Below are 72,089 nucleotides of genomic sequence, written 5' to 3' on the forward strand. Positions count from 1 at the left end.
TATCTACAGACAATAAATGCTGGAGAGGGTGTGGAGAAAAGGGTACCCACCTGCACTGTTAGTGGGAATGTAAATTGATACAGCCATTATGGAAAACAGTATGGAGTTTCCTTAAAAAACTACAAATAGAGCTGCCATATGACCCAGCAATCCCACTACTGGACATATACCCAGAGAAAACCATAATTCAAAAAGATACATGTACCACAATGTTCATTGCAGAACTATTTACAATAGCCAGGACATGGAAGCAACCCAAACTGTCCATTGACAGATGATTGGATAAAGAAGATGTGGTACATATATACAATGGAATAGTATTCAGCCATATCAAGAAACAAAATTGAGTTATTTGTAGTGAGGTGGATGGACCTAGAGTCTGTCATACAGAGTGAAGTAAGTAAGAAAGAGAAAAACAGATACCGGATGCTAACACACGTATATGAAATATAAAAAAAATGGTACTGATGAACCCAGTGGCAGGGCAGGAATAAAGACACAGATGTAGAGAATGGACTTGAAGACATGGGGGTGGGGAGGGGAAGGGGAGGCTGGGATGAAGTGAGAGAGTAGCATTGACATATATATACTACCAAATGTAAAATGGATGGCTAGTGGGAAGCTGCTGCATAGCACAAGGATATCAGCTCAATGCTTTGTAACGACGTAGAAGGGTGGGATAGGGACGGTGGGAAGGAGGCACAAGAGGGAGGGGATATGGGGATATATGTAAACATATAGCTGACTCACTTTGTTGTACAGCAGAAACTAACACAACATTGTAGAGCAATTATACTCCAATAAAGATATTTAAAAAACAAACAAAAAAACCCCCCATATGATCATCTGAATAGATGCAGAAAAAGATTTTGGCAAAATTCAACACCAGCTTATGATAAAAACTCTCCAGAAAGTGAGCATAGGGGGAACCTACCTCAACATAATAAAGGCCATATGACAAACATACAGTAAACATCATTCTCAATGGTGAAAACCTGAAAGCATTTCCTTTAAGATCAGGAAGCAGACAAGGATGGCCACCCTCACCACTTTTATTCACCATAGTTTTGAAGTCCCAGCCATGGCAATCAGAGAAGAAAAAGAAATAAAAGGAACCCAAACTGGAAATGAAAAAGTAAAACTGTCACTGTCTGCGGATGACATGATCCTATACATAGAAAATCCTAAATATGACACCAGAAAACTACTAGAGTTATCAGTGAATTTGGTAAATTTGCAGGATACAAAATTAATGCACAGAATCTCTTACATTCCTATACACTAACAATGAAAGATCAGAAAGAGAAATTAAGGAAACAATCCCATTTACCATCACATCAAAAAGAATAAAATGCCTAGTGATACACCTACCTAAGGAGGCAAATGACCTGTACTCAGAAAACTATAAGATACTGATGAAAGAAATCAAAGATGACACAAACAGATGGAGAGGTATACCATGTTCTTTGACTGGAAGAATCAATATTGTGAAAATGCAAATCTACCCAAAGCAATCTACATATTCAATGCAATCCCTATCAAATTATCAATGGCATTTTTCACAGAACTAGAACAGAAAATTTTACAGTTTGTATGGAAAAACAAAAGTCCCTGAATAGCCAAAGCAATCTTGAGAAAAAAACGGAGCTGGAGGAATCAGGCTCCCTGTCTTCAGACTACAAAGCTACACTAATCAAGACAGTATGGTACTGTCACAGAAACAGAAATATAGATCAATGGAACAGGATAGAAAGTCCAGAGTTAAACCCATGAACCTTTGGTCACCTAATGTATGACAAAGAAGCCAAAAATATTCAATGGAGAAAAGGTAGTCTCTTCAATAAGTGGTGCTGGGAAAACTGGACAGCTACATGTAAAAGAATGAAATTGGAACATTCCCTAACACCATATATAAAAATAAGCTCAAAGTGGACTAAAGACCTAAATGTAAGGTCAGATACTATAAAACTCTTAGAGGAAAATATAGGAAGAACACTCTCTGACATAAATAGCAGCAAGATCCTTTTTGACCCACCTCCTAGAGTAATGAAAATAAAAGCAAACATAAACATTAGGACCTGATTAAACTTAAAAGCTTTTGCACAGGAAAGAAAACAATAAACAAAACAAAAGACAACCCTCAGAATGGGAGAAAATATTTGCAAATGAAGCAACCAACAAGGGATTAATCTCCAAAATATACAAACAGTATATGCAGCTCAATATCAAAAAAACAAACAACCCAATCAAAAAATGGACAGAAGATCTAAATAGACATTTCTCCAAAGAAGACATACAGATGGCCAACAAACACATGAAAAGATATTCAACATCACTAATTATTAGAGAAATGCAAATCAAAACTACAATGAAGTATAACCTCACATTGCTCAGAATGGCCCTCATAAAAAGTCTACAAAGAATAAATGCTGGAGAGACTGTGGAGGAAAGGGAACCCTCCTACACTGTTGGTGAGAATGTACATTGGTGCAGTCACTATGGAAAACAGTATTGAGATTCCTTAAAAACTAAAAATAGAGCTACCATATGATCCAGCACTCCCACTCCTGGGCATATATCTGGAGAAAACCATAATTTGGAAAGATACCTGCATCCCAATGTTCATTGCAGCACTATTCACGATAGCCAGAACATGGAAGCAACCTTAATGTCCATCAACAGAGGAATGGATAAAAAAGATGTGGTGCACATATAGAATGGAATAGTGCTCAGCCATAAAAAAGAAAGAAATAATGACATTTGCAACAACATGGATAGACCTAGGCATTGTCATACTTAGTGAAGTCATTCAGAGAAAGACATATATCATATGATATCACTTATATGTGGAATCTAAAAAAAATGGTACAAATAAACTTATTTACAAAACAGAAATAAAGCCACAGATGTAGAAAAAAACCTATGGTTACCAGGGGAGAAAGGACAGGGAGAGATAAATTGGGAAATTGGGATTGACATATACACACTACTATATATAACATGGATAACTAATAAGGACCTTCTGTATAGCACAGAGAACTCTACTCAATACTCTCTAATGATCTATATGGAAAAGAATCTATAAAAGAGTGGGTATATGTATATGTATAACTGATTCACTTTGCCGTACACCTGAAACTGATTCAACGTTGTAAATCAACTGTACTCCAATAAAAATTAAATTTTAAAAATAAATAAAATAAAATGAAATTTGCATTAAAATATTAAAAAGTAAAATAAAGTAAAACTCAAGCCACTGGAAAGTCTCCCTCAGTCAAAAATCTAACTCATAACCTCCTTAAGTTTTTCAAGAACACATTAAGTCTTTTCCACAAATAGTAAATCCTTAGTCTTCTAGGCAAACAAATTTATCTTATTCCCACTCTTATAACTTGTAAGTTTATATTTTAGTATCTGATTCATAACTAAGTTTTTAAAGTGAAGCTATGAAATCTCTAGTTTTGTCTCTTTACTTGTCTGTGTGTACATTATATGCGATGTGTTACCTCTGGAAAATATTACCAAAATTCAATTTATAAAAGAGCTCTATTTAATTGACTTAAAAGTAAGAGCTTACAAACGAAATATTTCTAAATATGAAAGAAATCACCCAGAGTAAATTTCAGGTTCACATGATCTAGGAAATATTCAATATTAAATTAACATCTGGTATTAAAGCTAGCTTAAGCTTACTGGTTTTATCAATATAGACATGTCTTACTTTTATTGTACCTACGTTTACTGAAGGTCAATGTGCTCATGTTATTTCTGTTACAGAGTTTGTCAGCAATAAAATTAATTTGGTATGATGATATTTTATAAGTTATAAAAGAAAGGTAAATGAAATAATAACTTTTGAGTGAACTCTTTAGGAATAATTAAGTTTGGGGTTACATCTATCTAAAATAGTTTCCCCAGATTTTTGGCAATGAGTTTGCTAAGTTAAGTTAAATGATGGGAATTCACTGAATATTCAGGTCATTTCAAATAAGATAAAATACTACAACATTAATTACTAAATATGTCTAAATTTACCTACTTTTGTCTCCATATGAGAGGGAACATAAAGATATTTAGGTTTGTTAGATGCATGTCTTGTAACACACAGAAGAAAGAAATTATAAAGTGTATGTTTCTAGAGGCTATGGAATAATCCTAAATTTGCCAACCAGGAAAAGCTGGTATGATAAACAGTTAACAATTACTTGCTGCTTGTTGATTTTCACTAGAGATTAAGGTATTAAGGGTTAAAATTTTAATACATAATTAGAGCTACTAGAGATATTAACAGAAACATTTCAGTATACAAGGAAGTAGGATGTGTGTTTTTGGCAAAAAAAAAAAAAAAAGACACGAGGAATGAAAATATGTTAAGAGGAAAGAATGATTTTGTCCTAGAGCTAGTTGTTTTGGATGGAAAAATAAGGGACAAACAAATATGGATACAGAAAGTTATCCTGAAAGGGAGCCCTGAAAAAGGAGTTTTGTACATGGTCAAGCTGGGATTAGATTAAATTTAATTAGGTAAATGGATTTTGTCATTAAAAGTAGGATGGTACAAGACTGGATTTGGTTTCTCTCTCTGTCAAGAACACAAAGTTTTCTTGGAATACTGCTTTTGGTAACAAACTGTGTGAGTTTCTTTGCCTTTAAGTGATCTGTATTTGTTTTTGAAATCTTTCATCACTTTGGTTAAGTGAATAAGTATTGTTTCACAGTGACCTAGGATCCTATTTGACCAAGTGTTCTGAAACCTTTTTGATATTTTTGACAAACTTCCCAAATATCAAATTTTAACTAAAGTTCTTTTGACCTCCAGCTAACTTTGGGATGCTTCAAAGGAACCCTGAGACATCTCAGAGAGGAATATTAAACTACTTAGGCTTTTTGGTATGTTAAATTACTTGAGAAGCATTGTCAAATGATTGGAGGTGAACTTTGGGTTACATTTTATGGACAAATGTCATTAATATAAATATTCCAAAATTTATATGGAATATAATGTATAATGTTATTAGTATACTGGTATAATGTTATTAGTCACAATTCTAGATATTATCTTAAAATGTTATATGTCACAGAAATATCCAAGTATCTTGTCAATTGCATTGTAATCAGATCTTTAATCATGCCATTTTAAGTCTTGTCATTTATAGACAATTATGGTTTTACTCTGATGTTTTTATAAAATAAAGATCTTCGAGAAGATTTATAAAAAGGACTTTTTGACAAATATGTTTCTGATAATTTTTAGATCATACCACTGAACCAGGTAAGAAATTACAAAACTCTAATGGAAAACCGGACAACTTCATCCAGATCATCAGGAATTAAGTACATGGACCTGAACTAACTGATAAATACGATTTATAATTTTATGACTTTTTCTGAAATATACTAGTTTTAAATCTTTGTTTTTCAGAAAACATTTTCTCTTACACTATGACTTACAAGTTGATAAAATACACCTTTGTAAATGAAGATTAAACATTTATCTTTTTCTCTCTACCTGATTCTTCCAGAATTTGACTTCTCCAGCTGGCTCCCCTGTGGACTTGATGGTTTATTACAACCAGATTACAACTAGTTATACTAATCATTGTTTTAATTTGTCCTCTGTTTCCAAATTGCTTATGCTTTGTGTCTCTCTTTGCTGTACTATGACCTTATTAATGTTACTAGTTATATTACTTATTCTGTCTAGTTTATAAGATCATCTCTTACATTACCCAATGTGTAACTGGGTCTCAACAAAATTAATGATGGATAAAAGTCTTGAGACACAAGATAGAAAGCCCAGAGATAAACCCACGCACCTATGGTCAACTAATCTATGACAAAGGAGGCAAAGATATACAATGGAGAAAAGACAGTCTCTTCAATAAGTGGTGCTGGGAAAACTGGACAGCTACATGTAAAAGAATGAAATTAGAATATTCCCTAACACCATACACAAAAATAAACTCAAAATGGATTTGAGACCTAAATGTAAGACCAGACACTATAAAACTCTTAGAGAAAAACATAGGAAGAACACTCTTTGACATAAATCACAGCAAGATCTTTTTTGATCCACCTCCTAGAGTAATGGAAATAAAAACAAAAATAAACAAATGGGACCTAATGAAACTTCAAAGCTTTTGCACAGCAAAGGAAACCATAAACAAGACGAAAAGACAACCCTCAGAATGGGAGAGAATATTTGCAAATGAATCAACGGACAAAGGATTAATCTCCAAAATATATAAACAGCTCATTCAGCTCAATATTAAAGAAACAAACAACCCAATCCAAAAATGGGCAGAAGACCTAAATAGACATTTCTCCAAAGAAGACATACAGATGGCCAAGAAGCACATGAAAAGCTGCTCAACATCACTAATTATTAGAGAAATGCAAATCAAAACTACAATGAGGTATCACCTCACATCAGTTAGAATGGGCATCATCAGAAAATCTACAAACAACAAATGCTGGAGAGGGTGTGGAGAAAAGGGAACCCTCTTGCACTGTTGGTGGGAATGTAAATTGATACAGCCACTATAGAGAACAATATGGAGGTTCCTTAAAAAACTAAAAATAGAATTACCATATGATCCAGCAATCCCACTACTGGGCATATACCCAGAGAAAACTGCAATTCAAAAAGACACATGCATCCCAATGTTCATTGCATCACTATTTACAATAGCCAGGTCATGGAAGCAACCTAAATGCCCATCGACAGATGAATGGATAAAGAAGATGTGGTACATATATACAATGGAATATTACTCAGCCATAAAAAGGAACGAAATTGGGTCATTTGTTGAGAGGTGGATGGATCTAGAGACTGTCATACAGAGTGAAGTAAGTCAGAAAGAGAAAAACAAATATCGTATATTAACGCATGTATGTGGAACCTAGAAAAATGGTACAGATGAACCAGTTTGCAGGGCAGAAGTTGAGACACAGATGTAGAGAACAAACATATGGACACCAAAGGGGGAAAACCGCGGTGGGGTGGGGATGGTGGTGTGCTGAATTGGGAGATTGGGATTGACATGTATACAATGATGTGTATAAAACTGATGACTGATTAAAAAAAAAAAGACATTTGATCATATATACATAACTATACATAGAAGAATTGTAATAGTGCAACTCTACATATGTGAAGAAGCAACATGGGAAGACACTTCCTGGACCATAATAGACAATAAGACAGGCAATCCAGAGAATTTTAGATTATCAACAAGACTTAATCAAAAAAAAAAAAAAAAAAAACACATTGAGTAGCCTATCAACAGAATCTTCACCTGATCTAGGAATGAGACTTCTTAGCACCATGGGACAAAATTGGTCATAAAATGACTCCCAAACATTAGTTGAATTTAAGACCAAAGAGAAGCACTGTGAATGAAAAATGTTGCCTGCTATATCAGTAAACAAAGGATGATGCAGCCATCAAGCCAGCAGCCACTGCAGGCACCCCAAACTGTGCACCCTGAGGGGATTCATGATGGAGAAAAACAGGATACTGACCCTACAAAAGAGGATGTAAATCACATAAAGTGACCATATAAACATCAAACTATATTTGCTAAAAGTTGAAAACCATGATAGAGAATGTTGCAAAGGAGGTAAGTTGAGCACTAATGACCACATCCTACTGAGAAAAGCAATGTTGCACAAAATGGACAGACAATATATTATTTATGCATAATATTAAGCACAGAATGCATATTATTTACTGAAAGTAAAAGAAAAGAACTTTTAAAAAACTTTTTAAAAGAACAAATAGAAATGTACTTTTAGGAGAAGAAACTGGGATAAATGAACCATATTCTCTATCATTCATAAGAAGTAAAACTGATTTAAAATTGATCAAACAAATTAGGTGATTATAAAGCATTATTTAGAGTTCAAAGGAATAGTATATAATAAAACAAGAAAGTGGTAAAAATTGCTTCCCCCTAAAGAGCAGGACCAGGGCCTGTGGAAGGAAAAAAACATGCTTTTTGTTTTCATTTTTTGCTTATCAAAGTATTTGAATGATTTTTCATGTGCATGTATTGCTTCCATTTAAAAAATGTCCTGGGGCTTCCCTGGTGGCGCAGTGGTTGAGAATCTGCCTGCCAATGCAGGGGACACAGGTTCGGGCCCTGGTCTGGGAAGATCCCACATGCCGCGGAGCGACTGGGCCCGTGAGCCACAATTGCTGAGCCTGCGCGTCTGGAGCCTGTGCTCCGCAACGGGAGAGACCACGATGGTGAGAGGCCCGCGCACTGCGATGAAGAGTGGCCCCCGCTTGCCGCAACTAGAGAAAGCCCTCGCACAGAAACGAAGACCCAACACAGCCATAAATAAATAAATAAATAAAATTTAAAAAATGTCCTGCTTGTAGATCTCCTTGAAATAGTCTAAAATGACATATATGTGTAAAATTAGGTTTCGTTTAGCAAAAGTGTGTGAAAAGTAATTGACTTATCTAATGTCTTATGAGGCTTGAAGTTAAACAATATTAAACTACTTTTTTGGAAGAATGTAAATAGACTCATAAAGCAGCAATAACATGACACTTGGCTATATGTTCTGCTTATCTAAGAAGTAAAACTCTTATAATAAAAAATAATGATGTTTCACATTTTCTAAGGAAAAATTTTGGTAAAACTGCTAGATCTTCACTTGTATATAATAAAGCTCCTTATAATCAATAGTAGAATAAAGTCAATCAAGATATACTGTTATATTTTCAAATTTATATTGTAATAAATATCTTTATCAAAATGTGTCATCACAGAACACTGTAAAGAAACTATTTAGCAATACCTTCTCATTTCTTTCTGTGATTGGCATCAAAAGTCATGGTTGGAGCATTTAATCAAAGAACTATACTTGTAATTTTTGAATGTACGTCAGGGGAGAAATTTTATTCATACTATATATGTGTATATATATATTTACTTTATTTTTTCTTCCAGTTTTATTAAGAAATAATGACGTACAACACTGTATAAGTTTAAAGTGTACAGCATCATGATTTGACTTACATACATTATGAAATAATTACCACAGTAATTTTAGTGAACATCTATCATCTCATATAGGTACAAAATTAAAGAAATAGAAAAAAATTTTTTTCCTTGTGATGATAAATTTTAAGATTTACTCTCTTAACGACTTTCATATATAACACACAACAGTGTTAATTATATTTATCATGTTGTACATTGCATTCCTAGTACTTATTTTTCTTATAACTTGAAGTTTGTACCTTTTGATTATCTTCATCCATTTTCCCCTCCCCCAACCTCCCAGCTCTGATAACCACAAACCTGATCTCATTCCCAATGAGTTTGTTTGTTGTTCTGAAATATAATTGACCTACAACTCTATGTTTGTTCCTTGGGCAAAACATAGTGATTCACTATTCCTATACATTTCAGAATGATCACCATGATAAGTCTAGTTACTCTTGAGAAGGAAGAAATTTTACTCTACCCTTTTAGGTTCTTCTGGTTTGTCTAAAAATTAAACTGGCATGAGACAGATAAACAGGAGAAATTAAATGAAAATTTAATAACATGTATACATGGGAAAGATGCAAGAAAACTGAGTAACTCACCAAAACAGCTGAAACACATACTGTAAATATTATCTTCAGCTAAAAAGAAAAAAGAGGATGTTGGGGGTAGTGGTTTAGGACCTCGAAGTGGGAGGGAAGCAATTGACATGAAGATGAAAAGCAAATGCTTTATAAACAATGTTTGCTGGGCCATGCAGAGACAATGGGACACAGAGAGGAATTTTAACAGAGTCTGCTATGTTCCTCCTTATTTACAAACCTAGCTCACAGTATAGTTATCTGTGGTGATAGCACTTCCTGGAATAGGCCTTCCATCTACATTCTTTAGGCAGTGAAGAGGAGGTTCAAAATTTCCTCCTAAATCTTTTGGGTCCTGATTTTTTTCAGTTCATTATAATGCACATGACAAAGAAACATTTTGGAGTGGCAAATTTTGCTCCTCTATGTTACCATCTGCCACCATACAAAGATATTACATAATTATTGACTTATTCCCCACACAGTACTTTCCATGTCTGTGACTCATTTATTTTGTAATGGGAAGTTTGTACCTCTTAATCTCCCTCAACTATTTCTCTCATTCCCTCACAACTCTGTCCTCTGGTAACCATCTGTTTGTTCTCTGTATCTGTTTTGTTATGTTTGTTCATTATTTTTTTTCAGATTCCACATATAAGAGGAGTCATATGGTATTTGTCTTCTCTGACTTATTTCACTTAGCATAATACCCTCAAGGTCCATCCATGTTGTTGCAAAAGGCAAGACTTAATTCTTTTTTATGGTTGAGTAATATTCCATTTTCTGTGTGTGTGTGTGTGTGTGTGTGTGTGTGTGTGTACACACCCAATATATATACCACATCTTCTATATCCATTCATCTATCGATAGGCACTTAGGCTGCTTCCATGTCTTGGCTATTGTAAATAATGGTGCAATGAACATAGGTGTGTACATATCTTCAAATTAGTGTTTTTTCATTTTCTCCATATAAATACCCAGGATTGGAAATGCTGGATCATATGGTAGTTTTATTTTTAATTTTTTGATGAACCTTCATACTGTTTTTCCAATAATGGCTGCACCAATTTATATTCCCACCAACAGTGGATGAATGTTCCCTTTTCTCTACATCCTCACCAACACTTGTTATTTTGTTGTCCTTTGATAAAAGCCATCCTGACACATGTGAGGTGATATCTCATTGTGGTTTTGATTTGCATTTCCATGATGATTTGCGATGTTGAGCATCTTTTCATATGCCTGTTGGTAATCTGTATGTCTTCTTTGAAAAAATGTCTATTTAGCTCCTCTGCCCATTTTTCAATGGGGTTGTTTGGTTTTTTGATGTTTAGTTGTATGAATTCTTTATGTATTTCTCATATTAACCCCTTAACAGATATATTGTTTGCAAGTACCTTCTCCATTCGGTAGGCATACTTTTTTGTTAATCATTTCCTTTGCCGTGCAAGAAGGTTTTTATTTTGATGTGGTCTTATTTGTTTATTTTTGCTTTGGTGTCCCTTGCCTGAGGAGACATATCCAAAAACATATTGCTAAGACTGGCGTCAAAGAGCATACTGACTGTTTTCTTCTAGAAGTTTTATGGTTTGGGGTCTTACATTTAAGTCTTTATCCCATTTTTCGTTCACTTTTCTATGTAGTGTGAGAAAATAGTTTGATTCTTTGCATCAGCCATACGGATTTCCCAACACCATTTATTGAAAAGACTGTATTTTCCCCATTGTATATTCTTGCCTCCTTTGTCATAGATTTATTTAGCATATAAGTGTCCATTCATTTCTGGGCTCTCTATTCTGTTCCATTAATCTATGTGTCTGTTTTTGTGCCAGTATCATATTGTTTTGATGACTGTAGCTTTTTAATAAAGTTTGAAATCAGGAGGCATGATGCTCCCAGATTTATTCTTTTTTCCTCAAGATTATTTTGGATATTCAGTCTTTTGTGTTTCCATACAAATTGTATATTTGTTCCAGTGGTGTGGAAATGTCACTTATATTTTGATAGGGATTGAATTGAATTTGTAGATTGCCTTGGGTAGCATGGTCATTTTAACAATATTAGTCCTTCCCATCCATGAACGTGGTATAGCCATATATTACTGTCATCTTTCGTTTCTTTCATCAAAGTCTTATAATTTTCTGAATGAAAGTCATTAACCTCCCAGGTTAAATTTATTCTTAGGTATTTTATTCTTTTAGATACAATTGTAAATGAGATTGTTATCTTAATTTCTCTTTCTGATAGTTCATTGTTAGTGTATAATGCACAACAGATTTCTTTATATTAATTTTATATCCTGCAACTTTACTAATTTCAGTGATGAACTCTAGTAGTTTTTTGGTGGTGTCTTTATAATTTTCTACATAAGTATCAGCTCATCTGTAAACAGTGAAAATGTTGTCTTTTCCAATTTGTATTTCTTTTATTTCTTTTTCTTTTTTTGTTTGATTGTTGTGCCTGCAATTTCCAATACTACATTGAATAAAAATGGCAAGAGTGGGTATCCTTGTCTTGTTCCTGATCTTAGAGGGAATGCTTTCAGCTTTCCACGATTGAGTACGGTTGTGTGTAAACTTGTCATATATGGCCTTTATTATGTTGAGGTATGTTCCTTCTATACCCATTTTCTGGGAGTTTTTACCATAATGGATGTTGAGTTTTGTCAAAAGCTTTTTCTGCATCTATTGAGATGATCATGTGATTTTTATTCTTCAGTTTGTTAATGTGGTATATCACATAGATTGATTTGTGGATATTGAACCATCCTTGCATCCCTGGAATAAATACCACTTGATCATGGTGTTTAACCTTTTTAAAGTATTGTTAAATTTGGTTTGCTAATATTTTGTTGAGGATTTTGCATCTAAGTTCATCAGTGATATTGGCTTCTAATTTTTGTGTGTGTGTGTGGTATCTTTGTTTTTTGTATCAGGGTGATGCTGACCTCATAGAATTAGTTTGCAAGTATTGTTTTCCCAGCAATTTTTTGGAATGGTTTGAGAAGGATAGGCATTAATTCTTCTCTAAGTGTTCCACAGAATTCACCTGTGAAACCATCTGGTCCTAGAATTATGTTTGTTGGGAGATTTTAAATTATGGATTCAATTTCACTACTGGTAATTTGTCTATTCATATTTTCTATTTCTTTCCAATTCAGTTTTGGGAGATTGTACCTTTCTAGGAATTTGTTCATTTCTTCTAGGTTGTCCACTTTTATTGGCATATAACTTTTTATAGTAATGATTTATGATTCATTGTATTTCTGTGGTGTCAGTTGTAACTTCTTTTTCATTTCTGAATTTATTAATTTGGGCCCTCTCTCTTTTTTTTATGGATGAGTAGTCTGGTGAAAGGTTTACGATTTTTTCCCCTATCTTTTAAAAGAAGCAGCTCTTAGTTTAATTGATTTTTTAAATTGGTTTTTAAGTCTCCATTTTATTTGCTTCTTCTCTGATCTTTATGATTTCTTTCCTTCTACTAACTTTGGTTTTTGTTTGTTCTTCTTTTTCTAGTTCCTTTAGGTATAAGATAAGGTTGTTTATTTGAGAATTTTCTTGTTGCCTGACATAAGCTAGTATTGCTATAAATGTCCCTCTTAAAATTGCATTTTCTGGAACATTGTGTTTTCATTTTCATTTGTCTCCAGTTATTTTTCTTCTCTGATTTCTTCAGTGCATCATTGGTTGTTTAGTAGCATACTGTTTACCGTCCATGTGTTTGTCTTTTTTTTGCAGTTTTTTCCTGTAGATGATTTCTAGTCTCATAGCATTGTGGTCAGAAAAGATGTTTGATATAATTTAAATCTTAAATTACTGAGACGTTTTGTAGCCTAGCATGTGATCTATCCTGGAGAATGTTTCTTGTGTACTTCAAAAGAATGTGTATTCTGCTGCTTTTGGATAGAATGTTCTCTCTATATATCTATATCAATATCTATGTCTATGTCTATATCTATATCTAGTCCATTTGGTCTAATGTGTCATTTAGGGCCAGTGTTTCCTTGTTGATTTTCTGTCTGTATAATCTGTCCATTGACATAAATGTGGTGTTAATGCTCCCTACTATTTTTGTGTTACTGTCAATTTCTCCTTTTATGTCCACTAATATTTGCCTTATATATTGAGGTGCTCCTATGTTGGGTGCATATAATTACAATTGTTATATCTTCTTCTTGGATTGATCCCTTGATCATTATGTAGTGTCCTTCTTTGTCTCTTGTAATAGTCTTTGTTTTAAAGCATATTTTGTCTGATTATAAGTATTGCTACTGTGGCTTTCTTTTCATTTTTATTTGCTTGGAATACCTTTTTTCATTGTCTCACATTTAGTCTGTGTGTTTCTTTAGATCTAAAGTGAGTCTCTTCTTGGCAGCATATATATGGGTCTTGTTTTTGTATCCATTCAATCACTCTATGTCTTCTGAGTAGTGTCTTTAGTCCACTTACATTTAAAGTAACTATTATTGGGAGTCAATATGGCAGAGTATGAGGACGTGGAGTTTACATCTCCTCACAGGTGCTGTGGGAATGCATCAGAGCAATTCTCACAAAGCACCTACTGGATGCTGGGTGGGTGGCCCTCAGACCCCTAAGGGGACAGGAGGAATCCTTGTGTGACCAGGTAGAATGTGACAGGAAGGAGCAGGGAAGAAAAGTGGAGGTAGGATGGGACCAGTGTCCCTGAGGGGGGCTGGGGAAGAAGAGAGGTTCCCACACTCAGAGGGGCCCACTCACAGAAAGGGGATCAGCAGGGGTGAAGAGAGGCCTTCAGGGGATAGGGGGATCAGAGGGGAATATGGCTGGGGTCTCCCTCACCTGCTCAGGCCCTGGTGAGCCTGCTAGGGTCCTGGGTTTAAGCCCTTCCCCAGAGACCCCTCTAGCCAAGCAGGTACCTGGCCTGGGCCCCCCAAGGACTCCCTCCACTGCACAGGTCTCAGGCTTGAGCCCCACCTCTGCTAAAGCCTTTTCTGCCTGTGCAGGTCCCAGTCCTGAGCACAAACCCCACCAAAGCCTCTGAGGGCCACATGGATCCTGACAGCCTGAGTGCCACCCCTGACAGGGCCTCCTTTGGCTGTGCGGATCCAGGCCAGCCAAGTGCCATGCCCCCAAGACCTCCTAAGACTGCACTGGTCCCTGTGGGCATGCCCGTGGAGGTCTGTTCCCCAGCTGGCCTGCGCAGGCATGGGTGCACCAGGCCAGCTTCAGGAGCAGACACGTGAGAGGAACATGCACAGAGATGGGGCTGACACAGTGGGTACAGAGACCTACCTAGAGGTCTTAGAGTGCCTACTGGGGAGGCAGGGATTGGCTGTAGCTCACTTTGGGGGAAGGACACAGATAGTGGAGACACCAGGGAAGTTTTCATTTTTTTTCTTTTTTTATTGTTTTATTTTTTTATTCTTATCTTTTAATTTTATTTTTCATTTTATGTATTTATGTATTTTTTATTTTTTATTTTTTGCTGCTGTGGATCTGTTTTTTTTTGTTGTTGTTGTTTCATTTTTATTTATTTTTTCTAATGTATTTTTTATTTTCTTAATTTTATTTTATTTTTTATTCTTTGTGATTGTCCTCCTCTTTTTTGTTTGTTGTCTCTCTGTTTATTTTTTGCCATGCTGTTGCAGCTTGCTGGGTCTTGGTTCCCAGGCCAGGGGTCAGGCCTGAGCACCTGTGGTGGAAGTGCTGAGTCCAAGCCACTGGACTAACAGAGAACCTCAGACACCAGGGAATATTAATCAGTGTGAGCTCTCCCAAGGTTCTCAGTTTGGCACCAAGACCCAGCTCCACCCAACTGCTTGCAAACTCCAGTGCTGGAGGCCTCAGGCCAAACAACCTGGAAGACAGGAACACAACCTAAGCCATTTTAAAAAATGAGATGACAAAAAATATGTTACAGACAAAGGAGCAAGGTAAAAACCTACAAGAACAAATAAATGAAGAGTAAATAGGTAAACTACCTGAAAAAGAAATCAAAGTAATGATAGTAAAGATGATCCAAAATCTCGGAAATAGAAGGAGGCATGGATTGAGAAAATACAAGAAATGTTTAACAAGGAATTAGAAGAACTAAAGAACAAACATGCAGAGATGAACAACACAACAACTGAAATGAAAACTACACTAGAAGGAATCAATGGCAGAATAACTGAGGCAGAAAAATGAATAGTGAGCTGGAACACAGAATGGTGGAAATACCTGCTGAGGAGCAGAATAAAGAAAAAAATAATGAAAAGAAATGAAGACAGTCTCAGAGACGTCTGGGACAACATTAAATGCACCAACATTCAAATTATTGGGGTCCCAGAAGAAGAAGAGAAAGAGAAACGTTCTGAGAAAATATATGAAGAGATTATAGTTGAAAACCTCCTTAACATGGGAAAGGAAATAGCCACCCAAGTCCAGGAAGTGCAGAGAGTCTCACTCAGGATAAACCCAAGGAGAAACACGCCAAGACATATATTAATCAAACTAACAAAAATTAAATCCAAAGAAAAATATTAAAAGCAGCAAGGGGAAAACAAAAAATAACACACAAGGGAATCCCCATAAGATTATCTGCAGATTTTTCAGCAGAAACTCTGCAGGCCAGAAGGAATGGCAGGATATATTTAAAGTGATGAAAGGGAAAAATCTACAACTAAAATTACTTTACCCAACAAGGATCTCATTCAGATTCGATGGAGAAATAAAAATTTTACAGACCAGCAAAAGTTAAGAGAATTCAGCACCACCAAACCAGCTTTACAACAAATGCTAAAGGAAATTCTCTAGGTGAGAAAAACACAAGAGAAGAAAAAAAACCTTCAAAAACAAACCCAAAACAACTAAGAAAATGGCAATAGGAACATACATATTGATAATTACCTTAAATGTAAATGGATTAAATGCTCCAACCAAAGCTACAGACTGGCTGAATGGATACAAAAACAAGACCTGTATATATGCTGTCTAAAGAGACCCACTTCAGACCTAGGGACACATACAGACTGAAAGTGAGGGGATGAAAAAAGATGTTCCATGAAAATGGAAATCAAAATAAAGCTGGAGTAGCAATACTCATAAAAGACAAAATAGACTTTAAAACAAAGCCTGTTACAAGAGACAAGGAAGGACACTACATAATGATCAAGGGATCAATCCAAGAAAAAGATATAACAATAGTAAATATTTATGCACCCAACATAGGAGCATTTGAATACATAAGGCAAATGTTAACAGCCGTAAAAGCAAAATCAACAGTAACACAATTGTACTGGGGGACTTTAACACCCCACTTAGACCAATGAACAGATCATCCAGACAGAAAATTAATAAGGAAACATAAGCTTGAAATGACACAAAAGACCAGATAGAATTAATTGACACTTATAGGACATTCTATCCAAAAGCAGCAGAATACACTTTCTTCTCAAGTTCACACGGAACATTGTCCAGGATAGATCACATCTTGGGTTAGAAATCAATCCTTGGCAAATTTAAGAATACTGAAATCATATCAAGCATCTTTTCCAAGCACAGCGCTATGAGATTAGAAATCAATTGCAGGAAAAAAATTGTAAAAAATACAAATACATGGAGGCTAAACAATATGCTATTAAATAACCAAGTTATCACTGAAGAAATCAAAGAAGACATTAAAAAATACATAGAAACAAATGACAATGTAAACATGATGACCCAAAAACTATGGGATGCAGAAAAAGCAGCTCTAAGTGGGAAGTTTATAACAATACAATTCTACCTCAAGAAACAAGAAAAATCTCAAATAAACAACCTAATCTTACACCTAAAGCAACTAAAGAAAGAATAACAACAACAACAATAAAAAAAAATCCCCAAAGTGAGTAGAAGGAAAGAAAGCATAAAAATCAGAGCAGAAAAAATGAGATAGAAACAAAGAAAACAATAGCAAAAATCAATGAAACTAAAACCTGGCTCTTTGAGAAGATAAACGAAATTGATAAACCTTTAGCCAAACTCATCAGGAAAAAAATGGAGAGGATTCAAATCAATAAAATTAGAAATGAGAAAGGAGAAATTACAACAGACACCACAGATACAAGGGATCATAAGAGACTACCGTAAAAACCTATATGTCGAGAGAATGCACAACCTGGAAGAAATGGACAAATTCTTAGAAAGATATAATTTTCCAGGACTGAATCAGGAAGAAATAGAAAATATAAATAGACAAATCACAAGTAATAAAATTGAAATTGTCATTAAAAATCTTCCAACAAACAAAATTCCAGGACCAGATGGCCTCACAGGCAAATTCTATCAAATATTTAGAGAAGAGTTAACACACATCTTTCTCAAACTCTTCCAAAAAATTGCAGAGGAAGGAACACTCCCAAGCTCATTCTATGAGGCCACCATCACCCTAATACCAAAGCCAGCCAAAAACATCACAAAAAGAAAATTATAGGCAAATATCACTGATGAACATAGATGCAAAAGTCCTCAACAAAATACTAGCAAACAGAATCCAACAACACAGTAAAAGAATCATACACCATGATCAAGTGGGATTTATTCCAGGGGTGCAAGGATTCTTCAATATATGCAAATCAATCAATGTGGTACTCTATATCAACAAACTGAAGAATAAAAACCATATGATCATCTCAATAGATGTAGAAAAAGTTTTTGATGAAATTCAACACTGATTTATGATAAAAACTCTTTAGAAAGTGGGCATAGAGGGAACCTACCTCAACATAATAAAGGCTATATATGACAAACCCACAGCAAACATCATTCTTAATGGTGAAAAACTGAAAGCATTTCCTCTAAGATCAGGAAAAAACAAGGGTGTCCACTCTTACTACTATTATTCTACATAGTTTTGGAAGTCCCAGCCATGGCAATCAGAGAAGAAAAAGAAATAAAAGGAATCTAAATTAGAAACGAAAAAGTGAAACTGTCACTGTTTGCAGATGACATGATCCTATATGTAGAAAATCCTAAATTACTAGAGCTGATCAATGAATTTGGTAAAGTTGCAGGATACAAAATTAATACAAAGTAAGCTCTTGCAGTCCTATACACTAACAATGAAAGATCAGAAAGAGAAATCAAGGAAACAATCCCATTTACCATTGTACCAAAAAGAATCAAATACCTAGGAACAAACCTACCTAAGGTGACAAAAGACCTGTACTCAGAAAACTACATGACATCGATGAAAGAAATCAAAGATGACACAAACAGATGGAGAGATATACCATGTTCTTTTATTGGAAGAATCAATATTGTGAAAATGCAAATCTACCCAAAGCAATCTACAAATTCAATGCAATCCCTGTCAAATTACCAATGGCATTTTTCACAGAATTAGAACAAAAAACTTTACAGTTTGTATGGAAACACAAAAGACCCCGAATAGCCAAAGCAGTCTTGAGAAAGAAAAACGGAGCTGAAGGAATCAGGTTCCCTGACTTCAGACTATACTACAAAGCTACAGTAATCAAGACAGTATGGTACTGGCACAAAAACAGAAATATAGATCAATGGAACGGGATAGAAAGCCCAGAGTTAAACACACACACATATGGTCACCTTATCTTTGACAAAGGAGACAAGAATATACAATGGAGAAAAGACAGTCTCTTCAATAAGTGGAGCTGGGAAAACTGGACAGCTACATGTAAAAGAATGAAATTAGAACACTCCCTAACACCGTACCCAAAAATAAACCCAAAATGGATTAAAGACCTAAATGTAAGACCAGACACTATAAAACTCTTAGAGGAAAACATAGGAAGAGCACTCTTTGACATAAATCACAGTGAGATCCTTTATGACCCACCTCCTAGAGTAATGAAAAAAAAAACCAAAAATAAACAAACAGGACCCAATTAAACTTAAAAGCTTTTACACAGCAAAGGAAATCATAAACAAAATGAAAAGACAACCCACAGAATAAGAGAAAAATTTGCAAACAATGGATTTGCAATCAAGGGATTTGTCTCCAAAATTTACAAACAGCTCATGCAGCTCAATATCCAAAAAACAAACAACCCAATCAAAAAGTGGGCAGAAGACTTAAATAGACATTTCTCCAAGAAGACATACTGATGGTCAAGAGGCACATGAAAAGATATTCAACATCACTAATTATTAGAGGAATGCAAATCAAAACTACAAGAGGTATCACCTCACACTGGTCAGAATGGCCATCATCAAAAAATCTACAAACAGTAAATACTGGAGAGGGTGTGGAGAGAAGGAAACCCTCTTGAACTGTTGGTGGGAATGTAAACTGATTCAGCCACTATGGAGAACAGTATGGAGCTTCCTTAAAAAACTAAAAATAGAACTACCATATGACCCATTAATGACACTACTGGACATATACTCTGAGAAAACCATAATTCAAAAAGACACATGCACCCCAATGTTCATTGCAGCAATATTTACAATAACCAGGACATAGAAGCAACCTAAATGTCTATAAAGAGATGAATTGTTAATGGAACAAAATTGGGTCATTTGTAAAGATGTGGATGGACATAGAGACTGTCATACAGAGTGAAATAAGTCAGAAAGAGAAAAACAAATATTGTATATTAACACATGTATGTGGAATCTAGAAAAATGGTACAGATGAACCTATTTGCAAAGCAGAAATAGAGACACAGATGTAGAGAACAAACGTATGGACACCAAGTGGGTGAAGGAGGGGTAGGGTGAATTGGGAGATTGGGATTGACATATATACACTGCTATGTATGGCATAGATAACTAGTGAGAGCCTGCTGTATAGCATGGGGAACTCTACTCAATGCTCTGTGGTGACATAGATGGGAGGGAAATCCAGAAGGGAAGGGATATGTGTATATGTATGGCTGATTCATTTCACTGTACAGCAGAAGCTAGCACAACATTTTGAAGCAACTATACCCAAATAAATTTTAAAAAATAAAGTAACTATTAATATTTTTTAAATTCCCCACCCCTGAAGGGTAAGGGGAGGGAGGGAGTGCTGACTTGGCACACCAGCTTGTCCTGCTGACTCCCACACTTCACCTACTCTGCTGCAGTCTGCAGCTGTGCCAGCCCCCTCCCTTGCCTAAAGTAATTATTGATAGGCATGTACTTAGTACAATTCGAGCGCTGTGTCCCTGCCCAGCTAGCTGCTTGGACTGGTGCTGACAGGTTGGTGGATGTGACCAGGCCCCAGCACTAAAAATCTATAGGGAGGATTCTGAAATGGTGCTTGCCAGCACCAGTGTCCTCATGGTAGAACAAGTTCCCCAAAGTAGGTGCTGCCTGCATCTATGTCACCAGGATGAGTTCCAGTTGCCTCCTGTCTCTTTGAGAGGCTCTCTAAGATAAGCAAGTGTGAAAGGACTCAGGCTCCTTTCAAATTACTGCTTCTGCCATGGGTCTTGGAACATGTAAGATTTTTTGTGCATGCTTTAAGATTGGAGATTCTGTTTCCTACAGCTCTCTGGTTCTCCTTCAGTAAGTCCTGCTGGCCTTCAAAGCCAATGTTTGGGGGGTATCACCTTCCCATTGCAGGATTCCCCAGGCTGGGGAGCCTGATGTAGGACTCAGACCCCTCACTCTTTGGGGATAACCTCTGCAATTGTGATTATCCTCCTGTATGTGAGTAGTCTACTTGGGGGTGTGAGTCTTGACTATACCATGTCTCCACCTCTCCTACACTTCTCTTTGTGGTTCCCTTTTTATATCTTTAGTGGTAGAAGATGTTTTCTACTAGTCTTTAGGTCATTCTCATTGATAGTTTCTTTGTAAATAGTTTTAATTTTGGTGTGCCCTTGGGAGGAGGTGATCTCAGGGTCTTCCTAATCAGCCATGTTGGCCACCTCCCTCTGACCTTATTGTTCATGTATAATTGATGGTGATGACCACTGTCAATAGAACCATCATATTAAAAAACACAGAACCATGCAATAGATTCATAAAAGGGGATGTACACATGTATTGACACCTTCTTGGAAATTTCCATCCACTCAAACCAAACAAAGTGTGGGCCAACAGCCCTGGGGAGTCTCAAGGTGGAAGAGAGATGTGCATACAAACCCTCAGTCTCTGCTGAACACTGAGAACTATTGACATAGATCTTTATAATAGTTGGCCAACTGGTCATCAGTGAAGACCCAAAGATACCCTGGGAGTCTAAGTTGTTGGCATTATGATTGTTATCTGAAAGGAAAAAGAAAACTTTAAATATGAATATTTAAAAAGTGAATTAGTTTTTCCTTATAAAGTAAAATAAGGGAAATGATGTTTTGTTACAAAAACTAAATTAAAAGAAAAATTGAAACTATGGAAAATCCATTAAAAACTCGGGTTTAACTTAGTTAAAATCTATCTAGTGCTATGACTATAACTGTTGATAGAGTTCTTTCTTTTTTTTTTTTTTTTTTGGTCTTTTTCAATTTCACCTTCTTTGAAATTTCTTTCTCTAACATTAATCTTGTATTACTGCCCCCAGCCCGGTGCCGCCACCGCCCGCCTCGGCACAACATGGCGATGCACAACAAGGCGGCGCCGCCGCAGATTCCAGACACCCGGCGGGAGCTGGCGGGGCTCGTGAAGTGGAAGCAGGAGCTGGCGGAAACACTGGCAAACTTGGAGAGACAGATCTATGCTTTTGAAGGAAGCTACCTGGAAGACACTCAGATGTATCGCAACATTATTCGTGGCTGGGATCGGTATCTGACCAACCAAAAAAACTCCAATAGCAAAAACGATAGAAGGAACCGGAAGTTTAAGGAAGCAGAGCGGCTCTTCAGTAAATCCTCAGTTACTTCAGCAGCTGCAGTAAGTGCATTGGCAGGAGTTCAGGACGAGCTCATTGAAAAGAGGGAGCCAGGAAGTGGGACGGAAAATGATACTTCTCCAGACTTCCACAATCAGGAAAATGAGCCCAGCCAGGAGGACCCTGAGGATCTGGATGGATCTGTGCAGGGAGTGAAACCTCAGAAGGCTGCTTCTTCTACTTCCTCAGGGAGTCATCATAGCAGCCATAAAAAACGAAAGAATAAAAACCGGCACAGGATTGATCTGAAGTTAAACAAAAAACCACGAGCTGATTATTAGAAGACTCATTAGTGCAGAAGCGTCCAGGCTATAGATCCCTGCTTCCCTACTCCGACCTCACAAAGATAAACACCCCTCACCTAGCTGCGTGGCCATCCATCTCTGCTTTCCCAGACCCGGTGCCTGTGACTCTGAGTAGTTTGTTCTGAAATGTGGTGACAAACAAGTCATTTCTGTAAGACCATATTGGAGCATTTACTTTGTGTCATTTTCAGTAACAATTGCAGGAAGACCCAAGACATTGTTTTAATTCCAGCAAGTTGCTAACTGTGCATTTCTCCCTTCTTGGAACCAATGTCTCCCCCATCAAACCGGCTGGCACCAGCTTCATCTGTGATGCGCATCGAGAAATGTTCTCTAGGTTTGTTTTATGCTGAACGTAGAACAAGTCACATTTCAGAGGGAGGCTGTAAATATCTGGCGTTTTCTTATTTTGTTTGTGTTTTATCATTTTTCTATGATTGTTTTTACCATCTTATTTTCTTTTGGGACTTTTTGTAATGCCATTGTACAGCTCATACCTTCCTGCTGACATATCTGATAATCTGTTTCGTGCAGTTGCCAATATTCTTAACTGAAAATAATTTGGTTTACCATAAATAAAATGGGGACTTGGCTTTCTGTTTTTTTGCAGAGAGAAGGTAAAGAGTGTTTGTTTAATAATTACCTATCTTAAATCTTTTTGAGTTGGAAGCAGTTTCATGTTCAAGGAACAGGAAAAGCTGAAAAACATAAGTTTAAATCAATCCTTTTAAAATAGGTATTTTTATTCTTTTGTATAAATAAAATTTCACAGGCTTTGACTTCTCATCCTTCACTTTTAAACTTGAGATTGTTTTTTCACTTACTTATTCGTATCATGCCTTACAGAAATTTCTTTTTCCATCTTTTCTGTCTTTGATGGTATTTGCCTGATTAACTATTGCTCTAAAAATCACTAAGGCAAATGGAAAGGCTCTAAATTGTACCCAAAGCTGATAACGCCTGGAGTCCTTGAGCAAAGTGAATGACAGGATCACCGAGAGGCCGCGATGCCCAGCAAATGCCCCTTCCTTTCAGGGTGGATGGGCTGAGGAACCCGTTGACGGTTGTTACCTGCCTCTGGAGCAGCGGCCATCCACCTTGGCTGCACACTGGAATCACCTGGGATGCTTACAAAAATACCAGTGCCTGGGTCCCACTCCCCAAGACTCTGACTCGGGTACAGCCTCGTATTGGGGATATTCTTTCGAAGAGTCCCTGGCATTCTGATAAGAAACCAAGTTGACAACCACTGCATTAGGAGACTGGATTGTTCGATTTAAATCCTGTGTCATGAATCAGTCTAAGGGATAAGCTGTGGGGCCTCACCTTTCCTTTGACTCTATTTAGTCATAGTCCTTTACTATGTCCATATCTTTGTTAGAAAAAATATGTTCCATTTGTGGCAATATTGGTAGAGCTGAAATACAGATGGCGTCTGTTATCCAAACACGTCTACCTTGTCAGATGTGCAAAAGCTTCCTCTTGTTCTCAAATAAACTTTTTTTTTATTGAAAAAAAAAATCTTGTATTACCTCCCAACAATTCTTTTTTAAAAAATATTTTCAAGAAAATTTAATTTTTTGTTTTGCAAAATCATTGAAGGAAGAACTAGATTTTGTTGAAGAAAATCAGAAATAGATTTTTTTAGACCACTGAACATGAAACAAGCATAATTTTTCAAGCCCACAGAAACAGTATTTGGCTTTTATTGGTCTCACCAGCAAAGGTGACTGCTCTCAACTGCAGGGCAACCTCAGAAACAGCAATCACTGTTGAGACCACTGAGTGACTCTGATGCTGGCTATAATTGTCTATTTTGCTGGAAGGGAGAAGGGAGGGAAAGATGGAGGAGTTGAGTATGGAGTCAAGGATTGCCTAGGCCATTTCCCATACCTCTTCCAATAACTCCAAAGCCAATTATTACATTGGAGCATCTGCTAAACATCAATTGAAGTGAAGAGAGAGTTTTGAAGATTTTTTTGCTTCCAAAAAAGCACACACTTTGCTCTTCTGAATGATCCATGTAATAACCTTAACTTTCTACTTCTCCTAGCTTGTGGAAATCATCTCCATAGCAATACTACTCTAAATTGTGCAATTTTCCTTATATCAGACTTGGTTTTCTCTATACCTTGTTCCCCAAGAAACCTGAGCTGTATCTGCATGTCTGATTTTCACCCTATCCCCATCAACTGGCATTCAAACATGACTCTTCTAAAGCACTCAGAAGTCACTATCAGGCACTGATGTTTCACATACCTGAACGGGTATTTTAATTGCATAAACCTAAAAGGTAAATCATCTTATTTCACTGTGATTCAGAGGATAAGGAGGAAATTGATCTATGTTTCCACTAAGGTAGCCAAAGAACATTCACATGAAGGGACAAAGGGAGAGGAACTGGCAAGGGTTCAAAAAGATACAATTCTTAAAAAATTTAAGTAACCCACAGAAAGATAGGAAAAAGGAATATACAACCATGAAAAAAACAAACAAAACAAACAAAAAATAAAATGGAACACTTAAGCTCTCACATATCAGTAATTACATTGAATATAAATAGTTTAACATGTAACAGTCTCAAAAAACAAATTTTAGAAATGGAGAAGAAATAAATGATTTCCAGGGTTAGGAATTGTTGGGGAAGGAGGTATGACTATAAGGGATAGCAAGAGGGAGATCTTTGTTTTTATGGTATCTCAATTGCTGTAGTGGTTGTACAAATCTACACATATGATAAAATGACATGAACCTAACTACACACACACACACACACACAAACACATATTCTGCAATCATCAAAATCCTAGCTTTGATTTGTACTATAATTATGTAAGATGCAACCATTAGGGCAGTTGCATGAAGGATAAAAGAGAACACTATTATCTGAAACTTTCTGTAAATCTATGATTATTTCAGAATAAAAAGTTTAGAAATAATTACATAGAAACACAGAGATAAGTATACGAGTGGAAAATATATTCTCAGATTTTAAAAAAACACTGGGAAAGTATGCCACCACCATAATAGCCTTACTAAAGAAAATTCTAAAGGACGTTCTTTAGGAAGAAAGAAAACTGTGCCAGATGGTATTTCCAAAAGCAAGAATAATGAAGAGTGCTTAAACTAGAAATATAGGAGTTACTGTAAACACACATTGATGATTAAAAAACCATAGAATTTTTATGCAAATAGTAAAAACCCTCAAAATATATGAAGCAAAAGTTGACAAAATTGAATGGAGAAAAAGACAGTTCTATAATAATAATTGGAGACTTTAATACCCCATTCTCAATAATAGAACTAGACAGAAGACATTTAAGGAAATAGAGACATTGCACAACACAATACGCCAACTAGATCTGATGTTTACAGAAATTAAGAACTTTTGTGGGGCTTCCCTGGTGGCGCAGTGGTTGAGAGTCTGTCTGCTAATGCAGGGGACACTGGTTCGAGCCCTGGTCTGGGAAGATCCCACATGCCACGGAGCAACTAGGCACGTGAGCCACAGCTACTGAGCCTGCGCGTCTGGAGCCTGTGCTCCGCAACAAGAGAGGCCGCGATGGTGAGAGGCCCGCACACCGCGATGAAGAGTGGCCCCCGCTTGCCACAACTAGAGAAAGCCCTCGCACAGAAACGAAGACCCAACACAGCCATAAATAAATAAATTAATTAAATTAAATTTAAAAAAAAAAAAGAACTTTTGTGTATCAAAGAACATTATCTATAAAGCACAAAGACAACCTACAGAATGGGGAAAAAAAATGCAAATACCTGACAAGTGATTAACTTCTAGAATATATAAATAATTCCTACAACTGAACAATGGAAACAACAAAAAAAACAAACAATCCAATTCAAAAATGGTCAGAGTACATGAATAGACATTTCTCTATTAAAGAAGATGTATAAATGTCCAATAAACACATGAAAAATGTTCAATATCATTAGTCATTAGATAAATGCAAATCAAAACCACAAAGAGATAGCACTTCACAGCTACGAGGATGCCTATAATATAGAAAAACAGAAAACAACAAATATTGGTAAGAAGATAGAGAAATTGGAACCCTCATGCATTTAAGGTAGGAATACAAAATGGTGAAACTACTGTGGAAAACAGTTTGGTGGTTCCTCAGATAGCCAAAGATAGAACTACCATGTGACCAATGGAAAAAGACATTAGAACAGATATTTGTATACTCACGTTTATAGCATCATTATTCACAACAGCTAAAAGGTAGAAATAACCCATGTCCTCTGACAGATGAATAGGTAAAAAAAGTTGGTATATACATACAAGGTAATACTATCCAGCCATAAAAAGAAATGAACTTTTGATATATGCTACAATATGAATAGACATTGAAAAGATTATGCTTAGTAAAATAAGCCAGACACAGAAGGACACATATTGTTTAGTTCCATTTATATGAGGTACCTAGAATAGGCAAATTCACTAATACAGAAAGTAAAGATAGTTTACCAGGGAATAGGGAGTAGGGGGAATGGTGAATTGCTGTTTAATGGCTATGGAGTTTATGTTGGGGATAATGAAAAAGTTTGAAATATAGATAATAGTGATGGTTACATAACATTGTGAATGTGTTAATGCATCTGAATTGAGCACTTACAAGTGATTATAATAATAAATATTATAGTACATATATTTTACCACGATTTTAAAAGAATATAAAAGCAATTACATCACCTTGTGAGATTTTAAAAAGGAAAAATTAAAATTTTAATAACAGCCACATTAACAAGGAAAGGAAGGTAAATGAAATCAAACTGTATTCCAGGGCTCTTGTATTATTTAGGATGAGGTAAAGATACAAGTTAAACTTAGACTTTAATCAATTAAATATCCATGTTATCATTACTATGTCAAAATTTTTTGAATTAGAGAAAGTACAACTTCCAAATTAAAAGGGAGAAAAATTAGACAAGAAAATATAAACAATCAGTCTAAGACAAGAAAAGGCAGTGAAAAGACAAGGATGCTTACTCCCATCACTCCTATTCAACATAGTACTGAGGTCTTAGCCAGAGCAATAAAGCAAGAAAAAGAAATAAAAGGCTTCAGCATTGGAAAAGAAGAAGTGAAATTATCTCTAATTGCAGATGACATATTTTTAAATACAGAAAATCCTAAAGACTTTGCAAAAAAACCTGTTTGATCTAATCAAGGAATTCAGTAAAGTTTTAGGATACAAAATTAACATGCAAAAATCAGTAGCATTTCTATACACTAACAATGAAGTATTAGAAAAAGAAATAAAGAAAATGATCCCATTTTCAATAACAAAAAACCATAAAATACTTAGGAATAAATTTAACCAGGGACTCATCAAGTGGACAATTCTAAGATTCATTCCATATAGCTCCTCAAAATGTTCTGGCAGAATTGAGCTGTACCCATAGATCTGAGTTCTTATTCATTTTTAGATTAGCTTTCCCGTCTCTCTTTTATGCTCCCCAGCCCCTCACATTTCTGTTTCCCACAATCACTTTCCAAATAAATCAGATGCATGCATACCTTTGTGCTAGGCTCCATTTTTAGAGAAAGTTGCTAAGAAAAATTGAGTTTAAATATTAATATTAGGTTCCTAGAAAACAAAGTATATAAAATACAGGCAATCATTAGTTGCAGAGAAGGAAAAATATTATTCTTGAATGAAAGAAATTGTAGTAATAGTATACCATATGGTTAAGTTCAGAATAGCAGGTGGATAGTTATCATAATGTAAAATTTGAATAGTGATCCAATTACATTATGCAAAATGATAATATTAGGTTATTGGGAGAATGGGGAATGAGTACTGTAGATAGGTGTGCTGGGAGTAAGAAGCTGAAGGAAAACCAAAACATCATTTCCAATAGTGGGAATTTAATAGAGAAATCTTAAAACTTTATAATCAAGAAGTAGCAATACGAGCACGTTATTTGGCGATGTGGGGGTAAATATCAAAAATAATCACTGAAAGAGTTAAAACTGATTGCCTCTTGGGTGTGGAAAATTGAGATGAGGGGACAATTCAGGAGACCATATGACATAATGTTTATAAAAATAAAAACTAAATTTTAAGAAGTACCCAGAGTAAAAAAAAATATGTTACCAGGTGACATGGCTTAATAGTCAGGGGTGGGAGACAAGGAGAGTCCTTTTTTGCTGCTCCCAACTGTTCCACTAGAATGTAAAAAGAGTAATAATAATTGTGGGAAAGGGTCTATCTTCCATTCTCCATATTATTCAGGAATGCTCCTAATGTGAATCTACTTGGCTCTTGTCATTGGTTTATCCTACTCTTAGAGGAATAGATCTGATGCCTGCAAGTGTCAAAAAGACTCAGAGGACCTGATTACTCACATTTTAGAAATTGGTTCTCTTTGGAATATAGAATGTAAAAAGATATGAAGGACACATACAGGCTGAAAATGAGGGGATGGAAAAGATATTCCATGCAAATGGAAACCAAAAGAAAGCTGGAGTAGCAATACTCATATCAGACAAAATAGACTTTAAAATAAAGATGGTTACAAGAGGCTTCCTTGCTTTGGTTTGATGTGACCAGAAATGGGTATGATGGATATGATGTCAGTGACTCCTACTAGATCAGAACATGGTATTAATTGATTTCCAGCTTCCGTTACTTTTTCCAAAGGGGAAGCCAAATAATTGAGTGGGCGTTGTTATCCAAAATCATCAAGATATGCAAGGCAGCAGGGCTAAACCATGAGGCAAGTTCAGTCTCTTACCAACTCTGTCACCTACTTTTATCATTGGAAGACTGGTTGTCTTAGGAGTAGAGGATTTCCCTCTGGCTTGTGAGCTCTTAAACCTAACTATATGCAGGGGACTTATTAGTGAGTTAGTTAATTTACCTAACTTAAGCAGGCAAATTTTCACAACCCAAATAACTAAAAGATTTCTGTGAGCTGAGTAGGATAAGGTCATTATTTTTTCTCTTAGGCTATGGCACTCATTCATAAAACAGGTTGACATTTATAGTGATAACATGCAGTGAGAAGGGAGTGGAGCCTCTGCCAGCCTGGAATCCAGAGTGTCTGTGTGGGACAGAGCTTCTTATCCACCCTTATTGGACATGTAGCATAAGTGAGAATTAATTCTTTATTGTGTCCAACCACTGAGATTTTGAGGTTTTTTGTCATCAGTGCTTAACCTGAATAGTCCTAAAACAAAAAATTAAAAAACAATAATTATTTAAATATGGATAACTAAGAATATATTTTTAGCCAATGAAAATACTTTAATTGAATTTTAATGGTCAATACAAAATTAATGTAATTTTTAAAATTTAAATTTAGAAATTAGATCTTTATTATTCATTTGGTTAATATTTTCAGATACATTTTTTTTTCTCCATAGTTCAACATACTAATTTCCACAAAGGCACATAATTTACAGAGTATAACTACTTTATATTTGACTTTGAGAAATGAGATGAGGTCTATGGCCTGGGGGTTCCAAGTTATTGATGAGTCATCCACCCAGATGCTGATCTTACCGAAAGCAATATGGAAGTAAAGTGGGAGGAGTTAAAGTTTTCGGTCGCCAAGGGTCAGTGAGAAAGTAGATAGAAGGGAGGGTGAGGGTAGTACTACCCAGCAGCACAAACTTCAAGGGGAGAAAAATGGTTTGGAGGTAGCCATGAGGCATATGGGACTGGGGAAGAGCGTCATGGTGAGAGGCCAGCTTTTGGTTAAGGAAGGAAAAGGAGAGATGGTTTAGAAAGGGATGTGTGTATGGAGACACTGTTGATCAGGAATTCTAGAAGCACTGAGAAAGGGTTTGGAGAGAAGAAGACTGATACGGTCAGATTATGTAACATCCACAATAGTAGCCAGGAGAGGGAGGTGGTGAATGAGGGAAATTGCAGGAGACTATGGCAGAAGTGAGCAGGGAGGTGAGCCCTGATGGATCTTGATCTGCTTCCTAGGGGAAAGAGGATAATAAGTTCCACATTAAGATTGTTAATACTCAGCTTGATGATGTGGCTGATTTATGGAAACTGCACCTTTAGAATATATCTCTCATAAGCACAGTATGTGTTTTTCACAGTGTAGACACAAATATAAATGTATTAAATTGAATTTCTTAGCAAATGCTATGAAAAGAATAATTCTATATCTTTTCTTTCCTTATTGGAAGGGAGGTCCTTCCAATTACATATCCTACAGCAGTATTTCCTCTTCCCATGATATCACAAGCATTTGAGTGTAACTAAATGATTCTCATATAATACCATTAGCTGGAAGTTTTACTGGAGCTGCAAAGTGAAAGCCAGGAGGAAATTTTAGTCAAAGCTGCAGATGTTGTTCTTTCCAATATGTCATAGAGTTACAAAATATAGGACCTAGAATGGGTCTTGGTCACTCACTGCACAAATTAAGCCAACTGAGATACTTGAATATATATATAAACATACGCCATATTATTTTAACTTTTTCCACCCAGAGCCAAGCAACTTCTAGATCAAGGTACAACAACTTCATGCTTCAAAACCCTCTGTTCCTTACACACAACCATGATGAATAAAGTATCAAAACAGAACACTGTCAAACAGGCTTAGCAGGTCTAAAACTAAAAATTAAATGTTACTGCAACTGGTGTGAGGAGGAGGAAAAGAAAACAACAGAGAAGAGGAAATGCCAAAAATATTTAACAATTCCAACCCATTTAAATATTATTAGCCAGCCAAATGTACCATGGGTATTCTTTTTTCTTTTTTCAAAAAAAATTTTATTGGAGTATAGTTGCTTTACAATGTTGTGTTAGTTTCTGCTGTACAGCACAGTGAATCAGTTATACATATACATATATCCACTCTTTTTTACATTCTTTTCCCATATAGGTCATTACAAAGTATTGAGTAGAGTTCCTTGTGCTATACAGTATGTCCTTATTGGTAATCTATCCTATATATAGTAGTGTGTATATGTCAAATCCAATCTCCCAATTTACCCCTCCCCTCCTTTTCCCCTTGGTAACCATAAGATTGTTTTCTACATCTGTGACTCTATTTCTGTTTTGTAGATAAGTTCATTTGTACCATTTTTTTAGAGTCCACATATAAGTGATATCATAGGATATTTGTCTTTCTCTGTCTGACTTACTTCACTCAGTATGACAATCTCTAAGTCCATCCATGTTGCTGCAAATGGTATTATTTCAGTCTTTTTTTGGCTGAGTAATATTCTACTGCATATTTGTACTACATCTGCTTTATCCATTCAACCATTAATGGACATTTATGTTGCTTCCATGTCCTGGCTATTGTAAATAGTGCTGCAATGAGCACTGGGGTGCATGTATCTTTTCAAATTATGGTTTTCTCTGGATCTATGCCCAGGAGTGGGATTGCTGGATCATATGGTAGCTCTATTTTTAGATTTTTATGGAACTTCCATACTGTTTTCCACAGTGGCTGTACAATTTACATTCTCACCAACAGTGTAGGAGGGTTCCTTTTTCTCCACGCCCTCTCCAGCATTTACTGTTTGTAGATTTTTTGATGATGGCCATTCTGACTGGTGTGAGGTGATACCTCATTGTCGTTTTGATTTGCATTTCTCTAATAATTAGTGACATTGAACATCTTTTCATGTGCCTGTTGGCCATCTGTATGTCTTCTTTGGAGAAATGTCTACTTAGATCTTCTGCCCATTTTTTGATTGGATTGACTGTTTGATATTGAGCTACATATGCTGTTTGTATATTTTGGAGATTAATCCGTTGTCAGTTGATTTGTTTGCAAATATTTTCTCTTATTCTGTGTGTTGTCTTTTCATTTTGTTTATGATTTCCTTTGCTGTGCAAAAGCTTTTAAGTTTAATTAGGTCCTATTTGTTTATTTTTGTTTATATTTTCACTACACTAAGAGGTGGATCAAAAAAGATCTGCTGTGATTTATGTCAGAGAATGTTCTGCTTGTTTTCCTCTAGGAATTTTATAGTATCTGGTCTTACATTTAGGTCTTTAATCCATTTTAAGTTTATTTTTGTGCATGGTGTTGAGTGTTCCAATTTCATTCTTTCACATGTAGCTCTCTAGTTTTCCCAGCACCACTTATTGAATAGACTGTCTTTTCTCCATTGTATATTCTTGCCACCTTTGTCATACCTTAGGTAACCATAGGTGTGTGGGTTTATCTCTGGATTTTCTATCCTGGTCTATTGATCTATATTTCTGTTTTCATGCCAGTACCATACTGTCTTGATTACTGTAGCTTTGTAGTATAGTCTGAAGTCAGGGAGCCTGATTCCTCCAGTTCCGTTTTTCTTTCTCAAGATTGCTTTGCTACCCGGGGTCTTTTGTGTTTCCATACAAATTGTGCAATTTTTTGTTCTAGTTCTGTGAAAAATGCCATTAGTAGTTTGAAAGGGATTGCATTGAATCTGTAAATTGCTTTGCATAGTATAGTCATTTTGACAATATTGATTCCTCCAATCTAAGAACATGGTATATCTCTCCATCTGTTTGTGTCATCTTTGATTTCTTTCCTCACTGTCTTGTAGTTTTCTGAGTACAGGTCGTATGTCACCTTAGGTAGGTTTATTCCTAGGTATTTTATTCTTTTTGATGCAATGGTAAATAGGATTGTTTCCTTGATTTCTCTTTCTGATCTTTCATTGTTAGTGTATAGGACTGCAAGAGATTTCTTTGTATTAATATTGCATCCTGCAATTTTACCAAATTCATTGATGAGCTCTAGTAATTTTCTGGTAGCATATTTAGGATTTTCTACGTATAAGATCATGTCATCTGCAAACAGTGACAATTTTACTTCTTTTCCAATTTGTATTCCTTTTATTTCTTTTTCTTCTCTGATTGCCATGGCTAGGACTTCCATAACTATGTTGAATAAAATTGGCAAGGGTGGACATCCTTGTCTTGTTTCTGATCTTAAAGGAAATGCTTTTTCTTTGGAAATGGAGTTTCTTTTTTCATTATTCTGTTCCATGGCAATGATTTCCACTATTCTATCTTCCAGCTCACTTACCATTCTTCTGCCTCAGTTATTCGGCTATTGACTCCTTCTAGTATATTTTTCATTTCAGTTATTGTATTATTCATCTCTATTTGTTTTTTAGTTTTTCTAGGTCTTTGCTAAACATTTCTTGTATCTTCTTGATCTGAGCCTCCATTCTTTTTCTGAGATTTTGCATCATTTTTACTATCATTACTCTGAATTCCTTTTCAGGTAGATTGTCTCTCTCTTCTTCATTTTGCTTGTCTTATAGGCTTTATATCTTGCTCCTTAGTCTGCAACATATATCTCTGTCATCTCATTTTGTCTACCTTACTGTGTTTGTGGTCTATTTTCCACAAGCTTCAGGATCGTAGTTCCTCTTGCTTCTGATGTCTTCCTCCTGGTCAGTGAGATTGGTCCAGAGGCTGGTGTAGGCTTCCTATTGAGAGGGACTGGTGCCTGCCCTCTGGTGGGTGGAGCTGGGTCTTGTCTCTCTGGTGGGCAGGCCTGTGTCAAGCTGTGTGTTTTGGGGTGTCTGTGAGCTTAGTACAACATTAAGCAGCCTGTCTGCTGATAGGTGGCACTGTATTCCTGTCTTGCTGTTGTTGGGACCGAGGCATTCCAGCACTGGAGCCTGCAGGCTGTTGGGTGGGGTCAGGTCTTGGTGCCAAAATGGGGACCTCGGGGGGAGCTCATGTTGATTAATATTCCCTAGTGCCTCTGCTACCAGTCCCCACAGTGAGTTACAACCAAGCCCTTTCTCCCCAGGAGACCCTCCAAGACCCCTAAGTAGGTCTAGTCCAGGTTCCTAGGGAGGTACTTTTTTGTGCTGGGTCCCAGTGCATGTGAGACCTTGTGTGCCCCCTTCAAGAGTGGAGTCTATTTCGTCCAGCCCTGTGGAGATCTTGCACTCAAGCCCCATTGGCCTTCAAGGCTAAATGCTCTAGGAGTTCTTCCTCCTGATGGTAGATCCTCACACTGTCTTGGAAGGTTATTTTTATGTGGGAATATCCCTGTGTAGCCTGTGTGGGTTGAATGGTTTTTGGTGTGAGGGCTGTTTTTAATATAAATGTCTTCTAACTCTTGCTGGCCATTTTCCCCTTGATAGGAGGTGTGGCTGATGTTGTTGTGTCCAGAGCCTATACTGGATATTGAGCAGGGCTTCCCCTTTTCTCTGTGGGTGTCACTGCCCTGTCAGGGGTGGGGTCTGCTCCCTATGTGATGGAGTAGAGGCCCCCAGATCTGTTTCTTAGCTGTGTTTCTGATCTGCAGTGTGAGGTAAGTGGAATTGGAAAACTCCCACTGGGAGAGAAACCACTGAGTATTCCTCCTCTGGAGCTGTTCACCCGTGGGTATGTTCTGTTGTGTCACCTTTCACCCATTGTGTGAGCTCTCAGATTACACTGTTGTTAGCACTGCTCTTGGTCCCTCCTTAATAGTGGGTATGCCAGCAATTGGCCCTTGTGTCTCTCAGGCATTGTTTTCACCAGTCCACTAGCATAGATCCACTGAAATCACATCCCAGAATTGCAGTAATCATGGATCTGGGCCCGCTATGAGTGCTCTGGGGGCAGCTCAGACTCTGGCCTGGCCCTAACCCAACATGTACATACCTACCAAGTCTACAGCTGCTACAGGTAGACTCTTCTTGGCTGCAGGAGCATTTGTTGACTGTTCAGAAGCTCTGCAGGTGCTGAGTTTACAAAGCCAGTTGTGGGGGTGTGAATCCACAGTTTGCACAGCTGCAGGGGGGGGGATTTCGGCTTTTCTTCCTTAGTTGCATGGCCCCTGGGTCTCAGCTGTGGTTTCAGCCCCACATCTGCTTGTAGGCCACCCACAGGAATCTGCTCCCGAGTCTGCCCAGAAGCACACAAGTCTTCCCTGGTGAGGAGGTGGCATGGAGGAGGTGGCGGCCAGGGGCGTGAGAAAGTGGGAGAGCCCCAGTGGGGATGGGGCATGGAGGAAGAGGAGACTGCTGCTGTGCTCACAAGAGCATCTGCTACAGCTGAGATGGGGAGTGGAGGAAGAAGCAGCAGCCATCAGGGTCGCAAGAATGCCCGCCCCAGCGGGAGCCCTTTCTAGTGCCTGGAGAGGCAGGGGCCAGCAAGTGGGGAGAGAGGCTGCATTGGTGGCCCCACCCTTTGCGTATCACTCAACAGTGGTGTTTTGCTTCTATGGAGTCCAGGTGTTCACCATGAGCATTCCTGGTTGTGGATATCCTCACTTCAGTCTCTTCAGGCTGTCTCCTCACAGCTGACAACAGTCCTTTCCCAGGTCTGCTCTCCAGACCCCATGTTCCAGCACCCAGCCCCCTTCCACACTGGCAGACACACCTCTTAGGCTGGGGTGTTCAGGGCTGTGGCACGAACCATCTGTGTAGGTCTCACTCTGTCCTGCCTGCAACAGACTGGTTGCTGCACTCTCCTCCAATAGCCCCTGAAGCTTCCCTTTTGTCCCAACTGATCTCCCCACCAGTGAGGAGTCTCCCTGGATGTGGGAACCTCTCCTTCAGCTCTCCCCCATGGGCACAGCTCCCATACTGCTTCCTCTCCCCTTCCTTTTCCCATCTTTTTTTATCTTACCTGGTTATATGGGGATCGTTCTTGTCCTTTTAGGTGTCCGAGGTCCTCTGCTAGTGTTCAGCAGGTGCTCTGTGAGAATTGTTCCATTTGTAGATGTAGTCTCGATGCATTTGTGGGGAGAAATGAACTCCATGTCCTCCTACTCCTCCACCATCTTGACTCCGTCCCTCCCCAGGTATTCTGATGTGCATCAGATGTGGAGACTCCTGTTCTGTTGTACAGTCAGGCAGCTATACTAAGGACCATGGATGGAGTCAGATCTGAGGACTGAGGCCCAGTGGCTGTGTGACTTGAGAATCAATTTTCTCATTTAAGAAAGGGAAAAAAATGGTGCTCATATCCTGGGATTGTTGTGAAAGTTACATGAAATAATACAGGTGAATCACTGAGCTCAGTGCCAATCTTACAGGAATTTTTCAGTAAATGCTTGACAAATAAATTCCTGTTTTGGAATATTAACCATTTCTTCAAGGATAAGTTTAGTAAGGACATTCCTATTGATAGAAATACTGTTAAGACTAACTTAAGGTAATATCATTTTACTCTCTTAGAGACAATGGCTCCTGAATGTGAAATTCCTTATCAGAACTGTCCATCACTGATGGCCAAATAATAGGAGTAGCTCTCTCTAAAGTGCAGTGGTTCTCAATCAAGGCCACAAATTAGAATAACTTTGGGAGTTTTAAAAAAATAGTGATGTGAGGACTTTTAAACTCAAAAGAGTTTAGCAAATCCTCTTCCCCAAAAGCAATGATAAAACTGGACAAAATAGTCAAAAACAACTATGGAGGACTTTGTAAACCAACAAAAGGCATAGAGCACACGGAGAAGCATTTATTCAAGGAAAAACTACAGAACCTAAGGAAAAAAGTGTGGGAGTCTATTACTTTCTTGCCTGGGTATATTCCCACCCCACCACACACACATCCCCACTGCTCCAATTCAGTCACCACAGTAATTCTGCTAGGCAGGGGTATTAGTGGAAACCAGCAACTTCACTGCCAGAGGGGATGCCTTTGATTTCAAGTGGAGCTCAGAAAGCCCAGAGGCAGTGTTGGAAACAATAGCAATCTTGGTTGCAAATAAGAATGAATACCAAGGGGCTTCCCTGGTGGCGCAGTGGTTGGGAATCTGCCTGCCAATGCAGGGGACATGGGTTCGAGCCCTGGTCTGGGAAGATTCCACATGCCGCGGAGCAACTAGGCCCGTGAGCCACAATTACTGAGCCTGCGCGTCTGGAGCCTGTGCTCCGCAACAAGAGAGGCCGCGATAGTGAGAGGCCCGTGCACCGTGATGAAGAGTGGCCCCCACTTGCCGCAATTAGAGAAAGCCCTTGCACAGAAACGAAGACCCAACACAGCCATAAATTAATTAATTAATTAATTAATTAATTAAAATAAAAAAACAACAAAGAATGAATACCAAGAGTATAGCTAAACTGAGATTATAGTTCTTGTAGAAACAAGCAAAGAGAATGGCAGACTGGAAAAAAATTTAAGAAGGAATTAGCACAGCTGATATTCCCGAAGTGTGAAGAGCAAGTGCAAAAGTGCAAGTGTGTACAAGGCTGGGCACATGAGCAGGAGACCAAAACAATGTTTAGCTGTCCACATATCCCTGCATCAACAAGAGTCCATGCGAAGGGCCCATGAGATTGTGCTGAAAAATCAAAAGCTAGTACAGACTTGAAAATGCCTAACTTTTGAATGCATTATTTAACTACATACAGATTCATCAGCAAACAGTAGAAGACTAATTACTGGCTCAAGGTATTTGAACACAAAGTATGACCAAGCAGGACTTCCTTGGTGGCACAGTGATTAAGAATCCACCTGCCAATGCAGGGTACATGGGTTCGAGCCTTGGTCTGGGAAGATCCCACATGCCACTGAGCAACTAAGCCCGTGTGCCTCAACTACAGAGCTTGCACTCTAGAGCCTGCGAGCCACAACTACTGAGCCCCTGTGCCACAACTACTGAAGCCTGCATGCCTAGAGCCCATGCTCCACAACAAGAGAAGCTGCTGCAATGAGAAGCCTGTGCACCACAATGAAGAGTATCCCCTGCTCCCTGCAACTAGAGAAAGCCCGCACACAGCAAAGAAGACTCAACACAGCCAAAAATAAATAAGTAAATAAATAAATTTATTTAAAAAAAAAAAGTATGACCAAGCATTGGCTGACTACTAAGCTATGAAGAAACAGGGACAACCCCTAAAAATAAAAACCAGAGAAAAAATTTAAAACTGATCAGAGACATTAGCAATTACACACCGTAAGAGAGAAAGACTCTACAGATTTAGTCCAGGAAAATTATTAAATGAACAAGCAACAACTGAGGCAGGAAGTAGATGGGCTCCAGGTTAGGCATTTACAAATGGCCTCCTGTTTACATTTCATAGGGCAGGAAAAAGTGCGCTTCAGACCTGACACTTACAACTAGTCTCCTGTTTACATTTCCTGAGACAGTAGTTAGATGGGCTCCAGGTTAGACATCTACAATCAGCCTCCTGTTTACTCTCTGAAATGGGAGTTATGACAGGGACAGGGTAAATAGCCAAGTTTTGTCACTTGTGGATGCCTTAAGATAACAGCCATGGCAAGAACAAAGAGAGGCAAAACCTTGTTTGAGTAAAGGATCAAGGGATCTTTGCTTGCCCCCCCTTGGGGCAAGGGAGACACTACATATGCACAGAAAGCTTCCTTGGGGGTCAAAAGTCAGGAGACAATGCCAGACCATAATGAGTCTTGCTTTCCCCAGACTCCTTTGCATCGAGATCCATCTTGGCTGAGAGGTGTGCACCTAAGGGGAGGGTCCTGAGACAAATTAGCCAGGGGGAACAAAGCAAGATGATTGGCCAGAAGAAAGACAAAGACCCAGAAAACTACCCCCTTATAAAGGATTTAAATTTCCCAAAGGCACAACTCTCTCTCTCTGACTTTGCCCATACATCTTTCTGTATGTACTTTGCTTTTCCAATAAACTTTTTACTTTTCTCTTTACCTTCTGCCTCCTCACCTGAATTCTTTCCACAAGGCAGGCAAGAACTGGAGGTTTAGGCCCTAGCCACTGGCCTCTGTGGTCTAGCAGTTAGGACTCCTGGCCCAGGAACTAAGATCTTCCTTCCAGCTACTGCTCACTGCTGCTTGATGCAAGCTGCTGCTTACTGCTGCATACATCTGAAATCACAACAACAAAGCAGCAATAACAACATCCAGGAGAAAAAATCAGAATCCTGAATTGTTACCATATACTATCTTAAGTGACCAGTTTTCTGGATAAAAAATCATACAGCATTACAAAGGAACAGAAAAGTGTTACCCGTATTCTGAAAAAACAGGAGTCAGGAAAAACTATGTCTGAGGGAGGAAGATATTTACCTTAGCAGACAAAGACTTCAGCTACTTATTATGAATATATTTTAAAAACATATTTTAAACATGTTTAAATAATTACATGAAAGTATGAATACAAGTACATATCAAATAGAAAGTCTTAAAAGATAAAAATATAAAATATGACCAAATTGAATTTTGAAGTTGCTACTTTCCAATAGCTGAAATAAAAAATTCAATAGTGGGCCATATCAGCAGATTTAAATAGGCAGAGAAAGGATCTACAAACTTAACTGATCAATAGAAATTATTCATATGAAAAACAAAAAGAATGAAGAAAGTACTGTTCAATGAAGAAAACTGAAGTGCTTTAGAGAACTGTGGGACATCATGAAACATCCCAACATATGCATAATGGAAGTCTCAGAAGGCAAGGAGAGAAAAACACAGAAAAAAATGTTCAAGAAATAATGGGGAGGAGATTGGTTCAAGATGGCGGAGTAGAAGGACGTGCTCTCACTCCCTCTTGCGAGAACACCAGAACCACAACTAACTGCTGAACAATCATCAACAGGAAGACACTGGAACTCACCAAAAAAGATACCCCACATGCAAACACAAAGGAGAAGCTGCAATGAGATGGTGGGAGGGGCACAATCACAATAAAATCAAATCCCATAACCACTGGGTGGGCTACTCACAAACTGGAGAACAATTATACTACAGAAGTCCACCTACTGGAGTGGAGGTTCTGTGCCCCACATCAGGCTTCCCAACCTGGGGGTCCAGCAACAGGAAGAGGAATTCCCAGAGAATCAGACTTTGAAGGCTAGCAATATTTGATTGCAGAACTTTGACAGGACAAGGGGAAACAGAGACTCCACTCTTGGAGGGCACACAGTAGTGTGTGCATCAGGACCCAGGGGGAGGAGCAGTGACCCCACAGGAGACTGAACCATACCTACCTGCTAGAGTTGGAGGGCCTCCTGCAGATGCAGAGGGTGGCTGTGGCCCACCATGGGGACAAGGACACTGGCAGCAGAAGTTCTGGGTGGTATTTCTTGATGTGAATTCTCCTGGAGTCCACAATTAGCCCCACAAAAGACCCTGTAGGATCCAGTGCTGGGTCGCCTCAGGCCAAATAATGAACAGGGAGGGAATTCAGCCCCACCCATCAGCAGACAAGCAGATTAAAGTTTTACAGAGCTCTGCCCACAAAAGCAACAGCCAGCTCTACCCACCACCAGTCCCTCCCATCAGGAAACTTGCACAAGCTGCTTAGATGGCCTCATCCACCAGAGGGCAGGCAGCAGAAGCAAGAAGAATTACAGTCCTGCAGCCTGTGGAATGAAAACCACATTCACAGAAAGACAGACAAAATGAAAAGGCAGAGGACTATGCACCAGATGAAGGAACAAGAAAAAACCCCAGAAAAACAATTAAATGAAGTGGAGATAGTCAACCTTCCAGAAAAAGAATTCAGAATAATTATAGTGAGGATGATCCAGGACCTGGGAAAAAGAATGGAGGCAAAAATCGAGAGGATGCAAGAAATGTTTAACAAAGACCTAGAAGAATTAAAGAAAAAACAAACAGAGATGAACAATATAATAACTGAAATGGAAAATACACTAGAAGGAATCAATAGCAGAATAACAAGGCAGAAGAATTGCTAAGTGACCTGGAAGACAGGATGGTGGAAATCACTGCCTGGTATAGAATAAAGAAAAAAGAATGAAAAGAAATGAAGACAGCCTAAGAGACATCTGGGACAACATTAAATGCAACAACATTCACATTATAGGGGTCCCAGAAGGAGAAGAGAGAGAGAAAGGACCCAAGAAAATATATGAAGAGATTATAGTCAAAAACTTCCCTAAGATGGGAATGGAAATGCCACCCAAGTCTAGGAAGCACAGAGAGTCCCAGGCGGATAAACCCAAGGAGAAACATGCCTAGACACATAGTAATCAAACTGACAAAAATTCGAGACAAGAAAATTATTAAAAGCAACAAGGGAAAAATGACAAATAACATACAAAGGAACTACCATTAGGTTAACAGCTGATTTCTCAGCAGAAACTATACAAGCCAGAAGGCAGTGGCATGATATATTTAAAGTCATGAAAGGGAAGAACCTACAGCCAAGATTACTCTACCCGGCAATATCTCATTCAGATTCGACAGAGAAGTCAGAAGCTTTAAAGACAAGCAAAAGTGAAGAGAATTCAGCACAACCAAAACAGCTCTACAACAAATGCTAAAGGAACTTCTCTAAGTGAGAAACACAAGAGAAGGAAAGGACCTACAAAAACAAACCCAAAACAATTAAGAATATGGTAATAGGAACATGCATATCGATAACTACCTTAAATGTGAATGGCTAAATGCTCCAATCAAAAGACACAGGCTTGCTGAATGGATAAAAAAACAAGACCCATATATATGTTGTCTACAGGAGAACCACTTCAGACCTAGGGACACATACAAACTGAAAGTGAGGGGATGGAAAAAGATATTCCATGCAAATGGAAATCAAAAGAAAGCTGGAGTAGCAATACTCATATCAAACAAAATAGACTTTAAAATAAAGACTATTCCAAGAGACAAAGAAAGACACTACATAATGATCAAGGGATCAATCCACAAAGAAGATATAACAATTATAAATATATATGAACTCAACATAGGATCACCTCAATACATAAGGCAAATGCTAACAGCTATAAAAGAGGAAATCGACAGTTACACAATAATAGTGGGGGACATTAACACCTCACTTACACCAATGGACAGAACATCCAGACAGAAAATCAATAAGGAAACACAAGCTTTCAATGACACAATAGACCTGATAGATTTAATTGATATTTATAGGACATTCCATCCAAAAACAGCAGATTACACTTTCTTCTCAAGTGCACACAGAACATTATCCAGGGTAGTTCACATCTTGGATCACAAATCAAGACTCAGTAAATTTAAGAAAATTGAAATCATATCAAGCATCTTTTCCAACCACAACCCTATGAGGCTAGAAATCAGTTACAAGGAAAAACCGTAAAAAACACAAATGCATGGAGGTTAAACAGTACACTATTAAGTAACCAAGAGATCACTGAAGAAATCAAAGAGGAAATCAAAAATTACCTAGGGACAAATGACAACAAAAACAAGAAGATGCAAAACCTATGGGATGCAGCAAAAGCAGTTCTAAGAGGGAAGTTGATAGCAATACAAACCTACCTCAAGGAACAAGAAAAATCTCAAATAAACAACATAACCTTACACCTAAAGCAACTAGAGAAAGAAGAACAAACAAACCCCAAACTGAGTACAAGGAAAGAAATCATAAAGATCAGAGCAGAAATAAATGAAAAAGAAACAATACAATAGCAAAGATCAGTAAAACTAAAGGCTAGTTCTTTGAGAAGACAAACAAAATTGATAAACTTTAGCCAGACTCATCAAGAAAAAGAGGGAGAGGACTCAATCAATAAAATTAGATATGAAAAAGAAGTTATAATGGACCCTGGAGAAATACAAAAGAGAATACATCATAAGAGAGTACTACAAGCAACTCTGTTCCATAAAATGGACAACCTGGAAGAAATGGACAAATTCTTAGAAAGGTATAACCTTCCAAGACTCAATCAGGAAGAAATAGAAAATATGAACAGACACACAAGTAATGAAATTGTGTGTGTGTAAAATTTCAAGTAATGTACAATCACAAGTAATGAAATTGAAACTGTGATTAAAATCTTCCAACAAACAAAAGCCCAGGACCAGATAGCATCACAGGTGAATTCTATCAAATATTTAGAGAAGAGCTAACACCCATCCTTCTCAAACTCTTGCAAAATTTGCAGAGGAAGGAACACTCCCAAACTCATTCTACAAGGCCACCATCACCCTGATACCAAAACCAGACAAAGATACTACAAAAAAAAAAAAATTACAGACCAATATCACTGATGAATATAGATGCAAAAGTCCTCAACAAAATACTACCAAACAGAATCCAACAACACATTTAAAGGATCATACAACATGATCAAATGAGGTTTATCCCAGAGATGCAAGGATTCTTCAATATATGCAAATCAAACAATGTGATACACCATATTAAAAAATTGAAGAATAATAACCACATGATCATGTCAATAGATGCAGAAAAAGCTTTGGACAAAATTCAACACTGATTTATGATAAAAGCTCTCCAGAAAGTGGGCATAGAGGGAACCTACCTCAACATAATAAAGGCCATATATGACAAACCCACAGCAAACATCATTGTCAATGGTGAAAAACTGAAAGCATTTCCTCTAAGATTGGGAACAAGACAAAGATGTCCACTCTTGCCACTAATATTCAATATAGTTTTGGAAGTCCTAGCCATGGCAATCAGAGAAGAAAAAGAAAAGGAATCCAAATTGGAAAAGAAGAAGTAAAATTGTCAGTGTTTGCAGATGACATGATCCTATACGTAGAGTATCCTAAAGACACCACCAGGAAACTACTAGAGCTAATCAATGAATTTGGTAAAGTTTCAGGATACGAAATTAATGCACAGAAATCTCTTGCATTCCTATACACTAATGATGAAAGATCAGAAAGAGAAATTAAGGAAACAATCTCATTCACTAGTGCAACAAAAGGAGTAAAATATCTAGGAATAAACTTACCTAAGGAGGTAAAAGACCTGTACTCAGAAAACTATAAGACACTGATGAAAGAAATCAAAGATGACACAAACAGATGGAGAGATATACCATGTTCTTGGATTGGAAGAATCAATATTTTGAAAATTACTATACTACCCAAAGCAATCTACAGATTCAATGCAATCCCTACCAAGTTACCAATGACATTTTTTACAGAACTAGAAGAAAAAATCTTAAGATTTATATGGAGATACAGAAGACCATGAATAGCCAAAGCAATCTTGAGGAAAAAAACAGAGCTGGAAGAATCAGACTCCCTGACTTCAGACTATACTACAAAGCTACAGTAATCAAGACAATATGGTACTGGCACAGAAACACAAATATAGATCAGTGGAACAGGATAGGAAGCCCAGAGTTAAACCCACGCATATATGGTCATCTAATCTATGACACAGGAGGCAAGAATATACAATAGAGAAAAGACAGTTTATTCAATAAGTGGTGCTGGGAAAACTGAACAGTTACATGTAAAGGAATGAAATTAGAACACTCCCTAACACCATACCAAAAATAAACTCAAAATGGATTAAAGACCTAAGTGTAAGACCAGATACTATAAAACTCTTAGAGGAAGACATAGGCAGAACACTCTTTGACATAAATCACAGCAAGATCTTTTTTGATCCACCTCCTATAGTAAGGAAATAAAAATAAAAATTAAAAAATGAGACCTAGGGCTTCCCTGGTGGCACAGTGGTTAAGAATCCACCTGCTAATGCAGGGGACATGGGTTCAAGCCCTGGTCCAGGAAGATCCCACATGCTGTGGAGTAAGTAAGCCTGTGCGCCACAACTACTAAGCCTGTGCCCTAGAGCCTGCAAGCCACAACTACTGAGCCCACGTGATACAACTACTGAAGCCTGTGCACCTAGAGCCCATGCTCCACAACAAGAGAAGCCACCACAACGAGAAGCCCATGCATCACAACGAAGAGTAGTCCCCACTCGCCGCAACTAGAGAAAGCCCGTGCACAGCAACAAAGACCCAACGCAGCCAACAATAAATTAAAATTAAAATAAATAAATTTATATTAAAAAAAAGCCTGGGGGGGGCGGAAATGAGACATAATGAAACTTAAAAGCTTTTGCACAGCAAAGGAAACCATAACAAGACAAAAAGACAACCCTCAGAATGAGAGAAAATATTTGCAAATGAATCAATGGACAAAGGATTAGTCTCCAAAATATATAAAGAACTCATGCAGTTCAATATTAAAAAAACAAACAACCCAATCCAAAAATGGGCAGAAGACCTAAATAGACATTTCTCCAAAGAAGACATACAGATGGCCAAGAAGCAAATGAAAAGCTGCTCAACATCACTAATTATTAGAGAAATGCAAATCAAAACCACAGTGAGGTATCACCTCACACCGGTAGAATGGGCATCATCAAAAAATCTACAAACAATAAATGCTGGAGAGGGTGTGGAGAAAAGGGAACCATCTTGCACTGTTGGTGGGAATGTAAATTGATACAGCCACTGTGGAGAACAGTATGGAGGTTCCTTAGAAAACTAAAATTAAAATTACCATATGACCCAGCAACCCCACTACTGGACATATACTCTGAGAAAACCATAATTCAAAAAGACACATGTACCCCAATGTTCATTGCAGCACTATTTACAATAGCCAGGTCATGGAAGCAACCTAAATGCCCAATGACAGACAAATGGATAAAGAAGATGTGGTACATATATACAGTGGAATATTACTCAGCCATACAAAGGAATGAAATTGGGTCATTTGTAGAAACATGGATGGACCTAGAGACTGTCATACATAGTGAAGTTAATTCAGAAAGAGAAAAACAAATACTGTATGCTAACACATATATATGGAACCTAGAAAAGTGGTAGAGATGAACTGATTTGCAAGGCAGAAATAGAGACAAAGATGTAGAGAACAAATGTATGGACACCAAGGGGGGAAAGGGTGGTGGTGGTGGTGGTGTGATGAATTGGGAGTCTGGGATTGACATACATACACTAATATGTATAAAATAGATAACTAATAAAAAAATAATAAATTTAAAAATAAAAGAGAAATAATGGGTAAGGATGAGACCAGAGGCCAAACTCAGGATCTGACAAGATGGCTGAGCTGCCCCACAGTGTTATCAAGGAAACCCAGCATTTGCTGGCAGAACTAGTTCCCTTCATTAAAGCAGAATCAGATGAGATAAATGCCCATTATTTTTAATGTGGTCATTGCTGGCCCTCAGGACTCCCCCTTTGAGGGAGGGACTTTTAAAACTTGAACTGTTCCTTCCAGAAAACTACCCTAAAGTACATTCCATGAACAAAATTTGTCATCCTAACATACACAAATTGGGGAGAATATGTTTATATATTTTGAAAGATAAGTGGTTCCCAGCATTTCAGATTCACATAGTTCTGCTATTGATCCAGGCTTTGTAAAATGCTCCCAATCAAGATGATCCATCAGTTAATGATGTAGCTGAGCAGTGGAAGACCACAAAGACTTCTTTCTTTTTTGTTTGCATTTAATGGACACAGTTTAGGAACATTACAGCATAAAGGTCAAGACACCTTTAGTCCTTTGGTGATTAAATGCACATTAGCAAATCTGTGTCTTGTCCTGATTTACTGTTGTAAATCATGAGCAGAGGTCAGAAATATTATCTGGATTGCTGCAAAACATTTAAAAGCAGTGGCCCGTCTCTGCTTTTATTCATTTCCCTTATCATGGTTTAAATCTAAAGCACTGTGAGGGAAGGTAATTGTCAGGGTTAGCTACAGGGGTGTGTGTGTGTTTATTTTATTATTTTTTGAGAGGTGGAGGTAATTTTAATTTTATGGGCTCCTTGCCCACGTTATATGGTGATCTAATTCTACTGGTTAAAATCAGCTAACCAGTTCTTTAGAATATGCTCTCTAGCCAAGTCTAACTTTACTTAGATGCTGTAGATGGACAAGCTTGATTGTTTGAATCAAAATGGGAACACTAAACAAACATCACAGCCTTCACTAATAACACTGTGACTTTACTGTCAAGTATAGAATTTTCCCTTCAAGAAAAAGCTTGTCACCATTTTGTATGGCTTGTCTGGAAACTTTGGTAAATCTTATGTTGTAGTAAAATATTTTTTGTTTTTTTTAAATTAATTAACTAATTTTTAAAAATTTTAAAGAAGTAATGGGTAAAAACTTCCCAAATGTGATTACAAAAACTTTAGTCTACATATCCAAGAAGTTTAATTAACTCCAAATAGGATAAATACCGAGATAGACACCTAAAAACAGCATAGTAAAACTTCAGAAAGCCAGAGAAAATCTTAAAAGGCAACAAGAGAAAAATGACTAATTGCTTTCAGAGAAAAAGTACAGTTAAAAGCTGATTTCTCACCAAAAAAAATGTAGGCCCAAGGCAGTAAGATGGCATATTCAAAGTCCTAGAGAAAATGAGTGAAAATATATATATATGGATGGATATATGTGGAATATGTATATGTATACGTATATTTTTTATGTTAATACAAATATTTTATTGAATAAATCAAGTTATCCAAGTATTTAATACAAATATTTTATTGAATAAATCAAGTTACCCGAGAAATTTTAAAATAGCTTTGTTTCAGGTCTTTGCTATATTAGAAAATACTAAGGTTAGTTTTTTTGAAAATACTGCAGATTCCATCTACCCCAACTGAGAGTAGCTAACCTCCCCTTGTCTTAATTTGGGAGATCTCCCTCTGCCCATAATTGAGTGGGAAGCTCTGTCAAAACAGTGGTAGAAATATAAGGAAGCCAAGTGTGTTTGGGTGGAGGATTAAATTCAAATCCCATCTCTCAAGCTAATACAAAATAATTGTAAAATCTGGGGAAAAACACCTAATGGAATATGTCCAATGACCTTTCATCTGTATTCAATTTTTCCTAAACTAGAAGGCCTGGAGTCTATACTCCTTGGTAAATGGGTAGACATTTCCTTGGGCTTTTCTCAACTTTTATTTTTTGATTCACTGAGAGTACAGCCCACACGGATTTAATTTCTCTCCATCTCTGAACCCATCCTCTGTGAAAAAGACATTGAAAATAATCTATGGCATTCCCTTAAACTCATCTGAGCCTTTTGAAACTATGTTCAATCAGCTTAAGGCAGGGAACAATTGTATAAACTTGAACATGGATGTATCAATAACAATACATTATTATAGTCCTATTCAGAAATAATCCTCTTTACTAAAATTTAATTCAGCATCCCTAAGGTTAAAATAGAATTTCAGGTAAGATAAGATTAGTTTTAGTTAAGTTACTTGGAGTTTTAATACTGCTTAGTCCTAGGCACACAGACACGCAAGCATTTTCTAATTTTCTTAAGGAAGCTTGTTTATCTCTAGCTATTTTTTTCTACTGTTCTTAGTTTTTAGATTTTTATTTTTAAAAAATCTTTTTTGAGTATAATTGCTTTAAAATGTTGTGTTAGCTTCTGCTGTATAACAAAGTGAATCAGCTATATGTATACATATATCCCCATATCCCCTCCCTCTTACATGCCCCTCCCACCCTCCTTATTACACCCATCTAGGTGGTCACAAAGCACCGAGCTGACCTCCCTGTGCTATGCAGCTGTTTCCCACCAGCTATCTATTTTACACATGGTAGTGTATATATGTCAATGCTACTCTCTCACTTCGTCCCAGATTATATTTCCCCCTCTCTGTGTCCTCAAGTCCATTCTCTATGTTTGTGTCCTTATCCCTGCCCTGTCCCTAGGTTCATCAGAACCAATTTTTTTAAGATTCCATATATATGTGTTAGCATATGGTATTTGTTTTTCTCTTTCTGACTTCACTCTGTATGACAGACTCAAAGTCCATTCACCTCACTACAAATAACTCAATTTCATTGCTTTTTATGACTGAGTAATATTCCATTGCATATATGTGCCACATCTTCTTTATCCATTCATTTGTTGATGGACACTCTGTTGCTTCCATGTCCTGGCTATTGTAAATAGAGCTGCAATGAACATTTTGGTACATGACTCTTTTTGAATTATGGTTTTCTCAGGGTATATGCCCAGTAGTGGGATTGCTGGGTCATATGGTAGTTCTATTTTTAGTTTTTTAAGGAACCTCTGTACTGTTCTCCAGAGTGGCTGTATCAATTTACATTCCCACCAATAGTGCAAGAGGGTTCCCTTTTCTCCGCACACTCTCCAGCATTAATTGTTTGTAGATTTTTTAATGATGGCCATTCTGAGCAGTGTAGGGTGATACCTCATTGTGGTTTTGATTTGCATTTCTCTAATGATTTGATGTTTAGCATCCTCTCATGTGTTTGTTGGCAATCTGTATATCTTCTTTGGAGAACTGTTTATTTAGGTCTTCTGCCCATTTTTGGATGGGGTTTTTTTTTTTTTAGATATTGAGCTGCATGAGCTGCTTGTATATTTTGGAGATTAATCCTTTGTCAGTTGCTTCACTTGCAAATATTTTCTCCCATTCTGAGAGTTGTCTTTTTGTCCTGTTTATGGTTTCCTTTGCTGTGGAAAAGCTTTTAAGTTTCATTAGGTCTCATTTGTTTATTTTTGTTTTTATTTCCATTTCTCTAGGAGGTGGGTCAAAAGGATCTTGCTGTGGTTTATGTCATAGAGTGTCCTGCCTATGTTTTCCTCTAAGAGTTTTATAGTGTCTGACCTTACATTTAGGTCTTTTATCCATTTTGAGTTTATTTTTGTGTATGGTGTTAGGGAGTGTTCTAATTTCTTTCTTTTACATATAGCTGTCCAGTTTTCCCAGCACTGCATATTGAAGGGGATATCTTTTCCCCAATGTATATTCTTCCCTCCTTTGTCATACGTTAGGTGACCATAGGTGTGTGGGCTTCTCTCTGGACTTTCTATTGTATTCCATTGACTGATATTTCTGTTTTTGTGCCAGTACCATACTATCTTGATTGCTGTACCTTTGTAGCATAGTCTGAAATCAGGGAGCCTGAATCCTCCAGTTCCATTTTTCTTTCTCAAGATTGCTTTGGCTATTCGGGGTCTTTTGTGTTTCCATACAGATTGTGAAATTTTTTGTTCTACTTCTGTGAAGAATGCCATTGGTAGTTTGATAGGGATTGCACTGAATCTGTAAATTGCTTTGGGTAATATAGTCATTTTCACAATGTTGATTCTTCCAATCCAGGAACATGGTATATCTCTCCATCTGTTTGTACCATCTTTAATTTCTTTCATCAGTGTCTTACAGTTTTCTGCATACAGATCTTTTGTGATTCATGGTTGTACTATCCCTTAATTTGTTTCTATATGTACCCCAATAATTCACCAGTAAAACAAAGGTTATTACAACTAATCTGTCCAAATATTAAACTAGACTTCTATCTTCTGGAGTTGCACATAAAACTTGAGAAAACATTAAACCCATAGGTTTTAAAATTGCCATTATCAAATTTTCCTTTGGGTTTTAAAATGTTTAATTTCAGAATACACATTTTAAAAGTTTCTGCATTGTTACATTATTGCTGTATCAACCCATGATCTTTCTCCATTATGAAAATGTTTAACAGTATCTCTTTTCTAAATCAAGAGTTCTAAACATGTTAAACACACTTTTTTAAAAATGGCAGAAATATTCACCTTTTCCTTGCTTACTGACTGCTGACACTCTTATTTCTAATCCAGTTCTGAAGTTATAAAGCTGATAGTCAATAAAAACTGGTGTTAAGCTAGTAACTAATTAAATCTGCAATTCTGCAACAACAACAACAAAAAAGAGAAATGGGGCAGCTGAGGAGCAAGGCTGTCACGTGGGCTGTCCTCAACCCCAAAGACCAGGGAGGGCAGGGCTGGTTCCTGGGAAGAACTGGGTCTCAGGGCTCCCTAGGCACTGCCCAAACTGGCTAGGCCAGGAGTGGGGCAGGAAGTGAGAGGCCAGGCCCAGCAAGAGGAGTGGGAGGAGCTGCAAATTGGAGCCCAAAGGAAGAAGGGGCTTTCTCCAAGGTCACACCCTAGAAGATAAGGCAGTGCAGAGTCTGCAAACAAAGCCTTGCTTCTGAAAAAAAATCTTTCAGTTTGTTAATATGGTGTATCACATTGATTGATTTGCATATATTGAAGAATCCTTGCATCCCTGGGATAAACCCCACTTGATCATGGTGCATGATCCTTTTAGTGTGCTGTTGGATTCTGTTTGGTAGTATTTTGTTGAGGATTTTTGCATCTATATTCATCAGTGATATTGGTCTGCAATTTTCTTTTTTTTTTTTTTTTGTAGTATCTTCATCTGGTTTTGGTATCAGGGTGATGGTGGCCTCGTAGAATGAGTTTGGGAGTGTTCCTTCCTCTGCAAATTTTTGGAAGAGTTTGAGAGGGATGGGTGTTAGCTCTTCTCTAAATGTTTGATAGAATTCACCTGTGAAGCCGTCTGGTCCTGGGCTTTTGTTTGTTAGAAGATTTTTAATCACAGTCTCAATTTCAGTGCTTGTGATTTGTCTGTTCATATTTTCTATTTCTTCCTGGTTCAGTCTGCAGAGGTTGTGCTTTTCTAAGAATTTGTCCGTTTCTTCCAGGTTGTCCATTTTATTGGCATATAGTTGCTTGTAGTAATCTCTCAGGATCCTTGGTGTTTCTGTAGTGTCAGTTGTTACTTCTCCTTTTTCATTTCTAATTATGTTGATTTGAGTCTTCTCCCTTTTTTTCTTCATGAGTCTGGCTAAACGTTTATCAATTTTGTTTATCTTCTCAAAGAACCAGCTTTTAGGTTATTGATCTTTTCTATTGTTTGCTTCATTTCTTTTTCATTTATTTCTGATCTGATCTTTATGAGTTCTTTCCTTCTGCTAACTTTGGTGGGTTTTTTTGTTCTTCTTTCTCTAATTGCTTTAGGTGTAAGCTTAGGTTGTTTATTTGAGATTTTGCTTGTTTCTTGAGGTAATATTGTATTGCTATCAACTTCTCTCTTAGAACTGCTTTTTCTGCATCCCATAGGTTTTGGGTTGTCGTGTTTTCATTGTTACTTATTTCTAGGTATGTTTTGATTTCCTCTCTGATTTCTTCAGTGATCTCTTGGTTTTTTAGTAATGTATTTTTTAGCCTCTATATGTTTGTATTTTTTACAGTTTTTTTCCTGTAATTGATATCTAGTCTCATATCGTTGTGGTCAGAAAAGCTACTTGATACGATTTCAATTTTCTTAAATTTACCGAGGCTTGATTTGTGACCCAAGATATGATCTACCTTGGAGAATGTTCCATGAGCACTTGAGGAGAAAGTGTATTCTGTTGTTTTTGGACCGATTGTCTTATAAATATCAGTTAAGTCCATCTGGTCTAATGCATCATTTAAAGCTTGTGTTTCCTTATTTATTTTCATTTTGGATGATCTGTCTATTGATGAAAGTGGGGTGTTAAAGTCCCCTACTATGATTGTGTTACTGTTGATTTCCCCTCTTATGGCTGTTAGCATTTGCCTTATGTATTGAGGTGATCCTATGTTGAGTGCATAAATATTTACAATTGTTATATCTTTGTCTTGGATTGATCTCTTGATCATTATGTAGTGTCCTTCTTTGTCTCTTGTAAAAGTCTTTATTTTAAAGTGTATTTTGTCTGATATGAGAAATGCTACTGCAGCTTTCTTTTGATTTCCATTTGCATGGAATATCTTTTTCTATCCCCTTGCTTTCAGCCTGTATGTGTCCCTAGGTCTGAAGTGGTTCTCTGTAGACTGCATATACACAGGTTGTTGTTGTTGTTTTTTTGGTATCCGTTCAGCTAGTCTATGTCTTTTGGTTGGAACATTTAATCTATTTACACTTAAGGTAATGATCGATATGCATGTTCCTATTACCATTTTCTTTACTGTTTTGGTTTTTTTTTTTTTTTTGTAGGTTTTTTCTTTTTTGTTTTGTTTCCTGCCAAGAGAATTTCCTTTAGCATTTGTTGTAATGCTGGTTTGGTGGCGCTGAATTCTTTTAACTTTTGCTTGTCTGTAAAGCTTTTGATTTCTCTGTCAAATCTGAATGAGATCCTTGCGGGGTAGAGTAATCTTGGTCGTAGGTTTTTCCCTTTCATCACTTTAAATATGTCCTGCCACTTGCTTCTGGCTTGCAAAATTTCTGCTGAAAGATAGCTGTTAACCTTATGGGGACTCCCTTGTATGTTATTTGTTGTTTTTCCCTTGCTGTTTTTAATAGTTTTTCTTTGTATTTAATTTTGGATAGTTTGATTAATATATGTGTTGGAGTGTTTCTCATTGGATTTATCCTGTATGGGAATCTCTGCACTTCCTGGACTTGATTGACCATTTCCTTTCCCATGTTAAGGAAGTTTTCAACTATTTGAAGTTCAAATATTTTCTCAGACCATTTATTTTTCTCTTCTCCTTCTGCGATACCTATAAAGAGAATGTTGGTGGGTTTAATGTTGTCCCAGAAGTCTCTGAGACTGTTCTCAATTCTTTTCATTCTTTTTTCTTTATTCTGCTCTGTGGCAATTATTTCCACTATTTTATCTTCCAGGTCACTTATCCGTTCTTCTGCCTCAGTTATTCTGCTATTGATTCCTTCTAGAGAAGTTTTAATTTCACTTTTTGTGTTGTTCATGATTGTTTGTTAGCTCTTTAGTTCTTCTAGGTCCTTGTTAAATGTTTCCTGTATTTTCCATTCTATTTCTAAAATTTTGGATCATCTTTACTATTATTATTACTTTTTAAAAATTTATTTATTTATTTATGGCTGTGTTGGGTCTTTGTTTCTGTGTGAGGGCTTTCTCTAGTTGCGGCAAGCGGGGGCCACTCTTCATCACAGTGCACAGGCTTCTTACTATCGTGGCCTCTCTTGTTGTGGAGCACAGGCTCCAGATGCGCAGGCTCAGCAATTGTGGCTCACGGGCCCAGTTGCTCCGCGGCATGTGGGATCCTCCCAGACCAGGGCTTGAACCCGTGTCCCCTGCATTGGCAGGCAGATTCTCAACCACTGCACCACCAGGGAAGCCCCTCATCTTTACTATTATTATTCTGAATTCTTTTTCAGGTAGACTGCCTATTTCCTCTTCATTTGCTTGGTCTGGTGGCTTTTTACCTTGCTCCTTCATCTGCTGCATATTTCTCTGTCTTTTCATTTGTTTAATTAACTGTGTTTGGGGTCTCCTTTTTGTAGGCCACAGGTTCGTAGTTCCCGTTGTTTTTGGTGTCTCTCTCCAGTGGGTGAGGTTGGTTCAGTGGCTTGTGTAAGCTTCCTGGTGGAGGGGACTGGTGCCTGTGTTCTGGTGGGAGAGACTGAATCTTCTCTTTCTGGTGGACAGGACCATGTCCGATCATGCATTTTGGGGTGTCTGTGAACTTAGTATGACTTAGGCAGCCTGTGTGATAATGGGTGGGTTTGTGTTCCTGTCTTGCTGGTTGTTTGGCATTGGGCATCCAGCATTGGAGCTTGCTCGCTGTTTGGTGGAGCTGGGTCTTAGTGTTGAGATGATCTCTTGGAGAGCTCTCTCCAATTGATATTATGTGAAGCTGGGGGGTTTCTGGTGGTCCAATGTCTTGGACTCGGCTCTCCCACCTTGTAGGCTCTGTCCTGACACTGAGCCAGAGCACCAAGACACCATCAGCCTCACAGCACAGAAGAAAAGGAAGAAAATAAAATAAAATAAAATAAAATAAAATAATCTAATATAAATAAAATAAAATATTAAAATAAATAACATTAAAAAATAAAAAAGTTAAAAATAAATAAATAAAGAAGAGAGCAACCAAACCAATAAACAAATCCACCAATGATAACAAGCACTAAAAACTAAACTAAGATAAGCATAAATATCAGAAACAAATCAGTCACAGACAACAAATCCCAAGTCTACTGTTGCTCTCAAAGTCCACCGCCTCAATTTTGGGACATTTTTTGTCTATTCAGGTATTCCACAGATGCTGGGCTCATCAAGTTGATTGTGGGGATTTAATCCACTGCTCCTGAGGCTGCATGGAGAAATTTCCCTTTCTCTTCTTTATTCGCACTGTTCCTGGGGTTCAGCTTTCATTTTGTCCCTGCCTCTGAGTGTAGGTTGCCCTCAGGCATCTTTTCCCCACCCAGACAGGAGGGGGTTAAAGCAGTGGCTGATTAGGCCTCTCTTGTTCTCTCAGGCCAAGGTGAAGGAGGGGTACAGTAGTCATAATTGGAATATGGGGCAAGCCTGCAGTGGCAAGGCCAGTGCGACACTGCAACAGCCTGAGTTGCACCATGTGTTCTCCCAGGGAAGTTGTCCCTGGATATTGGGACTGTGGCAGTGGAGTGCGCACAGCCTCATGGGCGGGGGTGTGTGGGTAGTGACCTGTGCTTGCACACAGGATTCTTGGTGGCAGGGGCAGCAGCATTAGCTTTTCATGCCTGTCTCTGGTGTCTGAGTGGATAGCTGTGGCTCATGCCCATCTCTGGAGCTCACTTAGGAGGTGCTCTGCCTTCTGTAGGCACACAAGGAAGGACTCCCCTCTCCTCACACACTCCAAAACAATGGTATCTTGCCTCTTCAGCAGGTCCAGACTTTTTCCCTGACTCCCTCTTGGCTAATTGTGGCACACTATCTCCCTTCAGCCTGTCTTCAGGCAGCCAATCCCAGTCCTCTCCCTGGAATCTGACTTCCGAAGCCTGAGCCTCAGCTCCCAGCCCCCACCTGCCCCAGCAGGTGAGGAGACAAGTGTCTCAGTCTGGCGAGTGCTGGTGAGGATTGGTGAGCGCACCAATGGCTCTGAAGCGTTCTCCCCGCCCACCCCCCATCTTCGCCAGTGAAGCAGCTTCCTAGTGTGTGGAAACTTTTCCTCCTTCACAGCTCCCTCCCAGAGTTGCAGGTTCCATCCCTATTCTTTTGTCTCAGTTTTTTCTTTTCTCTTCCACATGTAGATGTACTTTTGATGTATTTGTGGGGAGGAAGGTGATTTCCACATCTTACTCCTCCACCATCTTAAAGGTCCCCTCTGTATGTATATATATTGTTATTTTTTCTCTTTATTGTTTTCTTTGGCTTAAAATATATTTTATTGCAATAAATGAAAACTTACAAACTGTATATTAGGGTTTATAACAGTTGTAATAGATATTACAATAAGAGCATAAAGAAGAAAAGAAAAAATAGAGCTACATAAATCATAATTTCTATATTTTACTGGAATTAAATTAGTAGTAATCTGATAAATTAAAATGCATATTATAATCATAGAGCAACCACTAAGAAAGTAACTCAATAATAAAGTAAAACAATAACAAAAAACAAACTGAAGTGGTATAATAAAAAATATTCACTTGACATGAAAGAAGGCAGTAAAGAAAATCAAAGGAATAAAAGTTCAATGAGATATTTAGAAATCATATAGCAAAATGGCAAATATAAATCCAACAACATCAATCATTACATTAAATGTGAATAGACTAAAAACTCAAATTGAAATGATTGTAAGACTGGATTAAAGTAAGATAAAAGATCTAAATATATGTTGTCTATGGGTGACATACTTTAGATTCAATGATGAAAATAGCTTGTAAGTAAATATGGAACAAGAGATACCATTCAAGAGAGCTGGAGTCAAACAAACTCTCAAACAAAATATACATTAAGACAAAATATTAGTAGAGACAATTAGGAATCTTTCAAAATGATAAAATTAGTAATTTATGTGGAAGATATAATAATTATAAAAATATGCACATCTAACAGCAGAGGCCCAAAATTATAAAGCAAAACTTGGTAGTATTGAAAGAGGAAATAGGTAATTCAAAAATAATAGTTGAATAATTCAACACCACAATCTTGATAATTAATAGAACAATTAGACAAAATGTCAGCAAGCATATAGAAGACTTTATAACACTATTAACAAACCTGAGCTAAAATGACATCTTTAGAACACTTCACCTAACAACAGAATACACATTACTAAAAGCAGAGATAGATCAATGCTAAATAGAACAATGCTAATGCAGAAACTGAGTCTCAGTAAATTTAAATGGATTAAAATCATATAAAATATGATATTTGACCATAAAATAATTTAACTAGAAATCAACAAAAAGAAACTTGGTATATACTCAAATATTTAAAAATTAAACCACACACTTATAAATAACACATGGGTCAAGAAAAAATCACAAGGGAAATTAGACAATATTGTGAAAGAAAAGAAAACAAAAACACGGTGAATCAAAATTGATGAGATTCACTAAAGCAGTGCTTGAAGAGAAATTTATAGCTTTAAAGCCTATGTATAAAAAGAAGAAAAGTCTCAAATAAAAAACCTAAAATTCTACTGTTACCAAGCCCAAGATTGTTCTGCTCACCACACAATAAGCCAAACAAGGAATAACGCTTTTAATCAGAAAGCTAGCAGACCAAGAAGATGGCAAGCTAGTGTCTCAAAAAAACCATCTTCCCTCAGTCCGAATTCAGGTTCCTTTTATACAGAAAAGAGGGAGGAGGAGGGGCCCACTGTGGCACCGATCAATGGCTAAGTGGAACCACTAATGGTTGTTCATTGACAGTTGTTCAATAATGGTCGCTTGCTTGGGGAAGGGGCTCACTGTGACACCGACCAATGGCTGAGTGGGGCTGCTATAGCTTGTGCTTGCCCTGCCCCTATTATGCTACTTTAAAAACTAGAAGAAAAGTTAAACAAACAGTGCTAGCAGAAGTAAGGAAATAATGAAGATTAGAGTGAAATCAGTAAAAGAAAAAACAGAGAAACAATACAAAAATCAATCAACCCCAAAGGTGGCTGTTTGAAAAAAATCAAAGAAATTGAAAATCTTTATCTAAACTGACTATGAAAAAGAGAAAAGATAATTTATTAGCATCTGATATGAAAGAGGTGACATCACTACTGACCATGCAGAAATTAAAAGTATTAAAAAGAATAGTATGAAGAACCTTAAGCTAACATATTAGATCAAGTGAACAAATTCTGAGAAAGACCCAAAATACAAGAACTGACACAGGAAGAAGTCAAAAATCTATAACAAGCAAATAAATTTTATTAGTAATTTAAAATTTTCCCATAATGAAAAGCTCAGGTCCAGATGACTTCATTAGTGAATGCTATCAAATATTTAAAGAAGAAATAACACCAATCCTTCATAAAATTTTTTAGAATATAGAGGAAGAGTAAATACTTACCAACTCACTCAATGAGATCAATAGCACCTAGATATCAAAGTCAGACAAAGATATTACAAGAAAGGAAAACTATGAACTATTATCCTTCATAAACGTACAGGTAAAATTCTAAACAAAGTAAATCTACCAACGTATAACATGGGGAGAAGTTATCCCAGAAATGCAAGATTGATTTAGCATACAAAAATCAATTAATGACAGTCCAGCACATAAAGAATTTGGAAATTGTAACTCCCATACTCAAATAAGAAAAAAGCTGAACAAACTAAGATCCAACTCTTCTTAAATCCGTCAGTGAACTAAGATGACAAGACAAAGCATTGCCCCCAAAATGGAGATACTGACAGGAGGATAGAGAATCACAAATTACCACAGAAGCCTAGGAGCAGAAACCTCTGTGAACACCAGTACGAGGGTTCAAAATATTTAAATGTAATTGACAAATTGCTGGAGGCCCTCTATGGACAAGTTTGAGAGTTAAAAATGCCAGGGAAGACCAGTCTTAAGGGAGGCCACACAACTTTTGTGTTTTACCTCCAGGAGCCCTACCTGGCTCTCACAATGAATATCTGAGAAAATTCCCCTCATCCTTCTAGAAAGAAAAGGGGGAAAAGGAGCCATTTTGAAATGCATACACGGCATTGTGTTCTGAATAAGGCCTTCTATCAAGAGAAACGGTTTGCAAAACCATAACTGACTGGGCCTAACTGAACAGGGAAAGGAACGTACACAACTCCAGCTCCATCTAGCCTTCCACATGGGAGATGGAAAAAACTGAGAAGCACTTGTGAAAGTCACAGCTCAGGGTCACAGGAACACTAAAAGACTGAGACTTAAGCATAAGCTATAGACCACTTCCCTTCCCCCTCATAATGTACAGCCTCATCAATAGGGCTCCTGTTTAATAACAAGAGAGTACAACTGAAAGAACTGCATGTCTCAAACCTTATTTAAAACAGGCAGTTTGCAAATGACATGATACTATACATAGAAAATTCTGAAGATGCCACCAGAAAACTACTAGAGTTAATCAACGAATTTAGAAAAGTCGCAGGATACAAAATTAATACACAGAAATCTCTTGCATTCCTATACACTAACAATGAAAAAATCAGAAAGAGAAATTAAGGAAGCAATCCCATTTACCACTGCAACAAAAAGAATAAAATACCTAGGAAAAAACCTACCTAAGGAGGCAAAAGACCTGTATGCAGAAAACTATAAGACACTGATGAAAGAAATCAAAGATGATACAAACAGATGGAGAGATATACTATGCTCTTGAATTGGAATAATCAGCATTGTGAAAATGACTATATTACCCAAAGCAATTTACAGATTCAGTGCAATCCCTATCAAACTACCAATGGCATTTTTCACAGAAGTAGAACAAAAAATTTCACAATTTGTATGGAAACACAAAAGACCCCAAATAGCCAAAGCAATCTTGAGAAAGAAAAACGGAGCTGGAGGAATCAGGCTCCCTGTCTTCAGACTATACTACAAAGCTACAGTCATCAAAACAGTATGGTACTGGCACAAAAGCAGAAATATAGATCAGTGGAACAGGGTAGAAAGCCCAGGGATAAACCCACACACATATGGTCATCTTATCTTTGACAAAGGAGGCAAAAATATACAATGGAGAAAAGACAGCCTCTTCAATAATTGGTGTTGGGAAAACTGTATAGCTACATGTAAAAGCATGAAATTAGAATACTCCCTAACACCATACACAAAAATAAAATCAAAATGGATTAAAGACCTAAAAGTAAGACCAGATACTACAAAAATCTTAGAGGAAAACATAGGCAGAACACTCTATGACATAAATCAGAGCAAGACCTTTTTTGACCCACCTCCTAGAGTAATGAAAATAAAAACAAAAATAAACAAATGGGACCTAATGAAACTTAAAAGCATTTGCACAGCAAAGGAAACCATAAACAAAACGAAAACACAACCCTCAGAATGGGAGAAAATATTTGCAAATGAAGCAACTGACAAAGGATTAATCTCCAAAATACACAAGCAGCTGATGCAGCTCAATATCAAAAAAACAAACAACTCAATCCAAAAATGGGCTGAAGACGTAAATAGACATTTCTACAAAGAAGACATACAGATGGCCAAGAGGCACATGAAAAGATGCTCCATGTCACTAATTATTAGAGAAATGCAAATCAAAACTACAATGAGGTATCACCTCACACCGGTCAGAATGACCATCATCAAAAAATCTACAAACAATAAATGCTGGAGAGTGTGTGGAGAAAAGGGAACCCTCCTGCACTTTTGGTGGGAACATAAATTGATACAGCCACTATAGAAAACAGTATTGAGGTTCCTTAAAAAACTAAAAATAGAATTACCATATAGCTGAGCAATCCCACTACTGGGCATATACCCTGAGAAAACCATAATTCAAAAAGACGCACGTACCCCAATGTTCATTGCAGCACTATTTACAATAGCCAGGATATGGAAGCAACCTAAAAGTCCATTGACAGATGAATAGATAAAAGAAGATGTGGTACATATATACAATGGAATATTACTCAGCCATAAAAAGGAATGAAATTGAGTCATTTGTAGTGAGGTGGATGGACCTAAAGTCTGTCATACAGAGTGAAGTAAGTTAGAAAGAGAAAAACAAATACTCTATATTAACACATATATATGAAATCTAGAAAAATGATACTGATGAACCTAGTGGCAGGGCAGAAATAGAGATGCAGACATAAAGAATGGACTTGAGGACACGGTGGGGAAGGGGAGGCTGGGAAGAAGTGAGAGAGTAGCATTGATATATATACACTACTATGTGTAAAATAGATAGCTAGTGGGAAGCTGCTGCATAGTACAGGGAGAGCAGCTCAGTGCTTTGTGAGGACCTAGAGGAATGGGGTGGGGAGGGTGGGAGGGAGGCTCAAGAGGGAGGGGATATATATGTATACATATAGCTGATTCACTTTTTGTACAGCAGAAACTAACAGAACATTGTAAAGCAATTATGATCCAGTAAAGATTTTTTTTTTTTTTAAAGAAGTCTCTAGGAAAACCTAAAGATAATGGGAGAGGTAAAAACATGGACACCATAGGAAATTTTAGTCCTGGACACCTACAGCTACAGCAAACACTAAACACAGACTAACTCCTAGCCAGATAAACGAAACCCCACACTAAAAGCCTGTTTACCTCAGTATTATTTTACCCAGTACATCATGTTTTACTTTCAGGAAAAAAAAAAAAATGCATACTGAAAGAAAACAACCAGTTTGAAGAGACAGAGGAGAACCAGAACCAGACTCAGATATGGCAGAGATGTTGGAATTATCAGACCAGGAATTTAAAGCAACTGTGATATATATGCTAAGAGATCTAATGTGAAAAAGTGAACAACATACATGAACATATGGGTGATGTAAGCAGAGAGAAGTAAGATGTAAAATACCACATACTGTATGATTCCATTTCTATGAAAGGTTCAGAAAAAGGTGGTGATTAACTGCAAACCAGCAAGAGAAAGAAATCTTTTTGGAATGATGGAAATGTTCTGAAACTGGATTGCGTAAATAATTATACATCTTTATAAATTTACTTCAAAAAATCATTAAGATGTAGACTTTATGGGACTTCCCTTGTGGTACGGTGGTTAAGAATCTGCCTGCCAATGCAGGGGATACAGGTTCGATCCCTGGTCTGGGAAGGTCCCACATGCCATGGAACAACTAAGCCCATGTGCCACAACTACTGAGTCTGTGCTGTAGAGCCCGTGAGTCACAACTACTGAGGCCATGTGCCACAACTACTGAAACCCACACACCTAGAGCCCATGCTCTGCAACAAGAGAAGCCACCACAATGAGAAGCCCACACACCACAATGAAGAGTAGCCCCCGCTCACTGCAACTAGAGAAAGCCCATGCGCAGCAACGAAGACCCAACGCAGCCAAAAATAAATAAATAGATAAATAAATAATAAAATTTATTTTTTTTAAATGATGTAGACTTTAAATAGGTTAATTTTATCATATGTAAACTATACCTCAATAAATATGTTTGAAAAAACCTCTAGAGAGTCTATTTATTCTGTGGTTCACTCCAGTAAGCCATAATTTTGAAATCTCCTCAGATGATTCCTGTGTGAAATCAAGGTTGAAAACCACTGCTTTAGACCTGGGTTAGCCCATCTGTTTAAATTTTCAAAAGTAATAAACAGATTGTCTTTCCAAGCATCACAAAAAATCCTAGCTCTTATCAAACTGAAGTGAATGTTAACTAAAGAAAGAATTTCATCATCAACTCCTCTCTATATAAACTGGGTTTTATTGTTCCAAAGTGTATGTCATCCTCAAGTTTACATCTACCTACCATTTACAGCATATATGTAACTGACCTGTCTCTACCAGGGCAACTTATTTAATTTTGATTACTGTGAGATTAATGCCAACAAGACTGATGAGGGCTGTCAGCAGCTTTTCTAATGATGATGAAGGTCACATCCATCTCTCTTCTCAGAGAAAAACATTTGATTGACTTCAACCATTTAGTGGCCTAAAAACACTTCTGAGATGGCTGAGAGAAAATTATAATTTCAAAGTTGAAAGCAAACATTTTCTATTTCAATCTCTTTTAAACAAAAAACTCATTTTCTCCCATTTTAAACTAAGAACTCCATTTTACTCTCCATTTTTTCCCAATACCTAAAATAATTTATCAGCCACACTTAAATTAATAAAATTCAGATTCCACACTGTGTTTTCCTACCTTCTTGCCCCGATCCCTCCTGCAATATACTGCTCTTTTAAAAGCTTTATTTTCAAAGGGGATGGCAGCAAAATGGCAGACTCAAAAGTTCTAAGCTCTCATTCTCTCACAGAAAAATTTTTTTAAAGCAGAATCTGAAACAGTTTTGTCAGAGCTCTGAAAAAAAGTAAAAGATTCACAGCGACAAAGAAAATGTCCAATCAAGAAAAATCATCTTCAAAATGTAAGGAAAACTATGTGGCATTTTTACTCACCCTTGTGCCAACACCTTCTCAGCAGAGTGGCAGCCCCTGTCTCTAAGAGGTAACATCACAGTTCCCAGTTATTCCTTGTGAACCAGAGGAAGCTGACTTTATTTGCAAATTATTGTGTGCATCTATTCTAACCTATCTAGGGGATACCTGAATGGCTGATGTAAGATGCTCATCTCTATTTTTCCTAACTCAGAACTCAAGTATAAAAATGATAGGTACTACTTATACAGACCCACAGTGACTAAGGCAAGAGATTCCAGGTGAAGACATACAAAAGACCATGTGATAGCTGGCTGCACTCCCTGGGGAAAGATATGACTTGAGTTCAAGTCAGATCCAGCTATCCCACCAAAGCTACTGGACACATACAGACTGTACAGGGACACTCCCAGACAAGAACACCCCTTCAAGATTGCAGTAGGTAACTGTTGAACCTAATTTCATAGAGACAGAGAAAATTAACCAAAATTGGAAGACAGAGGATTTTGTTTTTATGAAAAGAGAAAATGAAAACCCCTGAAAAAACAATTAATGAAACAATAAACAATTTACCAGGCAAAGAGTTTGAAGCATTAGTAGTAAGAATGCTAACTGAATTAGGGGGAAATAAATAAACACAGTGAGAATTTTAATAAGGAACTAGAAAATACAAAAATGAACCAGTCAGAATTGAAGAGTTCATTACAATAACTGAAATGAAAAACATGTTAGAAAAAATTAACAGCAGACTAGGTGTTACAGAAGTATACATAAGTGATCTGGAAGATAGAATGATGGAAATCACTCAACCAGAAAAACAAAAAGAGAAACAAATTAAACAATAAAATAAGAACATTTTAAGGGACCTCAATGATAACATCAAACATACCAAAATTTCCATTATAGGAGTCCCAGAAGGAGAAAAAAGACAATGAGGTCAAAACGTATTTGATGAAATTATGGCTGGAAACTTCCCAAATGTGAAGAAAGAAACATATCCAGGTACAGGAAGCACAAAGGGTCCCAAACAAGAAGAACCCAAACAGATCCATACCAAGACATATAATTAAAATGGCAAAAGTTAAAGATAAAGAGAGGATTGTAAAAAGCAGCAAGAGGAAAACAGTCATATATAAGGGAACCCCCATATGGCTGTCAGCTGATTTTTCTGCAGAAATTTTTCAGGCCAGGAGTGGCATGATATATTCAAAGTGATGAAAGGGAAAAACCTGCAATCTAGGGTACACTACTTAGCAAGATTATCATTTAGAGTAGAAGGAGAGATAAAGAACTTCTCAGACAAGCAAAAACTAAAATAGTTTGTCAATACTGAACCAACCTTTAAGGAAATGCTAAAGGGTTTTCTTTTCATGGAAAAGAAAATGCTACAACAAGAAGCAAATATCTATAGGGAATGGAAAATTCCACTAGTAAAGCCAAATATATAGTAAAGGCTGAGGGTCAAACATTTAAATAAGCTAGTACAAAGATTAAAAGCCAAAATATATTGTAAAATCAACTCTAACTACAAAAATCAGTAAAGGGATGAACATGAAGTTGTAAAATATAACATCAAAAACACAAAATATGTAGGAGGGGAGTAAAAAATGTAGATCTTTTAGAGTGTGTTTGAACTTAAATGACTACCAGTTTAAAATAAGTAGTCATAGTTACAAATCAGCTTACATGAACTCCATCATAAGCACAAATCAAAAACATAGGGATGCATAAAAACTAGATAGAAAGGAACAAAAGCATACCACTAAAGAAAATCACCAAGCTACGAGGGAAGAAACTAAAAGTACAAGAAAAGAATAGAGAAGAACTATAAAAACAACCAGAAAACAAGTAATCAAATGGTAATAAGCACATAGCTATCAATGATTATTTTAAATGTCAATGGACTAAGTGCTCCAATCAAAACACATAGGTGGCTGATTGGATAAAAATGTGACCCATCTGTACTCTACTTACAAGAGACTCACTTCAGAGCTAAAGACACACAGACTGAAAGTGAAGGTATGGAAAAAGATATTACATGCAAATGGAAATGAAAAGGAAGCTGGATAGCAATACTCATCTAAGACAAAGTAGACTTTAAAACAAAGTCTATAACAAAAGACAAATAAAGGAATTATTAATAATAAAGGTACTGATACAAAAAGACAATATAACATTTGTTAACATGTATGCACCTAATATAGGAACACCTAAATATATAAAGCAAATATTAACAGACATAAAGGAAAAATTTGGCAATAATACAATAAATAGTAAGAGACTTTAACATCTCACTTACATCAATGGACAGATCATCCAGACAGAAAATCAGTAAGGAAACAGTGGTCTTAAATAACACATTAGACCCGTTGGACTTAACAATATCTACAAGACATTCCATCTAAAAACAGAAGAATACACACTCTTTTCAATTGCACATAGAACATTCTCTAGGATAGATCACATGCTAGGACACATAACAAGTCTCAACAAATTTAAGAGGATAGAAATTATATCAAGCATTTTTTCCTGACCCCAATGATATGAAACTAGAAATCAATTACAGGAAGAAAAATGGGAAAAACACAAATACATGGAAAGTAAACAACATGCCACTAATAAAGCAATGTGTCAATGAAGAAGCCAAAGAGGGAATCAGAAAATACCTCAAGAAAAGTGAAAATAAAAACACAACTTTCCAAAATCTTTGGATTTTGGAAAGCAAAAGCAGTTCTAAGAGGAAAGTTTATAGCAATACAGGCTTAACCCGAAAAACAAGAAAAATCTTAAATAAACAATCTTACCTACCATCTAAAGGAATTAGAAAAAAAAATAAAAGAACAAACCCAACGTCAGCAGAAGAAAGAAACTAATAATGATCAGAGAGGAAATTTAATAAAATAGAGACCAAAATATATACATAAAAGATTAATGAAACAAAAAACCTGTTTTTTGAAAAGATAAACAAAATTAATAAGCTTTTAGCCCAGTTCATTAGGAAAAAGGCAGGAGCCAAATTTTTAAAAAAGATGTGAAAGAGGAGAAATTACAACCAATATCACAGAGATACAAAAAATTCATAAGAGAAATCTATGAACCATTATTTGCCAACAAACTGGACAACATAGAAGAAATAGATAAATTTCTAGAAACATACAATCTTCCAAGATTGAATCAGAAATAAATAGACAATCTGAACAGAATGATCTCTAACAGTAAAATTGAATTAGTAACAAAGAAAAAAAAATTCCAAGAAGCAGAAGTCCAGGACTTCATGGCTTCACAAGGGAAGACTACCAAACATTTAAAGAAGAGCTAATGCCTATCCTTCTCAAAATATTCCAAAAATTGAAGAGAAGGGGACACTCCCTAATTCATTCCACTAGGCCACCATTACCCTAATATCAAAGCCAGACAAAAACTACAAAAATGAAAATTACAAGCCCAAATTTCTGATAAATACAGAGGCAAAAATCATCAACAAAACATTATAAAATCAAATTCAGCAATATATAAAAAGGATCACATGCCATGATCAGGTAGGATTTATTCTATGGATGTAAGGATAGTTCAACATTTGAAAATCAATCATGTGATACACCACAATGACAAAAGAAAAGGTAAAAGTCACATGATCATCTCAATAGACACAGCAAAAGAATTTGACAAAATTCAACATGAATTCTTAATAAAAATTCTCAGCAAAGTTGGTATAGAGGGAACATATCTCAACATGATAAAGGTCATTTATGACAAACCAACAGCTAACATCATACTCAGTGTTGAAAAGCCAAAAGCTTTTCTTCTAATATCAGAAACAAGACAAGAATGCTCACTCTTACCACTTCTATTTAACACCGTATTGGAAGTCCTACCCACAGCAAGCAGAAAAGAAAAAGAAATAAAAGGCATCCAAATTGGAACAGAAGAAGTAAAGCTGTCACTATTTGCAGATGACATGATACTATACATAGAAAACCCTAAGGCCTCCACCAAAAAAACTATTAGAACTAATAAATGAATTCAGTGAAGTTGCAGGATGAAAGATTAATTTACAGAAATCTGTTGCTTTTCTATACGCTAATAATGAACTACCAGACAGAGAAAACAAGAAAACAATCCCAGTTAAAATTGCATCGAAAAGGATAAAATACCTAGGAATAAACTTAACCAAGGAAGTGAAAGATCTATTCTCTGAAAACTACAAAACATTGATGAAAGAATTTGAAGATGATACGAAGAAGTGGAAAGAGATTCCATGCTCATGAATTAGAAGAATTCGTATTGTGAAAATGTCCTTACTATCCAAAGCAATCTACATATTTAATGCATAAACAAATGGGATCTAACTTAAAATCTTTCTACACAGCAAAGGAAACCATTGACAAAACAAAAAGACAACCTACTGAATGGAGGAGGATATTTGCAAATGATATGACTAATATGGGGTAAATATCTAAACTCTATAAACAGCTCATACAACTCAATATCAAAAAACTCCAAAAAACTGATTAAAAAATGGGCAGAAGATCTGAATAGACATTTTTTCCAGAGAAGACATGTAGATGGCCAACAGGCACATGAAAAGATGCTCAACTTCGCTAATCATCAGAAAAATGCAAGTCAAAACCACAAAACATCAAAATCACTTCACAGCTGTCAAAATGGCTATCATCAAAAAGACCACAAATAACAAATGTTGGTGAAGATGTGGAGAAAAGGGAACACTTGTACATTGTTGGTGGGAATGTGTAATAAATTTGTACAGCCATTATGGAAAATAGCATAGAGTTTCCTCAAAAAATTAAAATAACACATTAGACCAGAAATAACATATGATCCAGCAATTCCACTGCTGGGTATATATCCAAAGAAACTAAAAACACTTATTAGAAAATATACATGCACCCCAATGTTTATAGTAGCACTACTTACAATAGCCAAAATAAGGAAGCAACCTAAGTGTCATCAGGTTTAAAAGATAAAGAAGATGTGATATATATATATACAATGGAATACTACTCATCCATAAAAAAGAACAGAATTTTGCCATTTGCAACAATATGGGTGGACTTGGAGTGTATTTTCCCTGGTAAAATACATCACACACAGAAAGACAAATACTGTATGATATTACTTATATGTGGAATCTGAAAAATAAAACATACTAGTTAATATAACAAAACAGAAACAGACTCACAGGTATAGAGACCAAACTAGTGGTTAAAAGTGGTGAGAGGGAAGAGAGGAGGAGCAAGATACAGACAGGGGATTAAGAGATACAAACTACTATGTATAAAATAGATAAGCTACAGAATATATCATACAGCACAGGGAATATAACCAATATTTTATAAGAACTTTAAATGGAATATAATCTATAAATATATTGAATCACTATATTGTACACCTGTAACTCATATATTATAAATCAAATATACTTCAATTTTTAAAATTTGCAAAAATAAAAATTAAATTAATAAAATGGTGAATTTTATATTATGTGTATTTTACCACAATAAAATAAATAGATAGATAAATTGATGAATAAATACGATTTGAAAGAGGCAGTGGGACAGATTTGACCTGAAAGCCAGAGTTGCTGATCCCTGGTGATCAGTGTGACTACAAGGAAGTTATCTAGAATCTCTCTTCCTCAGAAGGTTGTGTGAGGATTAAAAGTTGATACTTAGAGCTTAAAATAACACTTGGAACACATTAAATATTCAATAGATGTTAGGTATTATTATTATTATCATTATTGTTCTCAGCAAACCTTTTACAGCCTTTGAGGATATGAGGAAAACTATGGGTCTTGTCTTTTCACATGAACACATACGAAAGTTCCCTTTGATCATAAGCCCAGAGAGAGGCCAGGGTTTAACTAGAGTCCCTAGACTCCTCTGCCCCTTAGCTCCTTCCTCATGACACCCTCAACAGTGTTCAGTGGCTATGAATAGGAAGAAGCCCAAGGATTCTGAGCCTGGGAATGTACAGCCATTGAGAGAAGGCTGGAAGAACTGGAAATAATGGGGTGGGATTCTTATGAGACAACAGGAGGATCCCAGAGCCACTCTGCCCCCATAATAATTTATCTGGAATCTCCAGTTTTCTCTGACCATTCAGTCACCAGTTGTGCCCAGGTCACAGACAGTAGGCATGCAGGGTAGACACCTGATGCCTTGAGCCCAGCTAGCATGGCATTGGAGGCAACAGGGAATATGGAGACTTTATTCAGGAGTATCTGCTAGCTGTTATCCATGCTGTACTGACTATAATTTCTTATTTTTGTATTCTTGATGCTCTGGCCTTTAGGGCCTTGACTCTGGAGACTCCCCCTTACCACCATAGGGAGCTAGCTAATTCCTAGATATAGCAAACTACACCCTTCAACTGCACCTTTGATATACAAACCAACCAATCCAGAGCCCACATTCCCAACTGTTTCCTTTATAAAACACACACCTAACCAATATTCCCCCTGCCCTAAATCACCCCAGGGCCATATACCAGGCAACTAGGAATGACCCTTATAGCCTAAAGCACACCAAATTATTCAAACTAGCCAATCTTATGGCTACTTGGTGTACATACCCTGTCTCATCCAATCCTTCCCTCAAAAACCCCAATAAAGGCTCTGGGCCATGCTCTCCCCTTTCACTCCTCTTTTCCTCCTGACTAACCCTGGTCCTTCCCCATGTGGCCCTGTGTGCCATAGTGTGCCATGCCTCCTGATTCTAGAGATCTGTGAGTATAAACTTCTTCATTCATGACAGTCATTCCATGTGTGTCTTACCAAACCTGATTAAAACAAGGGCCGGCAAAGAGATTGGAACTCAGACTATATATGTGGTGATGGGAATAAAGTTCTGGAGTAGATCAAGTGCTGGCTAACTAAAACACAAGTCCAGACCATGGTCAGATTAAGCTATTGTTGTCTTGCAATGCAAGATTTTAAAACAGGCAGTTTGAAATAGAACATTAAGTGACAGACTTCCAATTCTCCATGTATTTATTAATGAATGGCAAGTTTCTCCTCACCCCTCATCTGCATTTGATTCCTGCATGGTTACCCCCACCTCCAACCCACTTAGTCCTGCTAGTCCCAGGAGGATTTGTTCCAAGGGCTCATCTGTGAATCTTCTAGTTGGAACTAGGAATTCCCAGAGTTGTATACTCAAGAGAAGAGAGTCAGGGTTCCAGCACTGATAGGGCTTTCCTTGGCCCAATTGGTGGTGGATTTTTTTTATTAATGTGGACATTATTATCTTCCAAAGAATATTTCTCTTTCTATGATTTTCCTTTTTTACTCCCTCTGCATCTAATCTGTCAGGTCCCAGAGTCCAGTCTGTGTGCATGCCTCTGCTAAATTCAGGTGACACTCTGCAATCCCTGGAGTGCCATTTCTCTTCTCTGGGGCAAACCCAGGGAAGCAAAAAAAAATTCAAAAAATGAAGTGACAAAAATCCTCTGTTTCAAAATAATGAAAAAGAAGAAAAACTCAAACTAGTAATAACAGTTTTAATAATAGTAATAATAGCATCCATTGAGTAGATGTTCCTGTGTGCCAAGACCTGTGCTGGTATATCCTATCATAATTCTTTTTTTTTTTTTTTAATATTTGTATAGTAATTCATAGTTTTTTTTTTTTTTAATTTTATTTATTTATTTTTGGCTGTGTTGGGTCTTCGTTTCTGTGCGAGGGCTTTCTCTAGTTGCGGCAAGTGGGGACCACACTTCATCGCGGTGCGCGGGCCTCTCTTGTTGCGGAGCACAGGCTCCAGACGCGCAGGCTCAGTAATTGTGGCTCACGGGCCCAGTTGCTCCGCGGCATGTGGGATCTTCCCAGACCAGGGCTCGAACCCGTGTCCCCTGCATTGGCAGGCAGATTCTCAACCACTGCGCCACCAGGGAAGCCCTCCTGTCATAATTCTTAAAACAATCTCCCAAGTGGGTATTTGAAGGGGGTCCCCCTAACTGGGTTCCCCTGCTTTGTTTCTGCACCATCTAGACCCTGCCTTGGCCAACAACAGCTCTTTCTGTTCCTGTGCCACATTCCAAGAGGAGGGGTCTTGCAGGGGCTCTGACCTGAGCACATATTCTATCATTTCTTCCTCTTTCTTCCCCTTCTTTTACTGGTAGTGTAACGAATGGTGGAAGTACTTGGAGCTTGGAGCAGAGACACTTTATTATCTGTGCTTCTGACCAACTGCCTATCAATCAGAGGTTCCCACGACACTCTCCTTGAGTTCAATTAATTTGCTAGAATGGCTTACAGAACTAAGGGAAACCTGTTTTACTCACCAGATCACAGATTTATTATAAAAGGATATTAAAGGATACGAGTCAACAGCCCGATGAAGAGATACATAGGGCAAAGTCTTGCCAAACAGAGGAGCTTCTGTCCCAGAGGAGCTTGGGGACTTGGAACAGCGGCATGTGGAGGTGTTCTGGTTCCCCAATGTGGAAGGTCCCTAAAAAAGACAAAAATCTGACCTTTGGGGGTTTTATGGAGGCTTACGTAGTCATGATTGACTAACCCACTGGCCACTGGCCAATGACAACTGATTCAACCTCAAGCAACTCTCCCCTTCCTGGGAATCAGGGAGTGGGACTGAAAATTCCAACCCTCT

At 37.2% G+C, this 72,089-nt stretch overlaps 1 protein-coding gene across 1 annotated transcript; it reads left to right on the top strand.

Annotated features, from left to right (window-relative positions):
* The first annotated feature begins 22,080 nt into the window (after positions 1-22,080).
* Positions 22,081-22,919, top strand: LOC132367723 (chromatin modification-related protein MEAF6-like). Its single transcript, XM_059926306.1, has one exon. The coding sequence runs from the start codon at positions 22,087-22,089 to the stop codon at positions 22,660-22,662; it is 576 nt and encodes a 191-aa protein (XP_059782289.1). The 5' UTR covers positions 22,081-22,086; the 3' UTR covers positions 22,663-22,919.
* Positions 22,920-72,089: the final 49,170 nt, after the last annotated feature.

This window comes from Balaenoptera ricei, chromosome 6, assembly GCF_028023285.1.
Source record: "Balaenoptera ricei isolate mBalRic1 chromosome 6, mBalRic1.hap2, whole genome shotgun sequence".
In the NCBI taxonomy this organism is placed as follows: Eukaryota; Metazoa; Chordata; class Mammalia; order Artiodactyla; family Balaenopteridae; genus Balaenoptera; species Balaenoptera ricei.

Coding starts and splice junctions, on each gene's coding strand:
- LOC132367723 (XM_059926306.1), top strand. CDS start 22,087: ATGGCGATGCACAACAAGGCGGCGCCGCCGCAGATTCCAGACACCCGG.